Genomic DNA, 72089 nt, shown 5'->3' with positions numbered 1-72089 from the left:
TACACCTTAAACTTACACCATACTATATGTCAATTATATCTCAATTAAAAAAAAGACTGAGGAGCACCTGGGTGGCTCAGACGGTTAAGCGTCTGCCTTCGGCTCAGGTCATGATCTCAGGGTCCTGGGATCGAGTCCGGCATCCGGCTCCCTGCTCCTTGGGAGCCTGCTTCTCCCTCTGCCCCCTTCTCTTTCTCTGTCTCTCATGAATGAATAAATAAAATCTTAAAAAAAAAATAAATAAATAAAAAATAAAAAAAAGACTGAGTTTTTTAAACCAGAGACTCCTAACATTCCCTCTTAATATAGTACCCCGTGTGGGCTTGTTTTCCTTCATAACTTTATCACAATTATGATGAAAAGTGTATCTGTTGTTGCAAGTGATACGGAATAACTCGCAGTTGACCAGTACTTCTGTCCAGCAAAACAGGAAAGGTCAACTTAACTGTGGAGATCACCTGTTGGAAGGCCACGGAGAGCTGCTGGGGAGGCGAGACTGGAGCATGAGGCCCCCAAAGACGAGAGCCGACTCCCGCAGCCCCTACCCAGACGACATTCCTCCGTTCTGGGTCCTGGCAGAAGCTGAGAATCTGGGGACACAGAAACCAAGAATTTCTAGAAGATACAGTAAGGAGGGGCGTGGCAAACACGCAACTGGATTTCCCTTCAGGACATTTCCTCAAACGGTGGCATGGGAGGAGCAGAGAAAGGCTAAACGACACAGGCAGCAAACCTCTGAAAATCGTCTCGGAGGCCTCGGCAGTCTCGCGAGAGGAGACTCGGAGTTCGGAGTTCGGGAGCCGCCGGGGGGCGGGGCCAGGTGGAGACGCCGGGCTCTGAATCCCGGCGAGGTTCGACTGTTACCTAGCCCCACCCTGGAAATAAAATTGAGATGGATCCAGACCAACATGCAAAAGGTAAGACAGTGAGGGGCGCCTGAGTGGCTCAGTTGGTTAAGCGACTGCCTTCGGCTCAGGTCATGATCCTGGAGTCCCGGGATCGAGTCCCGCATCGGGCTCCCTGCTCAGTAGGGAGTCTGCTTCTCCCTCTGACCCTCCTCCCTCTCATGCTCTCTCTCTCAAATAAATAAAATCTTTAAAAAAAAAAAAAAATTTTAAAAGGTAAGACAGTGAAACTTCTCAAAGGAAACAGGAAAAGATCTTCATGACCTTGAGGTAAAAAAAAAAAAAAAATTTTCCCCCCACTTAAAAAAATATAATACTCCCATTTTGCTTCAAAAACATCTCAGCATTTTGAAAGAAATCAAAACCTTTTATATTAAGAGTGAGGACTGGGGTTATCTTGGGGGAGAAGGGGCAGCTGTAACTTGAGAGGGGGCATGAATGAAGGGAGGGAGGCTTTTCCTGACTGGTCTTCCCCCAGGTGTGTTCAGTTTATGAAAACTCGTAGAGCTCCATGCTGGCTCTCAGTGCACTCTTCTGTATTATGCTTCAAAGAAAACATTTACATGAAAAGAAAATCTTGGCATTCTAAATATACCAAAAAAAGGGTGAGGGGGCGCCTGGGTGGCTCAGTCGTTAGGTGTCTGCCTTCGGCTCAGGTCATGATCCCAGGGTCCTGGGATCGAGCCCAGCATCCGGCTCCCTACTCAGCAGGAAGCCTGCTTCTCCCTCTCCCCCTGCTTGTGTTCCCTCTCTCGCTGTGTCTCTCTCTGTCAAATAAATAAATAAAATCTTAAAAAGACAAAAAAACACCCACCCAGAATGTTGCAAATTGTGTGTTTTAAGGTCAGAAGTCTTCTGCACTTTCATTAAAGTGATGGCTATTCACTTTAGTGATAGAAGTTTTGCAGGTTGTTTTCAAACTATCAGATTTAACCAAAAAGAACCAGAACACATCCATGCCAGCTGATATCCCTTTTCCACGGCTAAGATTGTCAGCAGAATGTTATGTCACTACATAGAAAAACAAGACAACCTGAAGCAGCATCAACAGGTTTGGCCTCATCCCTGAACCCCCTACAGAAGGTGCAACCTCCCACAACATTACAGTACCCAGCAGGGACCACAAGAGGTTGTCTAGTTTGTTGTGCTCTTTTTGCAAACTGTAGATATATACAGCTGATAACAGGATTTCTAATGGGTACTACTACCTTACAAATAAGTGACAAGTAATTTTTTTTAAATTCCAGGAACATTTTAACTGCCCACTCACACAAACCTCAAGGTCATGGAATGGGGACAACAAAAGAGAGTCTTTTTATTTTAAAAATATTTATTTAGTTAGTTTTTAAAAAAATATTTTATTTGAGAGGGAAAGAGAGAGCACGAGTAGGGGAGGGGCCGAGGGAGAAACAGACTTGCCGCTGAGCGTGGAACCCCACATGGGGCTCCATCCCAAGACCCTGAGATCATGACCTCAGCCGAAATCAAGAGTCCTACATTTAACCGACTGAACCACCCAGGCACCCCTATTTATTTTTAGAGAGAGAGAGAGAGCACGTGCGCACGTGCGTGTGCATGCAAGGGTGGGGAGGGGCAGAGGGAGAGGAAGAGAGAATCTTAAGCAGGCTCCACACTCAGCGCAGAGCCCTACTTAGGGCTCGATCTCATGACCCTGAGGTCATGACTTGAGCTGAAATCAAGAGCTGGACACTTAACTGACTGAGCTACCCAGGCACCCCCAAAACTATTTAGAAATACAACTTTGATAGATTTTCTGGGTGCTTGTGACACCCATAAACCTTCATGGAAGCCACCTGCAATTTTTAGAGCCCTTCAGAAACTACAATGTGACCATTTCCAGTTATGGAATCAAACTCAATGAGAGCAACAGACACCTTCTCAAATAAAAGGTGGGTTAGTTGCTGCATTTTTCCTACGTGTATTCACGTGGAGGCAGACACATGGTTTTATTAATTTTTCTCCTCCTCATCCTCTTTATCCCTTTCTCATACTCCTCATCTTCCTCTTCCACTCTTTTTCCTGGGACTGTTAGATGGCCCCTTTATCCCATTTTCCTTTAGATTATAGGTGGTAACATCGTTCTCATTCATCTTCAGCTTTGTTGCCCCATTATAAGGTGGCTTCTCACTATCACTCAAATGATTCCACATGCTTTATTTTTCTATCACTGTGTCACAAATTACTACAAACTTTGTAGCTTAAACCAGCACCCATTTATTAGCTCACAGTCATGTAGATCAGAAGTCCAGTATGTTATGACTGAGTTCTCTGCTCAGGGAATCACAGGGCTGAAATCAAGTTATCAGCCAAGCTGGATCTTCATCTGCAAGCTCTGAGTAGGCATCACTTCCAGGCTCATTCAAGTGGTTGGCAGAATTCAGTTCCTTGTGGTTGTAGGACTGAAGACCCTGTTTCCTTGACAGCAACTGGCCAGGGCCCTCTCTCACCTCTTTAAAGTTTCCAGAATTCCTTTCATGTGGTCTCCTGCATCTTCAAGTCAAATCCCCTTTATTCCTCAAATCTCTCTGACTTCCTCTTCCACCAGCTGGAGAAAGCTCTCTGCTTAGAAAGATTAAGTCATGTCCATCCAGATAATCTCCTGTTTTAAGGCCAGCTCTGCCATAGAACACAATCACAGGACTGAGTGATGTCTCATCACATCTGTAGGTTTCAGGGATTAAGGTGGAATATCTTTATGGAAGCATTTTAGGAATTCTGCATACCATAGCATATTACCAGCTTTTTTGGCCACATCTTCAATGAAAATGTGTAGGTGTATGGATTTGATCTTGGACAGAGGTCTAAGTAGAAGAGGAAGAAGCCAGATGAGGTATGAACACATTTGGGATATTGTGATCTTTCTTCTTGCCTCCCTTAGCTGGTCACTAGCCTTAATTTCCTTTACCATTTCATCAGATTCACATTTCTCTTTCCCACACACTGTAGCCCACCTCCCAGAGCATTTGGAAAATGCAGAGTTCACAGGGGTCTCTGGATTTTCCTGTCTATGTCCCTCCCAGCATGTCTTCACAAAGAAGGCATGAATAGGCATTTTGCCCTTTGGTTTCTTGGGGACACCATTAGCTATCCTGACTGTACTGTTTGCTAGTCCAGGCAACAGAGTGCATAACAATTTCCCAGTCTTGCAGTAGCTGCCTCCACAAGAACTGCCTCAGGCAAAAATTTCTTAAGACACAGAAAAGCAATAACCGCAAAGAGAAAAAGTATTGATCAATTGGATTACATTAAAATTAAGAACTTCAATTCTTCAATACCATTGAGAGTAAAAAGATAAGCCATAGATCCGTAGAAGAGAGTTTCAATACATATATCTGTAAAAGGTCTCTTACTATCTGGAATCTATAAAGCACTCCTTCAAATCACTAAGAAAAAGGTAGCAAACTCAATAGAAAAATGGGCAAATGTCAAAATAGATACTTCACAAGAGAAGTTATCCATACGGAAAATAAACATATGAAAAGGCATTAGACTGCATTCATCACTAGGGAAACGCAGATTAACATCATAAAGCAGATGCCTCAACATACCCTCCAAAATGGCTAAAGGGAAAAAGAGAGACAATGTAGAGCCATCAGACCTCTCATACTCTGTGGACCAGAGTGCAAGTTGTTACTACTTTGAAAAGCTGTTTGGGAGTGTGTACTAACACAGATCACACCCAGACCTTATACTCAGCAATTTCACTCCTAAGTATATACATAACAGACATGCATGCATATATTCAACAAATGGCATGTGCAAGAATGTCAACTGCAGTATTATTTATAATATTCCCGAACTGGAAACAGCCCAAATACCCAACAGTAGAGTGGATACACAAATAAGGGTATATTCATTCATACAGTACAATAATATGCAGGAATGAGAATAAACTACAACTTACATGCAAAAAGAATGAATATCAAAACATAACACTGAGTAAAAAAAAAGCCAGTCACAAAAGAGTACATGGCGTGAGAGCTTTTTTATAAAGTTTAAAAACAGGCTAAAGTAATCTGTGGTTTTAGGACTCAGAATAATATTTACCTGGGGTGTGTGTGTGTGTGTGCTGTGAATGGAAGGGGGCAAAGGGAGATATCTGGGATGCTGGTAAGATTCTCATTCTTGATCTGGATATGAATTTGTGTGTGTGTGTGTATGTGTGTTCATTTTGTGAAAATTAATGGAGCCGTAGGCTTATTATTCCTTCAATTTCTGTATGCACTTTATACTTTAACAAAAAGTTGACATTATACAAAATGATTTATGTATTTAATATCTCTCCCACTGATGAGCAAGGAACCATACCTGGTTTGAGCACGGCAATATCAGCAGCCCCTACACAGTACCTAACACATTGCTTGTTGAGTGGCTGATTAATGAGTTTTGAAGAGAGGTTCTTTAATACAGCAGTGCTTTCCCCCGCCCCCCCCGTATCAGTGGAGTAACATTTACCTGTGTTTTGCCAAATATCTTTATATATTGCAAGGCAGTTGTTTAAGGTAGATGGGCTCGCAGAGGGGAGAATGGAGAGCAAAGTGCAGTAAGGAACTGGAATCTAAGCTTCCTGGGGGCAAGGAATTTTGTATCGCTCGTTCACCGTGCCAGGCACTGTTCTGATACCTTTACATGTATGTCACTGAATCCTCACAACCACCAATGAGCTACCTCACAAATGAGGTAGCAGATGAGGCCACTGAGGTCTAGAAAGGCTTGATAAAACAAGTAGAGAATAAAACTGCTCGCATTCGAACCCTGAGTATGAGCTGAATCGTGACACTGTGAACATAGGCACTCGAAAAATATCTGTGGAAGGAGCCCCTAATGGACCTCTCCATAATCCCTTATTTTCCTCCTCCCTGCTTCCCACTCATAATTAGCTACGAATAGTCCGGTCTCAGTGGTGGGGCTGGAGGCTGAGGGGGGTGGGGAGGAGGCAAAGGGAGCCTTTTAACCCAGACTTTCAGATTTGAGAGGGTCTTAGAGACTTGGCATCATTCCCAAATGAGCGAGCTTATACATGCAGTAACATCACTCCTGTGACTGGAAGGAGTCATTCATCCCACTCTCTTAAGTTTGGGTCTCATTCTCTATAGCATACCCTACAGAAACATTGCTTACAAATGCTATAATCTTTTGAAAAACAAGATAATTATGTGGCATTTATTTGAATGCATGTGTTAAAATTACTGATTTTTTTTTTTTTTAACATAAATGTCTGTGTGAAAACATGCAGCACAATGTTTGTAATTCTGTTTTGGCATTTCACTTTTGAACATACCAGGAGTATTAAAAAAGAAAAAATGGAAGTGGCTCAGGCCCTTTAACTCCGGAGAGACCCTGGCTAGCACACAAGCAGTGTTCTGTGTGCACACAGCAGCATTTTATCTCCTGCCAACCCCGGGTGTAACCACTGCTACACGGGGGAGAGACAAAAGGGGAGCCCTCAGGCTAATTTCAATCACTGAAACCCACAGAAAACTGAAAGCCTCATTTAGTTTCAACTTTTTACCCTGCAAGCCTTGTTCCTAGGGTGGCTTTTAAATAGCAACAAAAATGCTTGATTTTACTTTCACTTCCTTCCTTCCCCATCACCAGCTACGGGTGGAGGTTCTCAGGAGGTTTTGCTGACAAAGACAAACACCACAGAACCTCTCGGTTCAGTCCCCTTCAGTTCTCTGGGAGCCCTGTCAACAGTGACGGCGACTCCTTATTGACCATCATGGTGACTGAGCCCCCTCCAAAAGTAGAATTGGCTCGTCCCTGGCCTCAGAACTACGGAATGGCCAAGCATGGATCTCATCCCCTAGGATGGAGAGAGGAAACCTAATAGGGCCCATGAACGGAGATACGTGCTAGTGCCTTCAAATTGCTTGGCTTATCAGTGCCTCTACCTTCAATTCCATGAAAAATGCAAAAAAAAATTTTTTTTTAATTTCAGCTTGGCATTTTTTTTACCATTTTCACCTACTGAAAAACTAATGCATTTCAACTTCTTTTATCATGCACTTTAAGCCTGTGGAAGGGTCTGTGTGCACCAGGTGAAGGAATTAATTTTCATTGGATGCAGAAATCAAGAGGGGGAAAACATTCAGCAGAAGATGAAACCACGTTCTTTCTTTTTTTTTTTTTTAAGATTTTATTTATTTATTTGACAAAGAGAGACACAGCGAGAGAGGGAACACAAGCAGGGGGAGTGGGAGAGGGAGAAGCAGGCCTCCCGCTGAGCAGGGAGCCCGATTCGGGGCTCGATCCCAGGACCCTGGGACCATGACCTGAGCTGAAGGCAGACGCTTAACGACTGAGCCACCCAGGTGCCCCTGAAACCATGTTATTTCAAAGGGGGAGAAAACGAATATAACACAAAGGAGAAACTATTTCAAATTTGTAAGGAAGAATACTTTTCACTAGAAAAATTTCCTCACGCTCTTCTTTTTGTTTGGCTTCACTCATGGCATTCCAAACAGTCAGTCTCTTGGCACCGCAGCTGTGAAATACATGCACTCGAGGAGATTCAGGCAGTTCTAACCCTCTCCCCCCATTTTATTAGCCTCCTCACTTTTACTGGGCAGTGTGCGCTCCATTGTGGGCAGTGTCTTGCCTTTGGCTCTCACACTGTGCTGTCTAAACTGTTCCATAATTCTATTTTACAGAATAACATTTTCATCTAATAGATGTTAATATGATCAGAGAAATGGTAACAATCAATATACAGTCACAAAACCACATTGCTATTTTTGAGGAACAATTTATTATAGACTAGTATCCAAGCTATCCTAGAAGACTGGGCTAGCTTAAGAGTAAAGTTAACTATAGACTTTATATCAGAAATTTGCATCTACTAGATTAAGAGTCCCAACCCCCCCCCCCCTTTTTTTTGTGAAGGGCCAGATAGCAAATATCTTAAGCTTTGCAAGCTGTGCTGTCTCCATCTTGACTATTCAACTTGGCCATTCTAGGAAAAGCAGCCATAGGTAATAGAAAATATATAAACGAACGGACGTGGTTGTGTTTTAACAAGACATAATTTACAAAAACAGAGGCAGTCAGGTTTGTGACATGGAGTTATAGTCTGCTGACCCCCTGATCGGGATGATGGGTATGTTTGCAACTACCATTCAAAGGCTGATCCTAGACAGTAAGATTTAAACGTCTGTTTGACAACTTACCTGAAAAGTTGTGTTTGTGTGTGTGTGTGTGTGTGTGTGAAGATGGGGAAGGTTTAAGTTAAAATTAAAATGAATTTTCTCATGAGAATATTTTTATTTTTATTTTATTTTATTTTATTTTTTTTTAAAGATTTTATTTATTTATTTGACAGAGAAAGACACAGCGACAGAGGGAACACAAGCAGGGGGAGTGGGAGAGGGAGAAGCAGGCTTCCCGCCGAGCAGGGAGCCCGATGCGGGGCTCGATCCCAGGACCCTGGGATCATGACCTGAGCCGAAGGCAGACGCTTAACGACTGAGCCACCCAGGCACCCCGAGAATATTTTTAAGAGTAGGTATTTTCCAAGTGTGTTGAAGGACGCATCAGTTATTTTCCTACATACCAGTAACATTAATATAAAATCGGTTATTGGATGGACAGAATTTTCTTAAAATGCTTATACCCTGAATAAACAATACCCAGCTAAGCCTTGAGCAGCATTGACCTTCAGCCTTCAGCCTGGCCCATCTCCAGAGACTCCCTTTTAGGAATGCTTGCACACCAAGTCAGTGTCACCTGTTTCTGGGTTTAGCTGCTCCTTCAATCTTGGTAGCACTGTGTGTTACACTGCCTGTGCTTTTATTAAAGCAAAGCCTAAGGCCTGTAGAAAGCGCAGTATGATTTTTTCAGGCACCTCTTACTTTCCAATTTATGTCCATGGTGATGGTCCTTTCCTTTATTTGAGGTTTTTCCTGAGATTTTGACAGACACTTCCCAATAAGGATTTTATTTAAATTTCAATCAAACAAAGGAATTGAGAACATCCTGTGCCAGGTGGCACATTGTGGAGCATCCAGGGAGAGCAGTGCCATCCCCTTTGCCAGTGAACCTTCCTCCTGAATGGAGCTGCCAGCCTTAGACATAAATGATGGTATTCCAAAATTAGTGCTTGCATATTAACAGAATTTACTCCCAAATATGCAAGTAAATTGCATATGAAGCAAGAGGTAATATATTGTTTGGTACTTAAGTATTCTGTAGGCTGCCCTGCTGACTCCCAGGATAACAGGGGCATGTCTGCCTTCTAATTCCTCAGATGACAGGAGGCAGAATCTTGGGGTGTGTGACAGGGGAAGGATTCTGTCTCTGGAATTCCTTGCCTGTCTTTCCCTGGCCGAACCTGGCTCAAAGATCTTTCCTTGTCTCCAACAGGGCTTTTCCAGTAGCGGGGCAATCATGGCAGCTATTTTATATGACTCTTTCACACTCTGTGATATTATTTTCATATTTGGCAATTGGGCTTTTATTGTCTCTCCTCCTGGAGGTGTTTGTGCAAAGGGAGGTTTGGGGAGGCTTATCCTTTGTGTGGTCAGTGTCTCCTGAATAAATGTGTGAATGAAGATCTTTGTTTACTCATTCATTAATTCCATGATGCCTACTGTATATTAGGCATTACCCCCACTGTTCCGGTGCTGGGGGTAAGGAATAAACAAAACAGGCAAAATTCTTGCTTTCATGGAGCATACATTCTAGTGGAGGGAGTCAGAAAACTAAAAATTATAATATTAATTTTTTTAAATTTTATTTATTTGAGAGAGAGAGAGAGTGTGCACGCACAGAGGGAGAGTGAGAGGGAGAAGCAGACTCCCCGCTGAACAAAGAGCTCAATGCAGGGCTCCATCCCAGGACCCTGAGAGCATGACCTGAGCCAAAGGCAGACGCCCAACCGACTGAGCCACCCAGGTGCCTGCAAAAATTATAATATTAATTTAATGAGTGCTTAGTTCTTTAGAGAACAGTAAAATAAGAAAGAAAAAGGAATTTGGGAGGAAGGGGAATAAAATTTTAAATATGTAGCCAGGGAAGACCTCACTAAGAAGGAGACATTTGAGCGAAGACCTAAAGGAGGTGAGGGAGAGAGCCGTATCGATTTCGGGAAGAAGACAGTTCCAGGTGGAGACCAGGGCCAAGGGCAAAGGGGTGGCATAATGTGGGCCTATTAGAGGAACAGCCTGAGGCTCTGGGCCTGGACCAGATCGTGAAGAGGAAAAAAGAGAAGAGGATGAAACCAAGAAAAGAATATGGGCATTTACTCTAAATGAAACAAACCAATTCCTTTTCTGGGTTTTCAAAAGTCTGAATGTGATCTATTCCATGGCATTTCCACTTCTTTCCCACAGAGTTGACCCCCATCCCCCAGATCTCTGCTTATTCTTTCGTTTTCTATATTTAATTTCCTTATACTTTAAATGGGAAAAATAACACTTGCCTTTCCTTACAGGGAATGTTGATGGGATCAAATGGCCATCACTATGAGAGCAGGAGTTTCGACTGTTTAGTGAGCTGGTAACACAACTATTTACTCAACAGCTGTTTATTAAGTGCCTGCTATCAGGAAAGCAAATGAAACCTGTGTAAGAGAGGAGGGAGGAAAGATTGAAGAATTGGAGCAGGCAGGAAGAAGGAAAGCGAACTCAGTAGGGTGGAGAATGAGGAATAAGAAAAGGGAAATAAAGGTGATGGCTCCATGTGTCCAACCACAGGGAAAAGAGGATAGCCTTGGGCATTGCACTGACATAGTTTTAAATCTTAGATACTGTACTTGCTGGCTATATGATCTTGGGCAAGTCACCACTCTGAGATTGTTTTCCTCTTTGTAAAACAGGGACCTGACATCTGCCCCACAGCATGTTGTCAGGATCAAAGGAGATATGCACATAAATACCTAGTACAGCACCATCACCAGTTTAGTCAATACATATTAGTCAGTTTACAATTATTATTATCCTCATTCCAAGAGGACAGGAAAATCGAAGCAGCTCTGCATCTTCTGACAAGGAAGACGGAAGCAGGAAAGATCTCATATAGAGAAAACTTGTCATAAGGATCCATTTTAGAAGCAGCTAGCAGTATGATTATGCACCGGAATTCAATTTATTATTTGAATTGAGATAAGCCTAAAGGGACACCTTTTCAGTAATTCAGATCCCTAGGAATTTGGTTCATCTGGGAAACAGGATTTATTCTGGAGAATATGTATCTATAGGACAGAGGATAGAATTCTGGAAAAACTTGGTAATGCTTCCACATTAAAAACAAATATAAGAGACCTTGGATGGCTTGGATAAAGACTGTAATGTATTAGCAGTTCCAGGAAAAGCAGAAGACAGATTTGTAACTGAGCAATACAAAAATGAAATAGTGCTATGCCAAGGAAGAAGGGATTGACTTAAGCAGCTGCCAAGTGCTTTTACATTTGGGACAAAGTTTATAGCAGGCAGCAGGAACAGCCAAGGCTTGATATACATGAATCTCATACAATTATCTGAATATATTCTGTACTGTAGTGGGCATGTGTCACTTTTTTGTTTGTCTAGCATTTCTTACAACAGAAAACTCCCCCTCTCCAATTCTGTGTGATTCTTTTGAGTCTATCAATCAAGAGATCCCAAGACCCACGCCACAGGGATGGACTTGTGATCCAGAGTGTTCACTCAAAATACCCCATTTCCTGGGCCACAGTGATGGGTCTAGGGGAAGACACATGACCCAAGCACGACCAATCATTTCTGGAGAAATGATATGGGTGCTGACAAAGAGTCTCTCCTTTTGAGATTGCTATCTGTCAGTACCATGTAAGCCTGGAGCTGCCTCAAACTTTGTTATTACCATGTAAAACAAGATGAAGAACAAGCCCAAATCTAGACAAGAAGAATCAAAAGAGAGGGAGGGAAGAAGTGACAGACAGCGATATTCCTGTTGCTCTTATTTGTTTGAACCCCTTGATTCATACATACCTGAATTTGCCACTTTTCAGTTATGTGATCCAACAGGCTACTTTTAGTTTGAGTTGGAATTTTTTCAGTTTACAACCAAAAGAGTCAGTTAAGAAAAGTTTGAAAGAAATGAGGAATCTAACTGATAAAGGCAATTTGTGGCAGCCTAAACAGGAGTACATAATTTAGTCTACCCCAAAAAAGATAAGAAATGTGTTAAGATATTACCAAAGATTTGGGTAAATGTGTAATTTAGTGTTAAAATGGCCAAGGGACACAGTCTGCCAAATCTATTCCAACAAAAGGGCAGGAGCTTGGCTCCCACAAGGACATGGCAGGTAGAACAATCCTCAGTGTGTCTCTTTGTGGCTTGGGTAGAATCATCCTAGAAGTTTGTAGCCCTATGACTCCTGTCCTGGTCTTGAACATCTGATACATAAGTAACTGTATCACAGTCCAGGTCTCTCAACCCAGTAAACTCAATGCACCTGAATGGTAAAACAGCTCCTCTCTATTGGGATATGATTGTACAAGTACAGGAGGCTTAGAATTAAACATAAGGATCATGGAGTAAGTTAGACCCATAGTATTAATACTGTTTATTAATAGGTTTAGGAATAAAAGTTATAATTTGTGTGTGTGTTTTTAAAGATTTATTTATTTGACAGAGAGAGAGCACAAGCGGGGGGAGTGGGAGAGGGAGAAGGAGGCACCCTGCTGAACAGGGAGTGGGGCTCAATCCCCAGACCCTGGGATCATGACCTGAGTCGAAGGCAGATGCTTAACCAACTGAGCCACCCAGGCACCCCTATAATTTGTGTGTTTAAAGTGTCAGTAATGTTTAAGAACATCTGACAGATTAGAGAATCTAACAAATTTACCTCCATGATACCTTCTCATTATCTTAACTTGCAAAGTTCAATAATTTGATACTGTTTATAAACAGTCTTTGAATGTTTTGATTCATTATGTTTTTAAGGGTGAATTTTTAGATTTACAAGTATTTTGATTTTGATTGTTGAGGTTTAAGTCAGCCTTGTCCGGCATCTAAATTGCTTTATTGACTTATAATGTTTTTGAAAAGTTCGGGAGAATTTAATTGATGACTTATTAATATGACTAATTGTATAGAGGATTTTAATCTGCTAGAATTATATTAATCAAATAAGTGGAGGGATTGTTTTAAATTTTATTAAAATTACTTGGTTTACAAGTAAAATCAGAATTGCAAAGTGAATGTGGGGCACCTGGGTGGCTCAGTCGGTTAAGCATCTGCCTTCAGCTCGGGTCATGATCCCGGGGTCCTGGGATCGAGCCCCATGTCAGGCTCCCTGCTCAGCGGGGAGCCTGCTTCTCCCTCTCCCTCTGCCTGCCACTCCCCCTGCTTGTGCTCTCTATCAAATAAATAAATAAGATCTTTAAAAAAAAAAAAGAATTGCAAAGTGAATGTAAAGGCCTAAGAAAATTATAGTTTCACATTTACAACTTTAGTTAATTAAATATTATTTTATTACTCAAATATCTATATTCCTTTCTGTGTACAAAAGCCCTCACTTCCCAAACATTGAAAAAAAAAAAAACACATGGTAAGGAAAATCATTATAGATGCAAAGGCCCAAGATGCAACAGTGCTTCGTGTAGAGAATGAGAAATGTGTGGCTTGCATGGGGTTTGAGGTCAGGTAAACTGTAAAAATATTCATAATAAACAATAATGAACTAACTGGACCAGCTACCAGGAATGAAAATAAAAGCAAGAATCACCAAATGTTCCTCCATTCATTTATTTATTCTTTCATTCAACAAATGTTTAGTGAATATGTACTATACATCAGGCTCTGTTCTAGCAGTTCTAATATATAGATGAAGAAAGAAAAATATGGGTTGTAGTTTGGTTGTGAAAGAGGCAAAAAGAGAGTAAAGCAGTTGGAAGTGAAGGAGTGATGCCAGCAGCAGATTGCTTTGATAAAGCAAAGCCCAAGTTGTCTTGTCTCAGATTCCTTAGCTTTGCCTGATGTCAGCAAGCAGGGAAAATAAGGAGTGAGAGCATCTCAAGACATCCACAGAAGAAAAAGAAAAAGCAAAATAAAAAGAAAATGGAATAACAATTCAGTAATAATAGACTCCAGACACAAAAGAAGAAAGGCTGGAGGGGAAAGTAATAGAGCCTGAGAGAAGTAGAGGAGGCAGCCAGCACAGCCATCAATGGAAAGAAAAGGGGTTGGTGTTCAAATGAAGTCTTACAGGACTAATTAAAATGACACAAATATGGTAAAGTACAGCATAAAATAGGAACAGGCAGTACAATTAACAAGAAGGAAAAAAAAAAAGAAGGGGTAAGTCTGTAGGGTTCTAAGAAGAAAATCTGCATATGAGTCGAGGCACAGGAAATAAGACTGAACACCAGTATGCCTTGTTCCAAAGGACTGGGGTTGGGCTCCTCCGATCCATCCAAAGAGGAAGGGAGACACATGGTACATTGACAGCTCAAGAAGAGAGGCAGTTAATCATGCTGTAGAGAAAGAAAGGCCTTACCACCCACTATAGTACAAGCCTTTGTAAGTCCTGTTAACTATACCTCTGGCCATGACTTCCAGTGACCCAGAGGCAGACAGCCAGAAAAATGGAATACGTAATATAAATGATGATTTTTTTGGGGGGGTATAATTTTGCTCTGATTACTTTAAAAATATTCCCAATAAATAAGTATTCATTCTAGAAAAATTAGAAAAGACAGATCAAATCACATATGAGAAGAGAAAATCGCCACCATAAACAGTGATATTTCTGAGGGAGAAAGGGCAATTGACTTTTCAAATTAGTCAAAGTTTTTTTGCAGGAATTGACAACCATCCTTACCCCATCCTGAAAGTTGATAGTGATGGTCTATATACAGGAAAGGTAGGAAACAGAATTGCCAGATCCCAATTAAGAAAAAAGCTTTTAATCAGCTAATCTAAGATATTCCCTTCAAGTGAATGCAAAGATATGGTGGCAAGATCTGTAAAGCATTCCTCTCAAGTATTCATCAGACTACTGATTAGCACATACTCATGAGGAAACAACACAAGACCAGGGAAAGAACCATCCTAAAGGATTAGAAAGTATCAAATGCTCACATATGGTTGGGCATAATGCCTATTCCCACCAGCCAGACTGGAAAATCTCATAATTTATGGATCACTGGGTAGAGTGCTCAGAAGGGTCTTGCCTCAGAAATGGGGCAAAATTAGCCCTAGATTAAACACTGCTCTGGCCTAACAAATCTTAAAGGTAGGAACTTTAAGAATCAAAGTGTTTCCAAGTAATTTAGCTGCATCCCAAAACAAAGCTCAAGAATATTTATAGGAATAAAAAAATCCAACACCCAATAGGGAAAATCACCCAATGTCTGGCATATAGTAAAAAAACACCCAAAACCCAAAACAACAACAACAAAACTCCCGCAAAAAACAAGAATGCCAAAAACCACAATGAGAAAAAAAATCAATCAATTGAAACCAAACCAGAACTGAGGTAGATACTAGAATTACCAGACAAGGATATTAAAACAACCAGACAAGGATATTAAAACAACTATTATAGCTGTATATCTTATGTTTAAAAAGTTAAGTAGAGACATAGAAGATATTAAAAAGATACAAATCAAACTTCTAGAAATGAAAAAAATATGTGTGAGATGAAAAATGTACTGAGTGGGCTAAACAGCAGATTAAAAGCTACAGAAGAAAAGATTAATGAACTTGAAGACACAGCAATAGAAACTATTCAAAATGAAATATATAAAAATACTATAAAATGTATCTCTTGAAGGTAGAGTATGATGAGTTAAAAATGCATACTATAAACACTAAAGCAACTAATACATACATTTTTTTTAAAAAAGAGTTACAGCTAATAAACCAACAAAAGGAGATAAAATGGAATCATAAAAATAATTCAGTTAATCCAAAAGAAGGCAGAAGCAGGAAAAAAGGCAACAAATAATAGATGGAGTAAGTAGAATGTAGATAGCTGTTGTTTGGTGAAGTATTTTATAAATGCCAATTATATATATATATATATATATATATATCTACCAATCATGTTGGTAGATAATTTTGTTCAGGTCATCTATATCTTTACTGATTTTTCTCTTATTCTATTGATTATTGAAAGAGGAACATTGATAGTTTCATCTTTGTAGATTTTTCTATTTCTTTTTGCAGTTCTGTGAGTTTTTACTTTATGTATTTTTAATTACATCTGTTTATATAAACATTTAGGATTGCCATATACTCTTGACAAACTGACCTCTTAATCATTACAGAAAGACCGTTTTTATGCCTGGTGAGGTTCTTTGCTTTGAGGTCTACTTTGATATTAATGTAGCCACTTCAGCTTCCTTTTGATTAATCTTAACATGTGTATTAGTCTCTTTGGGCTACCATAACAAAATATCACAGATTGGATGTCTTAAACAATAGAAAATTATTTTTTCATAGTTCTGGAAACTAGAAGCCCGAGGTGCCAGCAGGATTATTGTCTGATGAGACCTTTCTTCCTGGTTTGTTGTTGGCTGCCTTCTTGCTGTGTCTTCATGTGGCTTTTTCTCTGTATGTTCTCATAAAGTGTGAGAGATCTCTGGTGTTTCTTCCTCTTCTTAGAAGAATACCAGTCCTGTCTACTTTTATGACCTCATTTAACCTTAATTCCCTCTGTAAAGGCCTTATTTCCTAATATAGTCACATTGGGAGTTAGAATTTCAACATAGAAATTTGGGGGGGGGGGCACAATTCAGTTCATAGCAACATGATATCTTTTTATGTGTAACTTCTTCATTACTTTATATGCAAAAAGTACATGTCTTGTAGTAAGAATATAGTTGGATTTTGCTTTTTTCCCCAATCCTGACCATCGCAATTAGGGTGTCTAAATAATAATATTTAATGTAACTATTGATATATTAGAGTTTAAATATTTTTAAAAGATTTTATTTATTTATTTTAGAGAGAAAGAGTGTGAGCAGGAAGAGAGGCAGAGGGGGAGGAAAAGAATCTCAAACAGACACCCACTGAGCATGGAGCCCGATGTGGGCCTCAATATCATGACCCTGAGATCATGACCTGAGCTGAAACCAAGAGTCAGACACTCACTGACTGGGCCACCCGGGTGCCCCTGTTAGAGCTTAAATTTATCACCTTGCTATTTGCTTTCTATTTATTCCATCTATCATTTGTTCCCCTTTTCCACTGTTTCTGCCTTCTTTTGGTTTAATAGAAAGTAGAATAGTGGTTGCTAAGGGCTTAGGGGAAGGGAAATGGGGAGTCACTATTCAATGGCAGAAAGTTTGTTACGTGAGATAAGTGAGTTCTAGAGATCTGCTGTACAACTTTGTGCCTATAGTTAATAATGCCATATTATGCACTTAAAAATTTGTTAAGAGGGTAGATCTCATGTTAAGTGTTCTTACCACAATAATCTTTTTAAAAAGGGGAAAAAAGATGAAAAATATCACCTGAGTAGCCCTATATCTATTAAAGAGGTTGAACTGATAGACAAAAATCTTTCTACAAAGAATACTCCAGACTCAGCTAGCTTCAGTGGAGAATTTGTCAAATCTACATAGACTCTTCCAAATAAATAAATAAATAAAGACAAGAGAATAATTCCCAACTCATTCTATGTGGGCAGCATTACCCTGATACCAAAATTAGGTGACGACATTAAAAGAAAAGAAAACTACAGGTCAATATATTTCATTAACATAGATGCAGAAATTCAAACCAATGTTTTAAGAAATCAAAGCCAACAATCATAAAAAGGTTAATACATAGTGACTAAAAGTGCTTTATCCTAAGAATGCAATATTTGCTTAACATTCAAAAACCAATGTAATTCATCATATTAACAAATTAAAAAGAAAAACCATATATCACTAATTTCAGAAAAGAAGCATTTGACATAATTTAACATCTATTCCTAAGGAAAACTCTTCCCAAATTAAGAATAGAAGGGAAATTCCTCAACTTGATAATGGGCATATGCAAAATACTGTAGCTAATACCATGTAATGGTGAAAGACTGAACACTTTCCTTCTAAGAAATAGGAACGAGACAAGGATGTGCACTCTATTCAACCATTTCTGTTCAACCACTTCTATTCAGTGTTGCAGTTGAAGCTCTACCCAGTGCAGTCAGAAAAGAAAAAGAAATAAAGTGTACCTAAATTGAATAAGAAAAAGGAAAACTGTCTTTATATGCCAACAACATGATTGTCTATTTAGAAAAATAGATGGAACCTATAAAAAAGCTAGTAAATGAGTTTAGCAAGGTTATAGAATACATGATCAATATGCCAAAATCAGTTTTATCTCCTATACTAGCTACAAACAATTGGAAATGTAATACCATTTACAACAGGATTAAAAATATGAAACACTTAGGGATAAATCTAAGAAACACATGCAAGACCTATTCACTGAAAATTACAAACTGCTGAGGAAAATTAAAGAAGACATAAATAAATGGGAGTGATATACAGATATACCTTGTTTAGGGGTAAAAAGACTCCATAGTGTTCAGATGTCAGTTCTTTCTGAATTGATCCACAGATCTAATGCAGCCCCAAACAAAAGCCCAGGAGAGTTTTGGGTAGAAATTGACAAGCTGATCCTACAATGTACATGGAATTGCAAAGCACCCATACTAGCCAAAACAACGTTGAAAAAAAGAACAAAATTAGAGGACCAACACTACTGTTTTAGAGGGCTATAGAGTGAATTATCCCCCCCTCCCTAAATTAGTATGTTGATGCCCTAACCCCCAATGTGACAGTATTTGGAGATGGGGTCTTTGGGAGGTAATTAGGTTTACATGAGGTCCCGAGGGTACAAACCAGGAAGAGAGCTCTCAACAGAACCTGAACATGTTGGCACCCTGATTTTTAACTTTCAGCCGCTAGAACTGTGAGAAAATAATTTCGGATGTTTAAGCCACCAGTATATGGCATCCCAAACAGATTAATACATCAAGACTTATTATAAGAGTAACCAAGATAGTGTACTATTGGAATCAAGATAAACCCATAGATCAGTGGAACAGAATGGAGAGTCCATAAATAGACCCACACATATTTGGACAACTTGTATCTGATGAAAGTGCAAAGGTAATTAGAAGAAGAAAGGATAGTCTTTTCAACAAATGGTGTTGGAACAATTGAATACACATACGCAAAAAAAAATTGTTTGTTTCATACATCTCACCATATACTCCCCAAAAGGATTAAATAAAATTTGATCACAGACCTAAATATAAAGCCTGAAACTATAAAACACAGGGGAAAATCACAAAGATTTTGTACACAACACCAAAACATCCATAAAATGAAAAAAGGTAAAGATTGGGCTTCATCAAAATAAAAATGTCTGTTCTTCAGAAGATACTGTTAAGAGAATAAAAAGAAAAGCCAGAGACTGGGAGAAAATACTTATAAATCATATATTTGATAAAGGCTCTATATCCAGAATATATAAAGAACTCTCAAATCTCAATAATAGGAAAACAACTCAGTATTTTTTAAATGGCCAAAACATTTGAATATTTTTCCAATGAAGATATAGACAAAAAATAAAAAGCGAGAAGATGTTCAATATTGATAGTCACCAGGGAAATGCAAATTAAAACCACAATATGATATCACTACCGTTCTATTAGAATGGCTGTAAAAAGATTGTCTGTGCTAAGACAAGACTGTGGAGGAACTGGAACTCTCATACACTTTAGAAAACAGTTTGGCAATTTCTTAAAAATTTAAACATAGGCCTAACATATGATCCACCCATTCCTTGTTTCTGTATCTATCCAAGAGAAATGAAATCCCGCACCCATACAAAGACTTGTACGTGAATATTTACAGCAGCTCTATTTGTAATAGTCAAAAACTAGGGGGTAAATAAAAAACATATTTCCATCAACAGGTGAGTTTGTTCATTGTGGTTTATCCAGACAAAGAATGAACTGCTGATATACACTTTAATGTGAATGAATCTCAAATAATTATGCTGAATGAAAGAAGTCATATGAGCATATAGTGTATGATTTCACTTATAGAAAATTCTAAGAAGGGCAAACTAAGTTATTCTCACAGAAAGTAGAATAGCAGTTGCCTGAGATCAGGAGAGTGGGGAGGGACGGGAGGGGATTGCCACGGGGCATGAGCACACTCCTAGGCATGGTGAATATGTTCCTTATCTTGATTACGGTGATAGTGTCAAGGGTGTGCACGTATGTCCCTAAATTATCAAATTATACTCTTTAAATATGTGTAGTTTATTTTATGTCAAGTATACCTCAATAATGTTGGTAAAAACTAAGTAAAATTAATACCTGCATATGGTAAAGAAAAATTACCAAAAAACCCTCAAATAAGACAAAATAGAAAGAAAAGCCATTCTCCCTTCTTGCGTCATTCCACTCACTAATGATAACTACTTTTAACTATCTCTTTTTTATTTCTTCTGAGGATTGCCTCCATAACTCTGATTGTGGTTATGCCTCTACTTACAGATTGGTCAACTTTAAATATCTATTGACCTCTCTTTTTAAAAATATGAGAAAATAAACTTTCTCAAACTACTGCTTCTCCTTTCCAATTTCTGCACATTGAAATGTTAATTTTTAGTTCTTTTGTTGTTTTTCCATCATCATCATCATCATCATTGTCATTGAAAACACTCACTTTTAATGTGTCAGACTAATATAAGCACTTGAAAAATAGGTTGGTAGGTAGATAGATAGATAAATAGATGTGCAGGCATTGATAAGCAATTTTCCCAAGTTGAAGTGTAGAGGAAGAACTCAAACCCAGGTGTTTTGGCTCCAGGGTCTGTGCTCTTAACAGCCATGCTATTCTGTATCAGTGTGATGTCAGTATAATAAATTTAAATAATATGCTTAAAACTGTATTTGACTCCTCAAACATAGATATGGTATCTATTAACTCCCTTTATATTTGATGAAGAAATCCAACATCACTACATTTTCCTCTCTCTCTACCTATTTCCTCTACCTTCCTAAACCTCCATTCCAGCATACTATTGTTTCTACATTTGTTCTGCAATTACAATTAATTTTTGATGCATTATCTATAAATTGATTCTTTTCATCGAAAACTAAAAGGTAGTATTCACAATAGTATTTCTATGGAAATATCTCCTGCAGAACCAAGTAGTCCCATTAAGCCTATAGAGGAGATGTAACTCGTATCAATCCTTGCTATTTAAAGTAGAAAGGAACTTTAAAGTTTGGTGAGGGTTAGGATGGTACCATGTCATAATGACCCAATATGCCTTTGCCTTGTCACAAGATAACCCAGCTTCTTAATCGTTCTGTTTGTTAGAAGAAGAAATCCATATTCTCCTGAAAGAGATTCTTCACAGAGCTTCTGACTTCTGATTCTAGTTAGGACTGATGGCTGTCTAGGCCAGCCTCAAGATTCTCATTCTGGAATTACTTTTCACTACAATCCTGGGTTAGATCCACTGTTCCTTGGAGTCTGTAACTTCCTCTTACTTGGATTCTCTTTTGTTTTGCTTGGGTAATTCTTTCAGAAATAGTCTGTAGGTGGTAAGTGGTCTGAGCTTTTGCATGTTTGAAAATGCCTCAGTCTTCATTGATAGTTTGGCTAGGTAGAGAATTTTAGGTTCAAAAACATTTTTTCCCTCAACATTTTGCAGACATGCTTGTTAATTTTTTCCTAGCATCTAGAGTTGCTGATGATCTAGCTAATGTCAGTTGGATTCTCATTTGAGTGATCTATTCTTTTAGCTTTTAGAGTCTTCCCTCTCTTCTCTGTGTCTAAAATGTCACAAGAACATGTCTTGGTATAGGTTTGTTCATTCATCCTCTTCTGCATTCTCTAGGTCCTCACAATCTGAAGTCCTATTTCTTTATATCTAGAAAATTCTCTTGTTCTCTCTTTTGTCTCTTTACCTATTCTAAACATCCTTTGAGTTATTAGATCTTTTGGGCTGTTCTCTAATCTCTTAATTTTTCTCCCATATTTTCCATCTCTTTAACTTTCTGCTGTATATTCAGAGAACTTTCTTCCGTTTTTTTTTTTCCTATTGAATTTTTAACTTTGGCAGTTTTTTTTTGTTTTTTTTTTTTTCATTTTAAGGGCCCTTTTTGGTGTTGATTGTTCTTTTTGCTAGTTACCTATTTTTGTTTTACAAATGCTTTTTCTTGAAAATTTCTTCTATGAAGACACTCAATAGAATAAAGATAATGTCTATTTCCTGAATTTCTATTTCCTCCAGGGTCAGTTTATTTCAACCTGCATTTTGGTTCTTACTTTTCCTCAGATTTTTATGGTCCTTGGCTATCAATTCATATTTATCACTGAGGCAGACCAGCTTGTTTAATACAGAGAGCCCTCCTTGCCTAGGTCTCATCTTCTATCCACATGGGTGGGCCTTTTGACAGACAGGCTTTGCTTAGACCTTGAGGTGAAAGAGGAAGCAGGATGCCCCACCTCCTGCGTCTCCCATTTGCCGCCCAAATGAGGAGAATTTTCTTTAGAGTGCATATCACACCTTTTAGGACTCCTCCTCATGCAGACTCTTCTCAATTATTTCAAAGATTAGTCCTTTGGTTTTAGCCTGAGCATGTGACGCAGGGAAGGGGAATGTGGGCTATGACTCACAGTTATTCCACAGTTGATTTCCTTCCAACTTCCCTCTCGCACTCCACAGAGCCTCTGTGGGTCTGCTGCCAGGAAAAATAGCTCCAGCCCCTACTGCAGCCTTCTCCTGTGAATGTGATTTAATCTGTTAAGATAATTCCAAGTGTTTTTTACTTTCAAGAGATTTGTCTGTATCTCTAGTTTCCAGATGCCCCTTCTCCTGCGCCCAGGGCTGTCTTTAATTTATTATTCTCTGTTCCTCTTTACTAATACTTCTATGGGGTTTTGGAGCAGAAAAGAGGTATATGTAGGTGCTCCTGTCTGCCATTTTGAACAAGAATCCCTATTGCATCTTTGGACATCTTTGTGATTTCTTTCTTATTTGGGGGCAAAATGCTCCATATAGTTTGCACATAGGGCCATGGGACCATACGAGCAAGGCTAATTTCTCTTCCACTTGTCAGCTGTCTAGATATTTTAAAACTAGTTTTGTATCCTCCTATCCTCTCCAGGTCAAATATTTCTAGTTCCACTAGCCATGCCTCATTGAATTTTTAGTCCTCCTATCATTCTAATCATTTTCTTCTGAACTTCCTCCATCTCTAAAAGAAGTCAATGCAATGCCTAGGGTAATAATGCTGGAAGCTATTTCATAGTGATCTAATCCTCCCTACCATATTACACATCCACATTGTCCAGTTATTCTTTCTTCCCTGCCCTAGACACACAAAATGAATGTTTTACCACCAGCAGCTGCTGGGAGGCACTCTATACAATAGTGATATATTTAAAAGCCATAAATTTTTAGGAAGATAGCAAGAGGAATTTCTATCCAAGAATTTCCAGGCTCTCTATCACAGCTTCCAACTTTATACACAATTACTTTATCACTTAAATAAAGGTTATTTAAAAACTCTTAGTTTTAGTCATTTTGTAAAGAATGGCACTATGTAGTAAAGAAGAAATTTGGGCTAAATTGTTCCTAAACTGACTGAATCACACAATTGAACTCACCATATATATTTTTTTCAAGTATTTGGAATGCAACTTCAGAACTCCAACACATTTCCCATTAGCAAAAGTGAACAGTTTTCTAAGTCTCAGATTGTTGTGAAATCACTACCAATTAAAATATGTACAACACTTAAAAATCAATAAAAAGAAGATGAAGACAAACATATACCAATCTAAAACATCACAGCTTTGGTGACATACCTTTATAGCAGACAGAGTTTTAAAATTTAAATACAATGTTGTCTGACAAAATTACATGGTATAGTTCTCAGATAACACAAAGATTCTTCTGATATGTGCGCCTTCCTGGAATATCCCCTGCTCTCGGTTCCTTGAAGAGCACATTTAAAAACTGTAAAAGAAAAAAAAGATTTCCTAGTATATTAATATATAGGGAATTATTATTATTTTTTTAAAGATTTTATTTATTTATTTGACAGAGAGAGACACAGCGAGAGAGGGAACACAAGCAGGGGGAGTAGAAGAGGGAGAAGCAGGCTTCCTGCAGAGCAGGGACCCCGATGCGGGGCTCGATCCCAGGATCCTGGGATCATGATCTGAGCTGAAGGCAGACGCTTAACGACTGAGCCACCCAGGTGCCCCTATAGGGAATTATTTATAAATCAGGTGTATTAAAATAATAAAACCTTTCATATGAACTTTAGAGATAAAGTTTTTAAAATCTATTTGTTTAAAAGAAATATTTAAGAAACTGCTTTATCCTAGGCACCTGTGGTTCAATAATATACTAGAAATCTGCAGTCTCTATTTTCATGGAGCTTAGTTGAGTGAAAGATACTCAAATTTGTTAAAGCATCTTCTTTCTACAACTTGGGTTAAGGAGGATAGATTCAGATGTACGTGAAATGATGCCACCAGCCTCTAGAAAGCAAGAAGCCTAGCATCTTTTCCATTCTCTGGGCCAACTGGACTATGTCAGTAACACTTATGGAATGTTGCCTATGAGGAATCAGAGCTGAAAAGTTAGCTGGAAGTTAAGAAGCCATCGCAGGAAACATTTGTTGGTCATTCCCCCTTCTTATTTCTTCTGATCAGTGGGAACTTGGGGAGAAGGCGTTCCAGTTTTTACAAGTGTGTGGCTGCACCTTGTATTGGTGGGCCTCTGGGGTCTCCTACCTTTACAACTGAATCTCCTACAAGCCTCATGAAACACACGCTGCTCTTGCCCGGAGAGCTATTTTTAGTTCTCCGTGCACACCATGCTTTCACACTTCCTTTCCTTTGCCTCCAATGCCCTTGCTCTACTCATTCACCTGGAGTCCTCCTCCTCAGGTTGCAAGACTCAGCTCAAACACTGCTTCCTCTGGGAGGCCTTCACTGACCCACGCCCCCCACCACCCCCACCCCCCCAGCCCCGGGCTGGAGAGTCAGCTAGTGGGGTTGTGGCTACAACTATGGGAAAAGACAGACCGGGAAATGGATCTTGGTTCTAGCTTTTACCAGATGTGGAGTTATGTGAACCTTATTTTTTCCCATGTATAAAATACAGATATTTGCCTGCCAGGACTGTTTTGAGGATTAAATAAAATGACGAAGGTCAGGTCCCTAACCAGAGGGCTTGGCACATGGCCCTCCATAAACACTGTTTTCCATCCCCTCCTCTCTAGTCACACCTTGGAGTTAGCATGAACTTAAATATGCCTAGATCACCCATGGTCCTTATGAAAATCAATAGGATTACAATAATACATAGTTTCAAGTTAAAAACAGTATTACAAATCAAAGCTTATTAAAGATTTTCCAATTACTTACAAAGATGCTCTGTGTGAAGAATGACTATAAAGTAATTAGAATGATCTTCTACTTGAAGCGCATGCATGCCATACTTTGAAAGATCCTCATCAAAACCCTCAGTAGTGTGCGTTCCAGGCCTATATCAATTTTCCATAGAGGTCAATTCTATATTCTTAGCAATCACATCTGCTCTTGTAACCATTTTACAAACTCATTCCTAGGCCAAGAACACAGTATATCCATAGCAAAGGTTTCAGAACTACAATAACATTATTAGAGCAATAATTATTATATTTGATAAGACTTTCCATTTCTCCCGAGTCTTTCACCCATTCCTTAAACATTCTGCAGATACTCATTACCGCTCACAACACCCTCTGTGGCAGGTCAGTGGTACTGGGGTAACTAACTTGTCCCAGTGTTCGTGGCTGTGTGCAGAAGTCCTTCCACATCAGTGTAGCAGAGTGATGCTGGCTGTTTTCTGAAGAGGAGACTCTGAACAAGGAACATGGAGTGGTCCTAAACAGGCCAGAAAGTTCATTTTGGGGTCTAGTTTTCACTCCGTTTTGAAAAATCTGGGAATCATTAGTGCCTTATTCAGTCACTCACTCAGCAACTACTTAATAAACATAGTGGTAGAAAGTACAGAATCTGGAGTGAGAAGCCTGGGTTCAAGTTCCAGCTCTACCACCTATAGGTATGAGGGTGAGTTATTTCCTCCTACTATGGTTTAGCTTCCCCATCTATAAAATGGGGATAACAATACTAATTACATCATAGGGCTGTAAGGAACAGGGAGGGCCTGGCACGTAATTAATGTTCCTAATTATTGGGAACCATTAGTGTTAACTTTTATTTCTGTCCTAGGCACTAAGATGCAATGGTGAACAAAGGCACTCAATAAATATTTAGTGGATGAATAACGCACAACCATAATAGAGTGAAGCCATAAATACAGATTTGGATACCCAGGTGGTTTCCACGCATGGCTGATGTCAGAGAACAAAAATGTAAACATTCATATGATTAAATCTCAGCAACATGCTCAGTTGCCCAAGAGCAGGAATAGAAAGATATAGTGAAATTATCACCTGATGTTACAACAGGCAAACCAATGACAGTAAAAGCCAAGTAGCTCTGTGCACAGTGTTCTTTTTTAACTTTGCTGTAGGATGATTTTTTTTTTTTTTTTAAATAAGCTTGTAAACCTTGTTTAACTGTTAGCCAAAAACACTGACTCTCCAGTGAGGTCATGTTTGGAAATATATGTATCAACATTTAAACAACTCAGAACCATAAGAAAATCCTCAATACTTCAGCCAAATTCTGTCTCCAAATTGAAACAAGTGAGATGTAAAAATTAGAGGAAGGCATATTCTCAATTGGATCATTGTTTTATGCTACCCTTTATATATAATAAGTACAGAATAAAGGCACTTCAGGATATCATTAAAACTGTTTGCAGCATGAACCAGTTCTAACCATGGCTAAAACTTCTAGCACTGCTTAAAAATACTCAGGAGAGAAGAGCTACAATATTTATGTCTGCCTACAAGCACATAGTCATCTTAATTCTCGATTTTAAAGACGGATATTTTCTTTGAAAGTTCCTCAAAACGTATGTTCTGTGAAAAGGAAACTTTAAAAAGCATTAATGTCTAAAGCTGCAAGCAAGAGCTATTAAGGAAGGTGTTGAAAGAGTAAATGCAAGCAATTGATACAGATCTAAAACTGCATAAGGGGCCAAAGAACAGGGCTGGAGGGAGAGATTCACCTCCCTCCCACTGCAAAAGGGAGAATGTGTGTCCACATGACCAGAAATACTCTCCTTTATTACTTTCCCAGAAATGATGAAATATTAGGAACCAGGAGAACTTAGAGAGTTGATCTGTATTAAGAAAGGCCTTTTCAGATATCTGCATAGATGTAAGGGGTGGTTTCTTTAACTAATGAAAACAGACTACTGACAAGAGAGAATAGAAAAGCCAGAAAGAAGGGTAAAGGCATTCTTTAAAATACAGTAATGGGAAGCTGCCTTCAGTAACTGGGCATCCTGAAACCACAAATGATCCCAGGTAATTTCTCTCTCTCTCTCTCTCTCTCTCTCTCTCTCTGTCACACACACACACACACACACACACACACACACACACACACACACGTAATGATTGCTAAAGGAGAGAATTCGCTGTTATTCAAAAGTTCCTTTGCAGACGGGTATTATGTTGCCTTAAATTTTGCTCTGTTTAGATAATGAATTGCATTTACATACCAGAGTCCTTTCATATTTTTGCTGCTTGTGAGTTATTTTAGTTGTGGCAAAGAAAGTAAAATAACGTGGAACTGCAAGTTATATGCTCTTTGGTCCCCGTGTTCTAGCAGCAGCTTATTGGGTTGTATATAGAATATACTTTGTCATCTTACTGTTCTCTGCAGCAATTCTTCTTTCAGGAGGAAATGAGTCCCAAATATATGTGGATGTCCAAAATATTATTTAATATTATTTAATAGATATTTTGCCTTAACATGCTAATATTGGTGTTCTATTGGTGGCCAATTACCACAAACTTCATGGCCTAAAACAACACAGATCTGTTATCTTACAGTTCCATAGGTTAAAAGTATACAGGTCTCACTGGACTAAAATCAGAATGTCAGCAGGACTGCATTACTTTCTGGAGGCTCTAGGGGAGAATACATTTTTTGTCCTTTCCAGCTTTTAGAGGTCACCTGCATTCTTTGGCTCATGGCTTTATTCCTAAAAAACCCAGCCTGCGTAGTTATAGCTCCCTCTGACTCTCTCCTTCTGCCTCCTCCTTCCACTTCCAAGGACCCCTGGGATTACACGGGGCCTACCTGGATAGTCCAAGATATTCTCCTCATCTTAAAGTCTGGTGATTAACAACCTTAATTCCATCTGTACCTTTAATCCCTCTTTGTCATGTATATTAGTCTGCTCTGGCTGCCATAACACATACTGCAGACTGGGTGGTCTAAAAAACAGAAATGTATTTTCTCACAGTTCTGGAAGTTCAAGGCTTAAAGTGCAAGATCAAGATGCCAGCAGGGTTGGTGTCTGGTGAGGCTTCTGTCCTTGGTTTGCAGGTGGCCAACTGCCTTCCCACTGTCTCCTCTCATGACTTTTCCTCTGAGTCTGTGGGCAGAGAGAGAGAGAGCTCTGGTGTCCTTTCTTATAAGGACACCAGTCCTATGGGAGTAGGTCCCCACCCTTATGACCTCATTTAATCTTAATTACTTTCTTGAAAGCCCCATCTCCAAACACTGAAGGTTAGGGCTTACTAAAGAAAACTGTTTCTCTACTTACAATACTTCTGACACCAAAAGCATGGCGTTTTACTCATCGACAAACAGTTCTCCAACTCTCCAGATACCGATGAGGTGTCCTACAATTTAATCCAATTCTGACACTATTGGAATTAGGCAGACGGCACAGGTTAAAAGCTCAGTCCCGGGGCGCCTGGGTGGCTCAGTCGTTAAGCGTCTGCCTTCGGCTCAGGTCATGATCCCGGGGTCCTGGGATCGAGCCCTGCATCGGGCTCCCTGCTCGGCAGGAAGCCTGCTTCTCCCTCTCCCGCTCCCCCTGCTTGTGTTACCTCCCTAGCTGTCTCTCTCTCTGTCAAATAAATAAATAAAATCTTAAAAAAAAAAAAAAAAAAAAGAGCTCAGTCCCACAAGACTGCTCCCGCTTCAGATGCCACTCACATGGGTCCCAGGTTGTCACCCGTGCTCTGACCGAGCAGCTGTAAGGGGTTCCTAAAACCTCCTCTTCAGGTTCAATAATTTGCTATAAAGGCTCACAAAACTCAGGGAAACACTTTCTTTACATTTGCCGATTTATCATAAAGGATATTAATGAACAGCCAGACGAAGACGTACACAGAGTACGCTCCAGAAGGGTCCCAAGTGTACAAGCTTCTGTTCCTGTGGAGTGGGGTACACTATACATTCACCAACCCAGAAGCTCTCTGAATCCTGTACTTCGGGATTTTTTTAACGGAGGCTTCATCATGCAGGCATGATTGATTACTAACTCAATCTCCAGCCACTCTCCCTTTCACAGAGGTCAGGATGGGGGTGATGGTGGAAAGGAGGGCTGAAAGTTCATGGCTTCGTCTTTCCAGTGACCAGCCCCCATCCTGACACTATGAAGGGGCTCCCAGCCACCAGTCATCTCATTAACATACCAAGAGACATTCTTACTGCTGTGAGGATTCCAAGGGTCTTAGTAGCTCTTGTCTCAGGAGCTGGGGACTAAGTCCAAATGTGATAACAAAAGATGTTGCTATCACCCTTATCACTCTGGAAATTACAAGTTTTAGGAGCTCTGTGCCAAGAACTAGGGGCAAAGACCAAGTATATATGTCTTATATCACCAGCTTCTACCTATGATTTTTTTTTTTTGGTGGGGACACATTTCAGTCCATGACATCATGTAATCTAACATATTCACAGGTACTGGGAATTAGGATGTGAATGTCTTTGATGGAGCCATTATTCTGCCTGCCACAGTGCTGCACTTTGAATTGGTCGCAGACCCACTATAGTGATATGCTCCTGAGGTCAGATAATGAGGGATCAGCAGGGAACCTGATCCCAGATAGGGCCAGGAAGGAGGAGGAAAGACACTGTGTGGGACAGTGGCTTTTTGACCCTTTTTCCCAAAGTGGTTGTAATTGCTGCTTGAGCCACTTCCAAACAGAGAACCAGCCTTCCTTCCTCTCTGGCACTGGTTCGGGGGAAGATCAATGCAAGCACTTACTCGGAGTAAAATGTGGACGTGGCGGTAGTGTCAGGCCCTCTGAACCTAGGGGCTCTGACAGGAGCAACACTGTGGTGACTCATGGTGCCCAGAGGTTAATCTGAACACTGTTGAATGGCCTGTGCTGATCAGATCCTCATGTAGAGCCCGTGGGTCAAGCACTCTGTCCTGGGTTTTAAAATCCACATTTCAAGATAGCATGATGCATGAAAGAGACAAGGAATAAGTGCAGTGTGCTAGTTGTTATAAAGGAGTATGCCTCTTAGAAGTCCAGAGAGAAGCTGATTCTCAGAGCAGGCGAAACCTCACATCTTTATATTCCCCTTTTATCATTCATGAGGGTCACTGGGTTAATCAGCCCCATTATTCATCATTTGTGGGCCAGGACACACAGGGATGTGGCCATCTTGATAAAAGGCCTTACTGTTCTCAAGAGGAAATAATTAGCCCAGGGAGTAAGAGATTTGCAGATTCCAAGCCTAAAAGGAGACAGCAAGTATCAGAACAAAAACAACTCACCTGCAGCTTCCCCTCCACTTTCATCTGGTGCTCTTATCATCTCTACTTTCTACTGGCCAGAGGCTTGTTAATGAATTTTCACCCAGAATTAGCTACCATTCTGATATCACTGAAAAGATCAAGCAATGAAAGTGTGAAAGAGAGGAGACTAAGATAAGGAAATACTTTCTTGTCTTTCTCCCATCTATTGAACACACACATACATCCAAATCTTATTAAAGAATAAATTAGTAAGCTGTAAGTAAGATACAAAAAAACTATAAGATATAAAAAGCATTTATGCTCTTCATGTTATGTTGGTTCCTAAAGACACACACACACACACACACACACACACACACACACACACACACACACACCCCTATATATTAACTCAGTCTCAGCTATATACTGAACACAGTGTCCACGTGTGAATATGAGAATTAAAGCAATGCACACTGGAATACGGAAAAGTCTATTAAGCCACTAAGCTGCCCCTTCTTATATACATAGCAGACATTTCCTATGAAACCCAGAGGAAACTTCATAATCTCAGGACAGGGTTCTGGGTAGCAGCTACAAAGCATTCAGGGTTGGCATTAGAAATGAAACCTATTTGCCTGCTGGCATATAACATTTCTAATTTCTTCCTCTCTACTAGCTTCTTCCTCACTTCCTCCAAATATACACAGGCCTTACTCTCAACAGTGAATATTTGTGGAGCACCTACTCTGTGCCAAGCGCTGTTTAAAGCAATAGGAAATACAGTGGCAACACGAATTTACATGATCCCTGTTCTGATGTAGGTTATACTTACTGAGGGAGACAGACAATAAGTCATCATTAAACAAATAAACAAGATAGTTCCAGATGCTGGTAAGTGCTTTAAAGAAATAAAACAGGGTGATGTGATGGAGAGAGACTGAGAATGCGGAAAACCATTGATAGAGAAGTGCTGGGTGAGCTGTGAATGGATCTGCACCCACATTTCCTCACCACCGGCCTCCTTCTTAGCCACTTGATGATCCATTCCATTTCCTTAACTTTCATGAAACCTCTTTCTGAAAGGACACTGATGGCCTCTTTTGTGCACATCTCTTTGACCCTTTCCACATATCCACACGGAAGTTTTTATTGAGGCCCCGTTTTGTCCCAAACTCTATACTGGTCACTGGAGATCATAGCAAGCAAGAAGGACAGTCATTGCCCTCATGGTACACAAAGACTAACACTAACAATTAAACTAGGCCTAACAATGAAGTTTAAGTTCTATGAAGGCAGGTGTTGCGGTCATTATGGGAGACCACAGCAGGGGCATCTCAGCTAATCCGAGGAAGGCTGAGTGAGATGGGGGACAGGGAGGACAGAGGAAGCACAGTGGGAATTAGCCAGGCCAAGAAAAGAACATATTCCAGGCAGTGGAAACCAGAGGTGAGAAAGAGCAGACCAAGTGGTAGGGGCAGAAACGGTTCAGCCATAGGTAAATAAGACAGGAAGTCACTTTCCTCCCCATTATTAAAAAGCGTTCTGCTCACTTGGTCCATAGAGTCTTCTTTCAGTTTTATTCCTTGCCTTCCAAATATCTTTCTTCTTAGTAATGTATTGGTTTTGTTTTGTTTTGTTTTGTTTTAATATATCATTAAGAGGCGCCTGGGTGACTCAGTTGTTAAGTGGCTGCCTTTGGCTCAGGTCATGCTCCCAGGGCCCTGGGATCGAGCCCCGCATTAGGCTCCCTGCTCTGCAGAAAGCCTGCTTCTCCCTCTCCCATTCCCCCTGCTTGTGTTCCCTCTCTCGCTGTGTCTCTCTCTGTCAAATAAATAAATAAAATCTTTAAAAAAATAAAAATAAATAAATATATCATTAAAATGTAAATGCTCATGAAAATTGAGGAAAATAGCTAAAGGAAATTAAAATGAAAATCAACTCCCTCTTAACATATTGGTCTATGTCCTCCTAATAGTTTTCCCTATGCCATCTCTCTGCCTCTGCCTCTTTTGAAGAGGATGGAATTCAGTTTTATGTCCTATTTTGTTTTGAGGAAGAGCTTTTTACTTACTATGACACTGTGAACATTTTGTCCATGAAAACATAAATTCATCATAATCTATTAAGCAATCCTCTGTTGATGGATACAGGTTTTTTTTTTCTGTTTGTGATGCTTGATATAATTATGATTATCCTTGTACATAAATCTTTGTTTACATCATGGATTATTGTGAGATTCCTGGAGGTAGATTTTTAGGTAAAAACAAATGAGCATTTCTGAAGCTCTTAGCGCTGATTGCCAACTTGCCCTCCAGAAGGTTCTGTTAATTATACCCCAGTAGCAGCGAATGAGTGTTTTGTGCCACTGTGCACCCCTTGCCAGCACAGCACTTCATTGTTTTATTCACTGTTGATACTTCATGGGTTAAAAATAAACTCATTGCTTGACTTTACTTTGATTCACATTTATAAATTGGTTTTTTGGGTCAATTTATGTTTCTCATATAAATTTTTTTAAACATGTCATTTATCCATTTATTTCACTGGCTTATTAGTGCTTTTCTTACTGATTTAAAAAGTCCTTAATATATTAATTAAATTGAACCTGTGAATCTTGAGATTTTGTAGGCAAATAGCCCTCTCAATTTGCCAGTTAAAAATTTTTAATACTTGTTTGTAATTTTTATAAAGTCACATTTAAAAAAACACATTTTTCAGCCTGCGCTACTTGAGTTATAAAAATAACAACATGCATGGTGTCTTCAGAATCTTGCATGGTCTTATCCCCACCTCACCTCACCTGAAACAGAACCCATGGTCTGGGACCATTATTAATCCTATCAAATTATCTCTCCCTAACTTCTTGCAGGCTGCTAGGGCTCCTCAGTCTCATGAAATCTCACCATTTCCACTTGGCTCCCCTCCAGTGTTTCTCCACAGGAAACCAGAATGACTGTTTAAAAATCTACTTTAAATGCTCCAATGGCTTCCTGGTGTAATCAGAACAAATTTCCAACCCCTCAACATGGTCTATGCGGTCTTCTCCCTGGCCTGCGCTTGCTTTCCTCTCCCTCCTCATCTTGTACCATCCTTTCCCTGGCCCACCAAATTCCAGACACACAGGCCTTCTGTCTGTCATAGAACTCATGTTCTGAATTGTTCTTCTCTGGGCTTTTAAGCTGCCCTCATCCTTACAAACACCACATAAATGGCACTCTACCAAATGAGGTCTTTGCTGAGCTCCCAGCCTATTGTTCTTTCTCACAAAAGCTAGCTACTTCTCCTTCATGGCACTTCTCATAATTTATAATTGACATTTTTGTGGTTTTCTGTTTAATATCTGTCCCCCTTACTAACATGTTATCTCCAGACACGACTGTTTTATTTGCCGTATATGCCCAGAGACAGTCCAACTCACCCTCTCATTAGAAAAATTCCTCCCAGATGCTGAGAGAAACTTGTAACGTTAGCTTTCGGTAAGGGCCACTTTGCCCAACCTCAGGTAAAGGAGGGCTTTGTAGAGGAAGTGACGTTGGGTCTGAGCCAAGTCCCACAGGAAGAGGCAGAGATCAGGAAAGGCATTCTTGACAGAACGCATATGCATTGGCTGTGAGGTGAGAACAACACATTGGAGGAAATCGCAAGACAAAAAGCCTTCACCTTTCCAAAGGAATTAACCTCCATTTCTTTACTCTGCAAAAGCCTGTCTCTTTGCCTCATGCCAAAAATCACATACATAGGTGCTCAATAAATATTAGATGATCGGATGAATGATATATGACATGCCTTGATTAGGACAATTCCCTTCTCATAGAATGCTCTTTTTCTCTCTACCAGTCTGAATTCCCTCAAGACCTGGCTAGAGCCATACCTCCCTGAAGCTTTTCTTATCCACAGTGACCTTTACTTGCTCTGAATTTTGTCTTTCACCATTCTCAAATTGTTTAATGTTTTCTGCCTAATCTTGTCTTCCCAATTAAACATGAAGTCCTCAAGGGTAGGGATCCATCTCCTTTTCTATTTCTTTAAAAAAATTTTGTTTTGTTTTGTTTTGGTATATCCAAATACCCTATAGAGCGGGTGTTTACTTTCTATGGAAATAAGGAGGGAGGGAAGCCTGAGAGGATAGCTGTCCTCATGGAGTATTTGGCTTAGTCCTGACCTCTACAGTCCCCTGTCTCCCTCCTAATTATTTATTTTATAATCTCTTTTAAATCTAAATAATTTCCTGAATTAATAAATAAGATTTTACTCCAAGCCTTCAAATTCCAGCAAAAGATAAATAGCTTACCAGGACTTCACACTCTTTAACCAAAGGCATTAATTTTCACCTTCTCTTTTCTAGAACAAATGAGATACTGTGATTCCCTCTGATGCCGTGTAGCAAGTCAGACGTTAAAATAGCACCAGCTGCTTTTCATACACAAAGAAACACCACTGTTATCTCTACTTTAATATTTCTGCATCTTAAAGAGTCTTCCAATCCATCCTCTTCTTTAAATCTCCATCCCTATTCTCTGCTCTGCTCTAATCTGCCATCTCTTGCAAACACTTCCAATTTTTCTTCCTTCATCCACTCTTGCCCTTCGAAGTACATTCTACTAAAGACAGCCAGGGAGAGCCAGTCTGTTCATGGCATTTTCCTAAAATCCCTTGGTCGCTGCCCTTGCAGATAGGATAAAGACCAGAATCTTTAACCGCACCTACAAGGCTTGGCATAGTCGGGGGGCCAAACCACTTTGCCAGCTCCATTTCACACCAGGTTCTCTCATTCTTGTGGTTCTAGTGGGCTCCAGCTATAAGGACCTTTCTTTAATGGCTCACACATACGTTGCTTCTTCCAGCTTCAGGATTTCTGTCCATGCTCTCCTTCCTCAGCTCGAGCTATTTATTTCCTAAGGAAGCCATTCTTGATCCATATAAGACAACACAACCTGCCCCCTTCCATTATATACACAAGCTCAGCACCACATGCTTTTACTTCACAGCACTTGTTACATTTGCAATTATGTATTTGTTCTTATAATTACTTGTACAACACCTTGTGTTCCCAACCAGTCTAAAAACTCTGTAAAGACACCAACTACGAACGTGTTTTGTTCACTATTATATATCTTCAGTATCTAAATAGTACCTGTCATATAGTAGGCATTTAATAAATATTTGACAAATGAATGCCATCTGCAATAAATGTTAATAAGATGGCTGTCTCTTTCTTCTTTTTATTTCTTTCCCTTCCTTCCTTTCTCTCCGCCCCCCTTTCTTTCCTTTCCTCCCTTCTTTTTTTTTTCTTTCTTTCTGCCTATCAAAGCCAAAAATCCAATGATTTGAATTCTAGGGAAAGGGGAAATTAGGTTGGGTAATCCTCTTCAGATAAAAGGATGACAAATTAACTCAAACTTACCCATACCCTTATTTCCTGTAAATATACATAAATCGCTGGTACACTAATCAAAATTTCCCCCCAAACAACCTAAAGCAATTCAATAAGCTCTTACTTAAATGATCCAGGCCTGCTCATGGGGTTTTGTATTGTGAGTAACACACTTTATTTTTACCAATGAAGAAATAGTCTAGATATTTAAAACTCCTGAAACTTGGGGGGGTGGGAATAATTTGGGATAAAAAGCAAGGAAAGACACAATATTTTAGTTTGTAAAATTGGTTTATTTACAATTGGTGTTTTAAAATTATATTTGGAATTTAAATTTTTATATATTTGCCTGGCAGGCATTTTGTGTTTTCTTCGGTATGGAGGCAAAGAATAGGAAACCTGAGGAAGTTTGAATTTAAGAGGTTTACCTGCTGCTACAGTCAATAAAATTTAACTTTTAATCCCTGAGAATTAGTAAAGAGTCAAAAATATTTTCATACATTCAATAAAAAGCATATTTTAAGAACAGAAAGTAAGAAAGCCACTATAATTTATCAACCTCCCCAAATTTATGGCAATATTAGGACTCCCTCTTTCACAGATTAACCGAGAGGTGCGTGTACAATGCACGTTAGTTATCAGGTGCACCTACGGAGACTAAGATGCTCTCATCCTCCGTTTTTTGTAGCTTCTCCTCTTCTAAAAAATATTCCTGGGAACTGATACACAATTTATTCAAGTAATAGAAATGCTCACTGCTAGCTCAAATCCCCCCCCTTTCTAAATTTTTGTATATGATATACAACTGGGGATTTTCCTTTACTGTCCAAGACCAAAATTCTTCATCAGATTGCAACCTGAGGCCCAAACTGTTTTTGCAAAGTCACGTTGAAACAAGTCACTTCAGTTTCCTCAAATAAGTGAGGATAATTATAGCTTACAGGAATGTATAAGACTGAACTGATGTTCATACAACCCCATGAGACCTGTGAAGTCTTCTTCGGAAGGAGCAATGCTCTGGGAACATATCAGTTATACCCTGCTGCTCCTTATTATAGATGACTGGTTAATACTCCTAAAATGTCAGCTTTCTTTGGAGAAGTAAATATAAATTCATTAGTTTGCTCACTAAAGCTCCTTGAGAAGCAAAGGAATGGCAATTATGCCATCCCCAATATATAGGAAATGTAGCACAGATAGTAAGGATGTGACCACAGCAAAACAGTATGTCAAAGTCAAACCAAGTAAAACCAAAGCCTTTGCAGTAAGATGCAATTTTCTTATGTACGTGCAACACACTGGCAGTCATTTTTCATTTTGGACAGTGGTAAGCATCACTAATGACAAGTGTTTATTTGCCTAATGACTAAAAACAAAACAAAACAAAACAAAAAACCACAGCGTAATTCGAACTGCTTAAACACAGCAGTGAAACAAAGTCACAAATACCCTTTCTTCCAATCCGTCTTCATGCTCTTTCCAAAACAGAAAATTAACTATTTTCCCTGTCCAACAATGCCAGCTAAGAACATTCTGGAGTGCTAGTTTGAAGGCAATTCTGAAGTTCCAGAAATAGTTATTTGTATAGGTGTTGATTCCCAAAGCAAAAAGATTACAGAAATTCAAACAGAATATAGTATTAATCAATTTAAGAAAGAGCTTTGAAGAGCTCTGATAAAAGAGAACGAGTGGAAGCTATAATCTGCTCTGAGTACATCAGATCTGGACATTCTATCTTAAATTTAACTTGCTGCGGTAGTATCTTTCAATTTTATACGTGATACACGTCTCTCACGTTTTGTTTTGTTTTGTTTTTTTCTAAATATATTGGTTTCTTGGTTAGCTTGTCAGTTGGTATTTTTTCACTGGGTAAGAACTCTGATTAGCAAAAGAAGCAGTCATGGGAGATTGTGGCGTAGGATATGGTAAGACCAAGTCTGGGCTGGGGAACACCTACAGTATTCCCTTGTTTTAAGCAAATCCCACTTCTGCTGCAGGAAGCCACACTAAGTAGTTTTTCTGCTGTTGGTGGCAGGAGGGGTGTAAATAAAAATGTGAGGTAGTTCTTTCCACAAGAGGGAAATATTTGTCTACATAACCTCCCTGCAATGTCTGACAAATTACTAGAGCATCTGCTTGCTGTCATCTGTAAGCAAACTCTTCACTTGGTATTAACTGAACTTGATAAATCATGAGCTAGTTGCAGTTTACAGGCCCTATTTTCTGGTCCAGCCATGGCAGAAAGAGACACAAAAACCCCAAAAAACAAACATGAATCATAGAGACCACCAAGTACAAGAACTGCAAAGGCATAAGCATTAAGAAGCATATGGGGGAGGTGGTGAGAGCACATATGGATCATTTGCCAGAACCTGGGCACAGAAAAGAATAGACTGGTGGGGAATAATTTAGACTCTGCTCCCACAGCTTCTCACCTTGAAGGTTAAAAAAAGAAAGAAAGAAAGATTTGACATTCCAGTAGGATATAGAACATGGTCGCAGAGTCCGTATAAAGGACAAGTAACATAGAAATATTACAGGGTAAGGAATAGGGTATCCTGAGAAAAGCAAGAGTTGCCTGCTAAAACGTTAGTCTTTCCTACTTGGAACTTGCACTGAGCTAATAAAAAATAAATAAATAAATTGTAGCTGACAATGTTTGCCTTCTAAACTCTCTCCAGGCTACCAGACCAGGAATATCACCAGAAAGAGATCAGGAGTTAAATTATAGTTAGAAAAGGGGAGAAAATTAAGGTAGGACATTAAATTTTTATTCTGAAATTATCTCTGGCCACGACAATAAAATGTAACAAATATTCACTGAACAGTCTTACTCCTGTCTTCAGCTGTACAATACATACAGTATCATAGAACTGGCCACTAGGATTAAAATCCACCAGAACATATTTCATGTTAAGTGGCGACAGCAGCATCTCACAGAAATGTTTACATACATATATACACAGTCCACATTCAACCATTTTCACATATTTTCAGTACACACAGTTGCAGCATATTACAGTCACGTGTCTAAGTTGTTGCTCGATAAAAACCCAAGCCACTGCCTAGACATAACTGTAGCAGTTGAGCTGAGTATAATTACAATTAATTTTATATATGTCCATAGCAGAGAGATGTACAAGCCCCTAAGAAATAGAGTTGACAAATACTTTTTTTTTTTTTAAATGCTACCACAGCATTATGTTGGGCGATATTAAAACCTTTACCAACCAAATCAGTTTGTTTTTTTTAAAGTCTTCTGCTTACCAGAAATATTCTTGATGAAAAAAATTACAAAAATGAATGCTCTCTTTAAAATAATTCACACCGTTAAGATTCCAATATGGCCCAATGCTACTGACGCCTGAAGTGTTGCCTAACCTCCTGATGGAGTCCTTGAACACGACTCCCAACCACGCATTAAGTTTAAAAGTGGCTTAAGTGCCTTGCACCCAAATTGTAAAAATCCCTGGCCATCCGTACTAGAGCCAGGCACATAGAAAAGGAATGCACTTTGGTTCATACCAAATGCCCTGGGATTAATCACACTATAAAATTAAATGGTTTGAGGTAAATTTTTACAAATACAGTTGATTTTTGTCTAGTGTTAGCATAACAAAAAAATATCATTTAAAAAATCAGTCTGATGTTAAAAGATACAACAAAGACCATCTTTAACCCCTTAAACATAGGCATTTCCCGTGTAACTAACCGGTGGTTACCTTTCTCACTGCCTGATGATGAGTCACGCCTTATGGTTTCTATTAAGGCCTGTAAGTAACTAGATATTTAAGACAGATATATCTCTGCAGAGGTGGGTTCCATCCTCACCACCTGGTATTCGAAAGAGTTAAAGAGGCCAAAAAATGCATGCCCTACAACATGGCATTCGGAACAAAAGGCACATTGTTAACACTAAGGGCACAACTTCTCCTCTACGGTTGATGTGCACTGTCCAGCATCCCCGTGCTGTTCCAGTCGTACAACGCCCTGACGTGGTCATGCGCACTGTGGAGGTACGAGGGACGGAGGCAGATGAGACTGCAACCAAAGACAAGACACCGTGCTAGTCTGAAATCTGAAAACAGCTCAGACATCCCTAGACAATGGTAACCTGTGAGACCAAGGACTGTTTCCAAGCCAACTCCTAGTAGCCTATTAGAGCCCTTCATTTAAGATCACAGAGATGCAACATTTTTTTTTTTCTTTTTTGGACATCGTAATTAAGCTAGAATTTTTTTCCAAAGCAGCCCTGTCACTAAACACTGAACATGGTGGCTCTTGTGAATGAAGTAAATTTCACTGTATTTGGGGGGTGGGGGTGCATAGTGCTGCACTTATAGTTTGGCTTAAAAGTTTCCGGTTACATTTGTGAATATAGTCACAAATGCACTATTGGCATCTTAAGAACCAGTTTTATGTGGTGGGGTAAAGACAAGCAGTATTAGTCCATCTACAAATTTTCACATGTATTTTAAAGGGATGTTTCTTCTATTAATGGCAGGCTCAGGTTCATGTAAACCTAAATGTGAAGATGAGGATGGGTATGGAAGAGGAGTCTTGCAAGGGAAAAACAGCCTTTATGTTTTTATTTTACTGACCTCAAGAAGCGAACCATCATTCAGAGGCTTATGGTTTTACAAAGCCACCACACCAAGTCTTACACTTGTTATGCCTTTAAGCCAGAATTTCAATAATAAATACACAATCTTTAAATTCTATAAGCCACTGATTGGGGGTATCATCACATAGGAGCATCATTTAAAAAGCAACTTACGACCATATTATTGCACTTCCACAGATGACACAGAAATGTATACGATATGCTAAAGAATTTGACTAGGGGAAAGAAGCTCTCATTTCTAAATACAGAAGTACAAATTAATTTATCAATGACACCCTTAAACAGTAAAGCAAATAACAACATCACTATCTTATTAATAAGCTAAACGTATTACTGCGTTTTTTGGCAAATATCTGTAATATTTCCTGAGCGTTTTTCTCCACCAACAACTGACAAAGCCTCAAGATAAGTGTTTTGTTCCAAAAACTAATTTTTTTCTTTTTTTTCCTTTTTAAGTAAGAGAAACTGTAGGACTAATATTTAAAGAACTTAACCGGAAACTTTCTTGGCCTCGCCGGGGACCATGCTTTAAGTACTTGTAAATCAATTTACAGGCAATACAATAATATCTGTGCATATAAAAGAGTATTTATCCTAATTTATACTACCCAAAACCTATTACCCAAACAGGCAAAAATCTTTCTATATTAAATTGCACATACTAAAAAATTTCTTCCACGTGCCTTGAAATTGATAAATACCACTGCTCATACATTAGTGATAAAATACTGAATTTTTCACTTTGAAAATAATTATTATTCAGAGACGAAAATATTCTTTTACCTAACTCTCAGTTACTTTCCCAGGTAAAGTGTCATTCCCACAAAAACAATCAGTGCAATCCAAAAGGAAGACAGAGGAATGCAATTTGTGATTTTTCTAATGATGCAAATAAGTCAAACCATTTAACTGGAGATTGAGCTTCTCCTCCTTTAAATTTGTTGTTAAAATTGGACTCACTGAACAGTCACAATGCCTTCTGTTCAGCAAGAGGATTTGCAACCTTCTTTCTTTTTAAAGAAAGAGTTGATGCTTTCCCAGGCTAAGAGAACCTTACAGTGGCACCTGAAAAGCGTGAACTCACTCTAATTTGCTAAACCTTCTTTGGAACTATGGAAATCCCCACCTTAAGTAGCTAGGCTGCTGTTCTTTTTTTAAACTGGGATATGAAACAATGGTCATAATCACAGCTGAAATGTCTCTCTTCTGTATTAACAGTCTGGGATATATATCTGAAGGAAGGGAAAAAAAAAAAAAAACCTGAATGCAAGCAACAGATGTGTGGTAAAAGAGGAACAGAGAGGAGGAAAGCAAAGAGGAGGAACAGTTCATGGAATACATTTCTATATTTAGGTGCAAAACCAAGTCCATGATCTGAGGCTTCTTTACAAAACAGCTTGCTGATCATATTAGAGAATTTGAAGGAACACACACGTTTCCATTTATCCACCCAGGTGTGCTTGGGCAGCTTTTAGAAAGTCAGAATGCCGAGTGGGCATTTAAAACCTTGGGAAGGTCGTGTCTGTTTGACCACTGGTTTAGGAAAAAAAAAAAATCTCTTTAAGGTGCAGTTCTTCTTAGAGTATCATTGTCGTCCTGACCCTTCTCCTCCCACCCTCACTACCACCCACGTGACTTATGGGAAACGGAGGCAGGACCTGCTACACCTGTGCGTGAACCTGGAGCATGGAGGGAGGAGGGGGCCCTGCGGGGGCAGTCGCCTCGGGGAGAATATACTATGAACCATAGAAACAGTGAATGTCTTTGACACCAATCTGTAAATGCGCAGCAGTCACGAAGTAATCAATGGCCTGCCACTGATGTTTATTACTCTGCCACACTAGATACAGTAAGGCTCATCATACTTTTAGAACACAAAAACAGTTTCAGGAAGTATAAAAACTTAAAGCATTGTCCCCATGTATTTTATAAAAACAAAATGAACAACTTTCTTACATTAAAATAAGTGCTGAAAAGATACAAATGAGTTGAGTTATTGAGCAAATAAAAACAGGTCTGAGCTACTCCTTTTCAACCCGGTAAGGCTCAGCAATGTCGTACTTTCAGATCACCAGCATCAGGGGACTCAACTCAGCTAACGAGTTTTGGCAACACTGTCCTCTGCTGAATATTCCCATTGGCATCTGTCATCTGTGCCAAATTAGTCCTCAGTTTGGAAGCTGAGCTGGAAGGTGGAGGTAACTTGGAGATGGATGTGATAGCACCAGTGCTCTCGGTTATCCTCTTCACGGATGTCTTCTCCCCCGTTGGAGGCTTTGGCAGCCGCCTCCTCAGCCAGGGATGCCGTAAAGCCTGGCCAGGGGTCATGCGAACCGCAGGATCCCATTCTAAACACTGTTTTAAGAAGTCAAGGAAAAGGGGATCGTCACACCCCTTCAGTGCATTGCCCCACTCCCTGCTCTCGGGTGGGCCCCTCAGTTTCCCCCGCCGGGAGCGGCCTCCGTTGAGAACCACAGAGCCGTCTGACAGAGTCGTGACAGTGCAGTAACGGGGATAACCCTTGGAGCTCACAAAATTTTTGGCTCGTTTGGATGCATCCAGCAGTTTCTGGGAGGGCATGCCCAAGAGTTCAATCATACAAGCCAGCTGGTCCCCTTCATCTTCCCCAGGCAAGAGGGGGTAACCAGTCAGGAGCTCTGCTAAAATGCAACCCAGGCTCCACATGTCGATGGGCATGCCGTATCTGGCGCCAAGGATCACTTCCGGAGCCCGGTAAAAACGGGACTGAATGTATGTGTAGACACGCTGATGCTCGTAACAACTGGAGCCGAAATCGATCACTTTAATACCGCTTCTACCCTGCTGCTTTAATAGAATGTTCTCGGGCTTAAGGTCACAGTGAATGATTCTGTTCTTGTGCAAAGCATCCAAGCACTGCAGAATCGAGTGGGCAAACTTGCGAACCAAAGGCAGGCTGAAGCCCTGGAACTTATTCTTCTTGATGAGCTCGTACAGGTTCATGCTCAGCAGCTCGAACGTCATGCAGATGTGATTCCGAAAGGTGAAGTTCTCCAGCATGTGGATGACGTTCATGGTGTTGTCCTTGTCCTGCTTCCGCAGGTGCTCCAGGATTCGGATCTCCTCCGCCGCCTGCCGGTGGAACCGCTTCTCATTCCGCACCATCTTCAGGGCCACGTGCTGGTGGACTTTGTGGTCGTAGGCCTTGACCACCTGCCCGAAGCTTCCCTTCCCGATGACCTTGAGGACCTCGTACCTGTAAGCCACGTGATCGTGGGGCACCTGCACGTAGGATCCCTGGTCGTCGTCATAGCCCCCGTTGTTGGGCCCGCCCGTCATGCCCTGGCGCTTCTTTGCATTTGGACCCAAGAAATAGATTTCGGGGTAGCTGAAAATCTCATGGTGCTCGAAGGTGGTTAGTTTTTGCACGTATTGCTTCATTGCTTGTTCAGGGGTCAGGGGGGTGGCTTTCGCCTTCCCCAGGCCTTCCATAGACTTCAGAGACGTGGAGCTGCCCTGCCGTCTGTGGATGCTCTCCAGCTGCCGCTCGGGCACCGCCGGCAAGCCCGCCTTCCCCACCGTGGTGAGCCCATTGGGTTGTGTCGTGAGCACTGTCCGCTTGTTACTGTTATCCTCGAACAGCTGCTGAACCTGGATCTGGCCGTGGCCGTGGCTGCCGACGTGTAAGTGATCATTCATTGTGTGCTTACTGCCGCCAATCTGGAAGGCAGAAAGCAACCGTGAGTAGGATGCAAGAGGTCTGTCTGTTCACACGGGGTATTTTCCAAGTCAGCCCCCAGCCCACCTTTACAAAATCCGATCTGTCTGAATGTACCGGCAGTCAGTTGCACTACATGGAAAGAGCTGTACGCCCGGGCGGGACCTCATGAGAACCCGGACGGGGAGAGTGGATAGGCTGCTGACAGCCTCTGAGAAAACAAAGGGAAAAGACGAGCGGACTTGGTAAGGCTACGAAACTTGGGATCCTGAAAAACAAGGACCCCAGGAGTGCTACACCTGACAGACCAGCAGCTTGCTGCACATATCCAGGCTCTTGGGAGCAGGTTCCCTGTGGAGGCCGAGAGCGTCTGTCTTGTTCACTGGCCTCTCCCTAACATTCAGCACAGGGTCTGGCACCCCCCAGGCATTCCCCTCAGCCCAAACCTAATATAAAACGAAACAGGACACAGAGAAAGCGCGAGCATGTAGTCTCTGCGCTGGCTCTACCCCCTCCAGATCGTAACCCCTTTCACACTTCACTCAGTAGCCTCCTCGTTACCAGGAGGGCAGGGACCACGTCTGTCCTGTCCACTACTCTCTCAAAGTCTAGCTAGCTCTGTTGTGAAAACACTAGCATCTTCATTCTCGGTCTTCTCTACCACTTGGAAAACTGACTACACCTAGGAAAATGTATGAACCACTGGCAAAAAAAAAAATGTGCACTTTTAGGCTTGAGAGATTCCCATGTAGATATGCACTGTAGCATCCTGTAAACCCCTAATCTATTTTTAAAAACGTCTGGGCTTCATTGACTGTGATGACCATTTAAGGCCATTCAGCGCAACAAACCAACCACCAACCACCACACAGTCTGGGGCCTTCCTTTGGTCAATGGCTCAGCTCTCTTCACAGTGTATTTCCGTGGGCTGCTGGGATACTCAGCTTTCCAACAAGGAATACAGAGTAGCGACTTCTATTTCAGGCACACAGGCCATCCCTGAACACTGCCGTCTAAACAAAGCTGACCGTGCAAGCCAAGGGGCCCCCAGCCTTCTACTGAGAAACTGCTTGGGATTTCTTTCAAGTATTATTATTGCAAAGACGTGAGGGAGGGCAGAGCACTAGCAGCTAGGATCTCCTCTCAGTTAGGAGTTCTCGCCGGCCTCAGACAAACACCCACAAGTCTTAATGCATCCTGCTTGGTGATTTTTATATAAAATCTTAACCATCAGTTCCTCATTCACAACGCAGCTCATTCACTCAACCAGTATGATGGGCTAAGGTCTAGCCGCACAAGTGGCAGAGTCCCTGCCCTGCAGGAGCTTATTACAACCAATTAGCGCAACGCTTTGCGGTAGTTTTTCTGTGAGATCTTTCTGAATCCTACCTTTCCGGCTTTATATACTACCCAAAGAGTACAAGCAGTCTGTATTTGTCACATGGCAAGTTAGGAAGTGGTCTGGAATCACCTGGATACCAAAATGAAATTTCAAGTCCTTCTTAGTAGCAGACCAAGACCTTCGCATTTTCTTTAACTGACATGTCACCTGCACAGCGATTATGTGAGTGAGCTTTCTCCCTGCTTGCTTCTAAACGTGGAATACAGTACAGTCCCTGGGCCTGTCCGAAGTGTGATTTCATAGACTGAGGGATTTTACTTCTCAGACCAATTTTGTGAAGACTTCTAGTCAAACCCTTTTATTAAAGTCATAGATGATAGCTCATGCTAGGTGAACTTTTGTCAGGGTAGCTGGACAGGTTATTTTATCCCCATTCGATGCCAAAAGCAGAACGGTCCATAAAAATGAATCAGGAACTCCATGAGTATATATAAAAGTAGTACTGGCTTGTCCAACTGCTTTTGTTCCCAGGCCCACACTCTGCACCCCTCCATCCCCACTGTGGTCTTTCAAGCACCAGGAAATACAAGGACCTGAAATTCAAAAGCTATCTCTTCTAGAGAACCATTCTCTTCAGGGTGGGAAGGAGGGATTCAGAAGAAAAACCTACATTACCAGTGTACGTGCCACAAAAAGCCTGAGGCTTCACTAGGGACAAAATTAACCTTGGGGCTTCAGCAACTCCTAAAAAGACAGCAAAGCAAAACTTTCTGAGCATCAGAAATTCACTTCAGTTTTTGCAACAGCAATTTCATGTTGGGTGCAATTAAAAATATAACCCACAAGTTTAGTGGCTAGCACCAGAGAGAGTTTGACAATTAACTGGTTCACCTCCTATCCCTCCAAACTCCTTCTCTGGGTCTTCTCAGCTGTCTCAACTATTAGTTCACCTACTCTTGGGTGGGTTTGGGGGTCCTCCAGGGTTCAAGCCTCAATTCTCCTGGCTTCTCAACTCCCATAGTTCTCCCCGGTTGATCCTGACCACAGCCAGGGCTCCAGCAACCACCCAAGGGCTGACGTGTGCCACCTCTAGCTGGGCCTGCCCAATATACTCTCCTGAGCCCTGGCCCTGGTGTCCAACTACAGACCCATGGCCTTTCCCACAAGCAATTCAAACTGAATTCACGATTTTCCTACCCAAACCATTTCCTCCTCCCACACCCTCAATGTCCAATAAATAAAAGGCTTCACCTCCACAGTCACTCAAGCTTTACATCTGGAAATCCTTCTCAGCGTCTCCCTCACCTTCCGAGTCCCCATTAAGCCTTGTCGTCTCTCTCCATCCTACTCCCTCTCCATTGACTGGGCCTCACTGTCCACTCCTAACATGCCCCCTGGCTTCTTGGTCTAGAATTCCTCAAATCTCTTCTCTCCAAAGTACTTCTAGAGTTGTCACTGAAAACGGTCAACCTGACATTAACCTCACTTTTGCTCAAGGGCCTACAACTGTACTCCATTTCCACAGATAACACAAGAACTGATAGGCAAGGACACCAGGTTCTAAAATGTAGCACATAAATGACCTCAGTCCTTCCTTCCAATGTCATCTAGCACTGTTACAGTTCTGAGAATAACAAAGCCGAGTTCCCCAAGAACTGTGGAGACACCATGCTCTTTCAAGCTCCTCTGCTTTTCGGTGAAGTCATGTTTCATAGTGGTTACGAGTCGAGGCATTTTCAATTAGACACACAGGAAATGAATCCCAGCTCTATCACTTACTAAATGTGTGACCTTGGGCGATTTACTTAATCTCTCTGAACCTCAGTATGCTTGGCTGTAAAAAGATGGCAACAGGGCTTTCCATTAGGGCTATTAGGATTAAATTAGGTAAAATGTATAAAGTACTTCGTAAAGAAGAGCTATTATCATCATCCTTTCCAAAAGCTGCTTGGAATCTCCTTCCTAACCCCCCAGCCTCCAATGTCCAGTTCAACTCTCACCTCTTCTGTGAAACATCCCCTTTCCTTCCCTGTGCATTTAGCCCACGGTTAGACCCGACAGACTGTTAAGGCCTATTTCATCTTACTGAAGTGTTTCTGACACCTGATGTACCCACCTGGCTGTGAGCAATTCAAGGGCGGGGTCACCTCTTATCTTTGTTAAGTCCCTATTAACATAAACCCAAACATACAGTAAGCACTCAGGTAGTATCTATTGACCGTAAGAACACATGTTAATAAACCCTTGCTAACTGATACCTCTCCGAGTTCTATTTGGGAACTACCTTTGTACCTTCATAAGAAAACATGAAGTTAACGTCCAGGGAATTGGGAATCGTCCCTGGGGATCCAAGTCACAAGATGTTAGGCGTGCAGTGCATCAGCAGAGACTTAAGGCAAATGACAGCCGGTTAAAAAGGACCCAGAGTAGATGCATCAACTAGACACCTAAAAGCCGTGGGTGGCATCTTAAAAACTCTCCAGATGTTACGGGCATTCAGTTGCGAGGCTGTAGTACGGAAGGCCTTTGATCTCAAACACTGCAGGACTCTGTAATCACGACAAAATTCAGAAGCACAATTAACTGATTATAGAAAAAGGGGGTGGAGGGAGCTCTAGAAGAGTCACACTTTTTCCAGAACACATATGCCAGGCCTACATTAAAAACCTCTCACTCAGCCTCTTGAAGTCTCAGAACGTGGCTTATTCCTATTTGCCACGGCCTACCTAGCATGGCTGTCACATTTAAAAATATACACAGAATGAATGTAGTTGTTAGGTATGTACAATGTATGGGTTCAAACAGAGAGACCTACAAAAGCCTTCTCTGCCCATGAAATAGTTTAGTATGAAAAATTATGTAAGAACAATAGTCTAACCAGTTTGGTAGTTTTAATCTCTTCCAATAATAAAGTGGAAAATAGCAGATACTTCACTGTGCTAACATTTTTGAGCATTTTGAAACTTCCCTGAAGTCCTCTTAGCAATGCTGTATAGTGTTATGGGAACAGAACTGAGTGCAAAAAGTTTGGATTTTAGCTGCTCCTCAAACACAGACAGCCTGTGTGGCCCTAAGTCGAATTATCTACTTTTTCTTCTTCAAAATATTTCTATTTTTAAAACGAGAATACTCATTCTTCTTTAATCCCAATTATTTTATAAAGGTAAAATGGTAACTGGAGACTGCTTTAAACATCAGAACAGTTATAGCAGTGATATAATACTCATATTTGGGAATTAAAAAAATAAGTATATTATTATCTCCCATACAACATCAAAAGAAAAAAAAACTAACAGGAATCGAGACAGTTACTGGGTACACTTTTAGGACAAACAGAAAAAAACAAAATGACTAAGTATACAATAATATATCCATGGAGATAGGGAACAAAAGGGCAATGGACTAAATAAATTCCAAAGTTCATAATCTTGATAATCACATATTTACCCACCTACTATTTCATTTACAAGGGAAAATATGGGCAAGCTCCTGTGACAAAACCATTTTCCTCTCCTCAATAGCCTCCCCCCCCATTCTAAAACAGCTCTTCCTAAGTATAAGTGCTGTGGAAAAAAAAAAAAAACACAAAAACCTTATAAACACCTGAAAGACATATGAGACTATGGCTCTGCAAAGGTTCCTGCATTTATTACGAAATGAACAAACTTCCTAGGATTAGCAGTGTCAAACTAGATGTTGAAGCTAGCTCAGGAGGGCCTGGGCTTTTAGCTCCAGCCTTGATATGAATTGGCTGGGGAATCTTGACCAAACCAGTCAACCCGTCTGACTATTTCCTCATCTGTAAAATGAAAGAGTAGAACCAGACAAATGCTGTGGTCTTTTCAAACTCTCTTGTTCTACGAAATCTGCAATGTTGTACAAATAAAATCAAAACTAAACCACAATCAAAACCTAACTTCACACTTCCCAAACCCAGTCTCTAATGACCAATAGCATACTGGAATTTTAACTATACTATACCATAACAAAATACAAGCATCTATTCCTAGGGGTCCTGAGAAGGACCCTCACATCTTTTCATTTCTGGTCCACTGCAGGCTGTTCCTCCAGTGGGCACCTTCGGTTTTCTCTAATCTCGTTAGGTACGTCTATTGGAAAAAGGCTCTGATCTAGTAAGGCTCAGTCTTGGGAGTCCAGATGCAAACCAAGTACTTTCTTTCCCAGGTCACACCAAGTCATGTGATTGCATCCACACGTGGAAAAAAGTCGATGTGATATTTTCCAAATTGTCAGAGGTTTCCAAACCAAACAAACAAATAAACCCAAACCCCTAAAGCCAACGGCAATTCCTCAACTAAAACGTCGCTATGACAGGAACATTCAACCATAACATACAGAATCAACCAGCCTAACAGATTCTCTTCCACCATCAACAGTGCAACACAGATCAGTTAACTTCTGTGTGGTGAATTCCTAGCCCTTGGTCACATGTGGGGGGGGTGGGGGGGGAGGGAGGGAGGGAGGGAGAGAGAGAGAGAGAGAGAGAAGGGAGGGAGAGAGAGAGAATGACTACCTAACAACAAAACGGTTCTCCTGTAAACTTGTGCACATCGGTCCAGGTCCAAGGGGGAGATACCCCACTGCAGCTATCCTCTCACAAATTCTCCAATAAAGGAGTTTCCCCACAACACCTGACCCTCAGAGCTGCTTCTCTGTAGACCAGAAATGGCCTTTCTACAAGAATTCAACTTTCACTAGGCAAATGAAGCCATACTCCTCCCAAGCATCCCTCACGCAGAACCACCTTAGGCCATTCTTCTGGAGGATCCAACTGGAAATAGGACCTGGGAAACCACCACCTCCTCCAAAAGTGCACACCTCCTCTAAGCAGTCACCTTCCAAGGGCGATCTCTGGGAGCTGAGAAAAGGCACATGCTGCAGTCAAATCCAGCTTGCCAATCTGCAGCCACTAGTCCCACGATGGGCTCTCCCCTCCCTCTCCACCCACTGAGGGAGGGCAGCACCTGCCAGGAGCCCTGCCCTTCTCACTTCCAAAGCAAAGGCGCCTCTTTCCTTTTGAATAATAACCAAATGCAGAATCCTACAGGGGTGGCTTGTTGTTTTGACTGCTGCTGTGGCTCTTATTTTTGTTAATGTTAATTACAATTTCTGCTGTGCTCAAACCTGTAGCACTCATAAAACATGCTTCCACACGCGGGGGACAATTGGCGGTGCTCCCTGCTGGCTGGAGCCAGGCCTGAGAGGCTCTTCGGGGGATCGATTTTCCGGGCAGGACGGCCTGACTGTCCCCTAACACATATCTGTTCTATAAATACCCAGTACCCAACGTGGTGGTGGTGGTGGGGGGGGGTTGCTGGGGGATGTTTATCCGGTCAGGGAAAGGAGCTCTGGGAAGCAAGGACGGAAAAAAAGAGGGAAAAAAGAAGGAAAGCAGCAAGGAGGAAGTTCCGAGGAAGAGGAGAGCAGGGGTGGGCGGGCTCCGGAGGGGAAGTGAGGGGCCCACGCCACGAATCTTCCTTTGTGGCTGCAGCTTTGGGCTCGCCCAAGTTGCATAGGGTGGCGTCCAAGAGGGGCCACTAACCAGGGGCGTGGAGACACTCGCACTTCGACCTCTCCGCTCCCGGCGTCAGAACCCCACCGTCCGGGTTGTTTATGCCCCGAGCCCCTCCCGCACCCCTTCCCCCCGGCCTCCCGCGGGGCTGGGTCTCACCGTGTGGGCTGCGGCGGCAGCGTTGCTGGCCCGGAGAGGCGGCAGGCCGATCGGGGAGGGCGGGCCGGTGCCCACTCCGCTCCGGGGAGCCCCCGCACCGAGCCCCGGGGAAGCCTGAAGCTGACGAACGGCGCTGTCCCCTCCTCGGCCTGGGAGCCACGCGCGGGAGGAGACAAAAGAGGGTCAGGGGAGAGAAAGTCACCCAGACCCCGTCGCCCCGCCCCACCCCTCTGGGTAGCGAACCCGCTCTCCCCGGGAGAGAGGCCGGACGGTAAAAACAGGCGTCCGGGGGAGTAAAAGGGCGCCCGGACCCCGGATCCCAGGCGCGCAGCCCCGGGCGGGGCTCGGGCAGCTGCAAAGTTAAGTCGGGCGCCGGCGCGCGAGTTCGCGACCCCGCGGCTGAGCCGGGCTGGGCCGGGGCTGGGCGGCCCACGTCGCAAGCGGCCACAGGCCGGGAAGAGGATTGGACTGCCGACAAGGGCGCGATGGCCTCGCCAAACCCGGGCGGGGGGGTGGGGTGGGGAAGAGGCCCGGGACGGCCCCCGCCGGCCGGGTCGCAGGGCTCCGCTCGGTGGAGCCCTGGGGCCGGCGTGCAACAATGAGCGGAGCCGAGGCGAGGGCGCGCCGTCCGCTCGGGGGCCCCAGCCGCCGCGCAGACTTTGTTCGAGGTCCCGCAGGCAGCGGGCGCCCGCGCCACGAGGGCTGGACCCGGGCGGCGCGGGGGCCGGCGGGGGCGGGCGCCCGGGGCGGCGTGGCGGCCCGGCCCTCCTCACCGGTCGGGTAGGCGGCGGGAGCGGCGGCCGAAGGTTTCCTGGTTAACATGGCCGCTGGAGAAGAAAATGCATTTCAGGGCTGCTGTCTCCGCCGCCGCCGCCGCCGCCCGTCCTGCTGCTACTTCTCCCGACCGCCGCCGCCTCCCGGTCGCCCCTTTCGCGGGTCTCCGGCGCCTCCTCGCCGCCTCGCGTCAGCTACAGCCAGACACACACAGTCCGCTGCATCCCCGCGGCCCGGGCCCGCCGCCGCGAGTCCCCCGCTCTCCTCCTCGCCGCCGCCGCCGCCGTCCTCCTCTTCCTCGGGCGGCTGCAGCACCCCCCGGCCCGTGCACATGCCTCGCCCTCCCCTGCGCGCCGCTGGCCTCCCCGAGTCCCTCACATAGGGCGCGGGGGAGCGGGCTGCGCCGCCAGGACCGACTCGCTCGGGAGCCTCCTCCCGGGCTCGCGCGTGCGCGCCCCCGCGCACACTCGCACTGGCGCCCGCGCGCGGCGCGGCCCGGGAAGGCAGCTCCGCCCCCGCTCCCCTCCGCCGCGGGTGCAGGCCCCGCCCTCGGACTCCCCAACCCCCACCCCCCCAGCCTAGCCACACGCGCTCACGTACACCCCACCCCCACCCCGGCCACCCTCCGGAGTCCCTACCCCACCCAGTCATCTGCATAGCCACCCCTCCACTCCCCGGAAAAGTCTGCAGTCTCCGCTCGGCCTCCGCCTCCCCCTCCGGCCATCTGCACCGCTCCCCTCGGCTCCCCTACTAACGACCTTTTCCCCTCCCCGGCCTCCGGCCCCTGCAGCACCCCTCCTGTCTCCCTACAGCGCAACCTACCACTGCTTCCCTCCACCGAAATCGCTGCAGAGACCCCTCCCCTTCCACGAGGGCCCCCAAACACATGCATTTTCAGTTTTCTGAACCCAATGGCTGCTCACAGACAATACTGTCCCCCCTCTCTGGTCCCAGGGGCTTAGCCGGACCCTCTCCCCAGTCTATCATGTAAATAACTTAGTCGTGCGAGGGTCACCTCGGTAAGTCAAGCCCGAAAGAGGGCCGCAGCTTAGCTTGGTGAACCCCGAGCGTGGGCGAAGGAGGGGGCTGCCCTCCCACCTCCACCTCCACCATACACACCCTCCCCAATTTACTGACACCAAGTGACCGCTTTCCAGTCTCTAGGACAGGGGAGGCTGAGAGGCGCTTGTGGATGGCTGCTGAGGACGCAGTTGGCTGTGGGTTGCTAGGCAAAAATAAACATCGGAGACACCTCCCAGTGCCTTACAACTCAGAGCCTTTCTCCTGCGCGGCCGCTGGGAGAGACACACCTTCCTTTCAGCTCTCCGCCGTCCGGGAGAGACAGCTTTAATTCTTCTCATTCCCAGAGACATGTCTCTCTCCCCTTCCCTTCTGAGACACGTGGAGAACTTCCCTGCCCTCTCAACTTGCCATCTACAGCCTCTCTTTCCCTTGCAGACTGAAAAACTGCTTGCCCATCTCACACCTGCGTCCTGTCGTGTGTGGAACATCCTTTGTACAAAGGTCACAGGTTTTGTCACTTCAACAGTTAGGAAGGAGGAAAAGCCAGGCGATCACCGACTACGGGCCCCGAAAGCTATTCGCGGCACTTCTTTCCGGAGAAGTGCCCAGTTTCTGAAGTTCTGGGGGACCTGGGTCCCTTGTGCTCCGCCTCGCGTATCTGCCGGGCCTCTGGCTGGACCAAGTTTGCAGGCCTGAACTAGAGCAGACGCAGATCACCAGGGGGCCACCTCCTGCGGAGCCCCATCGCCCCTACTGTCTGCAAATTGTCATAGCAATCTCCCAGAGCCGGCACCCTCAGCGTTCTACAAATGAAACGGAGTGTCTCAAAGATAGACTGTGACCCTCTCAGTCTCCAGGGGCCCTACAGAGGCATTAAAGATAGTGTGCATTGGCAGAGGAGACAAGTAGCAAAGAGCAGAATTTTGCCTAGTGGTGTGTCCCTCCAAAAAAACCCTTTCTTCCTGGTGACTTCTAATCAAGTGGAACCACAGTGAAATGATCAATCCGATAATACGCCTCTAGAACAATAATAACCTGATCTGGTCCCAGCAAGAAATAGTCCCCTTGCCTGCCATCCCATTCAAATTGACTTGGGGAAACATCTAGTGTTCAGCATGAACTAAAAGGAAAGAGGCTACTTAGTAGCAGAAGTGAAGCCAGAACCCATTCCCTGGCTCCCAGTCTAATTTCACTATGCTTTCTATTATATCACCCTGGATTGTTAAGAATCTCACAACTCTTTCCTTTTCAAAACAATTATTTTCGTACCATATTCCTTTTTTTTTAATGAGTACTCCGTATAACTGCTATTCAAATAAAAAATTTGAAGCCAAAAATTCAATTTTAATATAACCTGACACCCCTTTTTACTTAAATCATTCTTGCAATACTTCAGTGGAAACTAAATATGGCACTGCTTTTTAATGAATAAGGGAAATGCTAACTACTGGAAGTCATGGTTTGTAAAATCCAAGTTAGTAATATTAATCAACACATTAAACACGAGGAAAAGGAGCACTGGCTTTTTTTTTTTTTTTAATAGAAGGACACAAAGAATCAATAACTTTAATCAAAGAAAGAAAAAGATACATGTTTGGGGAACTTTTCCTAGTATGGATTTATGACATGGCAAGTATAATTTCAGTTTTGTATTTTTTTGTTGTTTTGTCTCAAGGAAAATTTGCTATTGGTCTAATCTTTGGCTATTTTATTTATAAATGGCATGCCTTTCAAAATTATATTCTTATTTAGCTCAAAATTAGCATTTACGATTTCTTGGATTCCTCTCATACTGATGACTTCAGCCTGAATTAAGGTCAAATACTTGTACAAATGCACCCCTTGAGCTTTCAAGGAGAATGAACTGAGTAAATGCTAGGAGTTACTACCTTCAATCTTTATTAATTTAATGCATCATTATTAATTATACTGGATAGTTACCTCTTTATAAAACTCTTTCCCAAATATTATCATGTTTAGTCTTTACAACTCACGACCTGACCAGAGTTGTATTGTTGCTAATAGTAACCTGATCAGGGAGCTCCAGTCTGTTAGTAAGTGTCTGCTCTTTGATTCTTGCCTGTTGGAAAAACCCCATCTGTTTTGTATGTTTATAAAATCCAGACTCAAATAACAAATAGGCAGGCAGGATGTGGCCGGATTAGAGAGAAGGAAACTTTGGAGAACTCAGAATGGAGCCTTGTGGAAGGAAGTCGAGTTTTCACTGGGAAAAGTAGTGATCATAGAGAAATTGGAAATGAACAAGAAAATTGCTGGTTTCAAAACACATTGACTCCTTTAATCCTTTTATCCCAGAAACATTTACAAAGAATTTAATATGTGCAAGGCCTACAGGATATGATGAATCATCAGACGTGGTGGGCTAGGCTTCAGTCTGCAAATCTATTAGGACCTCATTCTTTTATCCAATTAAGCAATACACGGTAAGCAGTTAACATATTTTTGACACTATTAGTACTGGGGCTACACAGTTAAGTAAACAATCTCTGGCTCTGGGCATCGTTATTAAGAAGCTCACAGTCCAGGAGAGGAGACCAGACATTGAATGATGTGATGGGGCCAAAATTGAGGCCGGTGGGAGATCAACGGGGGCGCGCAGAGGGAATGATGAGCTCTACCTGAGCGGTGACTGGCATCAAAGAGGCCGTGCTTCGGTGAAGGTTTTCAAGATGCTTGGGAGTTTGCCAGTCAGACAAGCCAGGCCAGGATATTCTAGGCAGAAGAAATAGGGTGTGCAGAGGTACCGAGGTGTAAGAAGGCATAGTGTATTCTGGGAGACGGGTCTGCAATTCAAAACAGGGGATGCTTGGGGTAGCAGGGAAAGGGGTGGTACTGTCACCCTCATAAAGTTAGGGTACTGGATGAGAAGCCAAAGTTATATGTGGATTTTCAACTGCACAGGGCTGTTTGCCCCTAATCCTCTCATTGTTCAAGGGTAAACTGTATGTAATAAATATATATATTCAATATCGACCTCTATATGTCGCTCTATATAACCTATTATATATATAAAACCCGTTATACACTATGTATACATATATAAAATCCATTATACATATATATACATGTATATGAAATCAACGACCAAGTTCCTGCCATGTGTCAGGCATTGGGCTCTCGGTATTCGGAACCGAGCAGATAAAGTCCTTGCTCCGTAGATCTGTATTCTAGTGCAAGGACACGACAGTGAACAATACGTATACTACATGTCAGGTGGCGATGAGCACTATATGGAAAATGAAGTGAGGTAAGAGAGCAGGGAGAGATGGGAAAGATGGGAGATAGTACTCTTTTACTTAGGGTCATCAACGAAGGCCTCCCTAATAAGGTAACGGCCTTTTAGCAGGTGGAAATCTCCAGGCGGAGGGCCTGGCAGATGCAAAGGCCCTGCAGTGGAAACATATTGGAAGGGCAGTAAGAGGGCAGGAAGTGGGCCAAAGGGAAAGAGATAGCTAGGATCCGGGTCACGGTAAGGAATTTGGATTTTACTTTGATTGACTTGGAAAACCAAGACTTCTGTGCTCAAAAAGATACCGAACTTAGAGTGGGAAGTTACTATTTCATTATTTACTTACTTATTTTACAATCTTCAATGTGTATGAAGTCTCACACCTGTTCTAATTCACATCCTACTAGGCACTGTGGAAGGTAAAAACCAAACACACACTATTTTCAAGGAACTTTCAGTCTAGCTTGGGAGAAAACTCATATTCTAGGAAACATTTCAGCCGCACAGTGAAGAGCACGTGCTTTATATTTTCCTGTTTCTCCCCCAGACCCACCTTTCCACCCCACTCTCTGCCATAGGAGGCCATACAGGAGGCATCCATGGGCTCCCTTGACCATGAGCTTCTAGTTGGGTTTAACCATCGGAAGGTCCTGGCAAGAGCCCCGAGGGCTTGAGGAGAATGAAGCTGCTTATCTCCCTGGCTCGCCACAGGTTGGCTAGGACCTTTGACTAAAGCCCTCAGCTCATGTCAGGCAGCTCTTTCCTACAGCTAGAGCTACTCCCTTGGAGTTCTGGACACTGTTCAGTCCCCTCACCCCTTTAAGCCCAGAGGCGGTCAGGGTTTCTTGCTGTGGCTAGCTCCAGGGGCTTGATTTTCCCTTGCTGACTTCCCTTTGCCCTAGCCATACTCATGTACACAGTCCTTTAATTGAACTCTTTGTGCCACGTTTTTTTCTGCCAGTTCCTGACTGATACAGAGGGCAATATATATAAGTACCATCTAGTATAGGTTATGGAATCTAAATGCCGTATAACTCTAGGGGGCTGGGAGAAGCTGTGCTCGTTGGAGGAATCAGAGAGTGGGATTCCTGGCGAAGGCAGAATTTGATCTGGGCCTCAGAAAATGAGCAGACTTCTCTTAAGCAGAAGAAAAACTCTCCAGGCCAAGGGCACCGTGCGAGTGAAGGCAGAGAAGTGGGAATGAGCTCTGCAGAAGAGCAGCAGTCCCCGGAATCGAGAGGGGGGCTGGGGAGGACCAGGGAACGGCTTGGTGAGGAGTGGAATGGGGCACATCTGGGTCATTGATTGCAACGAAAGCCAGAGAGAGGAGTTTCCACTTGGTGTGGATAGAAATGAAGGCCACTAGAGATTTCTGAGCAGTGAGTTGACCTGAGGAAAGTGCTTAGCAAGGAATGTGATCAATTTGGCTGCCTGTGTGTTAGAAAGATGAGTAGGGAGGGAGTAGAGGCAGAAAAGACCAGTTTGGAAATGGCTTCCAGAAGTAGCTGAGGGTGGTGGCACAGGGAGGCAGGGCAGATACTGATTATTTGGATGCTCTCTCTAGAGCCCAAGAGAGGGGCCTTTGAAGTAAGGAGAGGCCAGGAGTAATGGAAGCACCAGACGTTTTCCTTGCTACCTTTGGGTCTCAGAAGCATACAGAATTCTTAAAGCTGCTTATCAAGGCGTTTTGCAATAAAGCTTATTAAAATGATCAGCTAAAGTGAGACATAATTATGAGATAACAAGACAGGGAAACGGGGACTCCGGAAAGATTCCCCCATCACACCTCTTCCCAGTGGTCCATAGACAGGATTTATCAATCACACAGGGAGGATGAGTTCTCATAAATGAGGAACGAACAGTGTGTTCCAGAGCCCAGTTGTATTGGCCAGCGTCTCATCTATCGTGAGGATTGATGCACTGACTTCTGACTGATGTTGGCTGTTTAAACTCAGACTAAGGGGTACATGTCATTCAAAGAAAATGCAAAAATTGGAAGACACCCCATCTTCCCTTCATTATCTTGGAGGTATTATAAAGAGATGGAGAGGAGACACACCAACAGGATCTGGAATGATCCATGCCCCAGTTCGCAAGGCAACCTTGGGCATTGAGGTCCCCTACACCTGGCAGGTATGAGCCACTCCTGCATCTTTGGACCCTCTGGCTCCAGGCCTCCCTAGGCCAAGTCTGGGGATACAACTCTTGGCCCTCCTTGGATAGAGGTCTATTATAGGGCAAGTTCAGAAGAGTCTGGTTCAGAATAATCCTGCTCATCAGAGAAACCCAAAGATGTAGAACTGACGCCAGTTCTGAGGGCTTCTAAGACCTCAGTTAGATGGAAAGAATGCAGCACAAGGTCTAAGGCTAGGGACCTTCCCGAAAAGTAACAGTGCCGTTGGTAACGCCCTAGCTGCCTGAGTACCCTCAAAATAATAGCTAATAGTTATATAAGACACTTTTATGACCAGGTAGTATTCCAAGAACTTTACCTGTGTGAACTAATATAATTTTCACACCAATCTGCATGGTAGGTACTATTATTAGTTCCATTTTAGAGATGAGGAAACTGAGGCACAAAATGGTTAACTAACTTGCCCAAGGTCACATGGCTAAGAAATGACAAGGCAAGTATTCTGCCTATAGACTCTGTGTGGTTCCCGCTTTCAGGGCCAAGTAGAGATTTGACCAGATCACCATCACCTTTGCCTCAATCTCATGAACATTTCATGTTACAAAATAAGCCCTCAATAACATTTCATGTCACAAAATAAATTTTTCAGAGAAGTCTTTCATGTTTATATGGTCACGCAGCTGTGGTCATTCTCGGTAACCCACTACCCAAGGCAAACGTACTTCGCAGATGAGAACAGTGAGACGGGGAGAACAAAATGGTGCGCCCAGAGCCAGAGGTAGGGATGGAGGAGGCATTAGGGTCAAAAGCCAGGTTTGTTGACTGCTAACAGTTTTTTCTATTTTTTTCCAAACCAAACGATTACAAAATTGCCTTAATTTCAGAGACAAAGGGATGGATATTCCCTGAAAGCAGTCGGCACAAAATGGTCAAGTTCTGATGGCTTAGGACTTTGGCGACAAATTCCTATTTTGACATTCCCAAGAACGATTTGAGTCTGGTCTTTATTAGAAACCAGTTTAAAGAATTCACTTTACCGGATTCAAAAAAGTCCAGACACGAGTTAGGTAATTTCGTGTTTATCCGCTTGTAGCAAATCAGCCCTTTGCCTCAAGCAGATGGAAAAGTCAAGGAGTCTAGGGTAGTAGAAGTGGGTGTCCTCCACCAATCTGGCCATTCCATCTAGACCACCCTAGATCCTTGGGGAATTGCTTTTCATTAAATTATACATTTATTCATAGTCACACTCTCATTCAGGTTAAACGAGTTGATAATGCGCTTACTCATTAAGATAGTATGAACAATCACGGGAAAAGGTAAGCCCCAAACTCACTTTTTTGTTTTCAATTAGCTTGGCAAAAGTAAGAGAAATTGTTTTTGGTGATCGAATAATCTGAGTAATTGTTAAATAGCCCTTTTAACACTTTTATATTCCAAAATAGCTTTGACTGAAGAAGAGCTATGATGGCCAATACACTGTGCTTGTCAGTTATTTCTCATAAACTGGTATCGGACAAGCCCACTGTTTACACAGCAGTGTTCTCTCATGAAGGTTTCGAAATACAGAAAATTGCCTGTAAGCAAATGTGTGGCCTTTAGCACACGTGCAGGTGAATGGCCCTTGATTGGCATCTCCAACTGGCACAAAAAATTAAAATGACCCAAGAAGTACTCTCCACTACTAGTGGACAGATAATATCAATATCTAAAGAAGAGATTAAGAAGGAGTGTGTCAATGGGTCGGTAAAAAGAGGATTGCTTTTTGGAGAAAGGAAAAATATTTTTCTCAGGACAAGGAAGGGACCAAAAAAAAGTAAAGCAGCTGGGCAGGCTCTAGACAGCACGCTTTCGTCGAACGGCAGAAGAGAAATAGACCACAGCACAGGTACTGGGAAGAACGAAAAGGAAGAAAATGGGTGTGGGGAGACAGCAAGAGTCAGAGAGGAGAAGCCGGAGAGACTATATAGAAATTTTTATTTATTTGTTTTTTATTATTTTTTAAAGATTTTATTTATGTATTTGACAGAAAGAAAAAGAGAGAGAGAGCACAAGCAGATCGGGAGCAGCAAGCAGAGGGAGAGGGAGAAGCTTCCCACCAAGCAGGGAGCCCGATGCAGGGCTCGATCCCAGGACCCTGGCACCATGACCTGAGCTGAAGGCAGACGCCTAAGTGTGCCACCCAGGTGCCCCAAGACTATATAGAAAGTTTTATAAGGAAGACGGGGACACGCTGAAATGTTTGAGGTGAGGCTAAGCATGAGGTAAAGGGGAGAAAACAAGACATGGAAGTAGGACCCGAATGCTCACATCCAACGATGTTCTCATGCTACGCGCGGCTCACCTTACTAAGTGACCTGACTGCTTCTGTGTCTGTCTCTTCCCACTTGGAGCCCTGTGTGTTCTCTCTCGCGCGCTGGAGTTGTTCCATTCCAGTCATCTATTTTCCCATCTCTCATGCCAGTGTTCTATTATCTTTTTCTCTCCGCCTAATCCACAGTGAGTGAGGAACCTGACAAACGTTTCATGCAATACATACTTCAGAGGAAAGAATTTCTCGGCTGCTTTGTCCTTGAGCTACCTGTCAAGCTCTATGCTGTTTTGCCTACACCGTGTCCTTGAAGCCTCACCCAAAGCAATGAGGCTGGTGTGTTATTCTCTGATTTTAAAGAAGAGGAAATGGAGGGTGTGAATGGTTAAGTGACTTGTTAGAAATGGGCAGTCAACGGATTGGGATTCAGGGAAATCTGATGCCAAAGCGCACTCTTACCAGCCCAGAACGACCTTCAGATTGCTCTGAGCCATGGAGAATGCCCGCATAGTTCCGTCCGACCGAACAGTGGCGTCTTCTGCTTCTATAGTGGTACTTCTGCCTTCCCCTCAATGGCTGGCGAGTGGAAAGGAAGAGGAATCCCCTCTACAGAAGTCCCGACATCAGCATGCTCAACCCAAGCAAAATCAAGTGTCTCTTCCTCTTTTGCTGGACTGTTTACATGGTGCTGTCCCAGCTCAGCCCTCATGTTGCCTTTCCTTATGTGCCTACCTCTGATGAACAGAATTGCTTCCTCTAACTACTGAGCTATTAAGACAGCCTCTGGGCGGGGGAGGGGGAAGAAACCAGACCCAGGGAATTTATGCAAAGAAATGATCTCTCAAGGATGCAAACCAGTACAGAATTACACGTTCTTGATGTGATTCAGCCAAGTACCATCATATTTGTAAAGGGGAATGTTGACTAATAATTTAACTTGGTAGAGAAAGATTATCCAACACCAAGAAATTACTGCCTATTTCAGATCTTTGAAACAAACACAAAAGTGTCTGTAACATGGTATTTGGTGAGATTTTCCTCCTTGAGAAATGAAAAATCAACATAATCTTTTGCTGAAAGCATTCCTTTATCTAAAGCTGTTGTGTGTTGTGAGCACAGCCAAATCTCATTAAATGACTAAATATCCATAACCCACAGCTGTTTAACAAGAATAAAATAATATGATGACCCTCTAAAAAGAATTTAATATTCTCTAACTTGATAAGGCAACGGAAAAGAGAAAGACACCTCTCCCCACCCTTTTTTAATAAAAGGAGTTTCACACGGGGCTAACTGATAGCGAAAGTTGTCTAAAGTGACTGTTTGTGAAGAGTAAATCTGGGGGAACACTAATATCCTGAAATCCGACAAGGTCTTACAAAGTGCCAAAGAAATCACTGAGCAGACACATGGCTAGCTGGCACTTGCACCAGGGCCCAGAGCAGACCGACAACTTCCTTATTTATGAGAAGGGACCCATTTTTCAACACCAGCTTCCGACCTCAGGCTTGCCCCTCCCAACCCTATGTCAGCAAATCTCTTTGAAGTTTGCAGAGAAGGATCGGAGGAATATTCCGGTGAGTGGCCAAGTTACGCTGGTCTGTCAGCTGCCCCTCAAACCAAGCTCTTCCAGCCTCGTTCTTTCCTCCCTGGCTTTCCACACATCTTTCCCCTCGTCCTTAAAAGTTTTCCTGAAAGGATTTGGGATTATCTATAAAATGGGAGTGTGGGTGAAGTTAACTAAAAGGGTCACTCTTCTCTCTAAATTCTAAGTCACTTTTTCGTTTCATCTCAAGCCATAGATGATTTTGTCTTAATCCCCTAACAAAAACCTGAGGACACTTTGATTTGTCACTCGTGGGACCATGTGAAAAGTGATTTGAAGACGCTAGCCTCACTCTTGCTCTCCTGGGATTTGCATGAGGCAGGACTTACTGACACACTCACGCCTCCAGATCCTCCTCCTTCCAGGCTTCTGGAGCTCTGCCATTACTTTATGGTCTTGCTTCCTCAGCTCACTGCCCCTCTTTGGGGGGCAAGAGGGAAAAAGTCACTCTCCCATCTAAGGTGTTAGCTGGTAAGAGTTTTAAGATATTACCCCACTCTGGGAATATCTGTTTCTCTCAAGTATTTTAGATAGATAGATAAATAAATAAATAAATAAATAAATAAATAAATAAATAAATACCTTCCCCTGTCCCCCAAATCTATTTGTTTGAGTAGAAATGAAACCACTATAAGTAAGGCAAGAGTCTCTTAGGAAAGTTCCCAGGAAGACAGAACTCTCCCCAGACCCCTGCTCAAATCACAGGACCTGATCAAGGGTCCAGCAGCCTGCCTAGACTATCCTAGCTTAGAGGCTATCACAGGAGCCGAACGAATAGAGGTCAAGCATCCCCCAAATCTATTCAATCATCCAGTATTCTTGCTTTTCAATGAAGATTTCTATATAGAATGATGGAGAAAAATGACTTACTAAGAGAAACTATGAAGACTAGCCTTAATCATAATGGAAATCTCTCCTTCCACTTGTTCGTTCCAGCCAGAGCTAGTTCTTTCCCATAAGCCTATATAATTTCTGGAGCCGAACACCCTTAAAAAAAAATTCCAGGAGAATCTCGTAAAATGTCAACCTATTTTGGAAGCAGCAGAGCATGACTCTGCCTCATTCAACATCATCCTTAGGCAACTTTATCATATGTAGACAACTTTAATTTGAGAAGATTTATGCACAAATAGTAACAAAAGCCAATAACTTTCATTTTTAAAAGTTCTGAAAAGGGCAGGGCTTATTGTACACGATTACGTTGTTTTCACACTTCTGTGTTTGAATACTAGGACTTCATACTGAAACAGAAACTTCAGGTCATATTAAAAAAGTGGTTTCTCCTGTGTAGGAGAAATAATTGCTATAACTATGTTGGAATTTAGCGGCTTGATTTAGTCAATAATTAAAACTATTGGTATGTAAATGGCAATGCTAGAAGTTGCCATGTGCTCCAAAGACCCAGGGCAGCTCACAGATACACAGATACGTTTTGTTTGGCTTACACAGTGCTTTTTGAAAATGTGAACTAAATGCCAACATTTCAAAATCAGGAGATTTCATATAAACATCTCGATTTCTGGCTTTTCTGGCAATAAGGCGCAATCTGGCTGCATGGTGCTCCCAGTCCTGCAGGCAATGAAGGACCCCCACCCCAGCCCCCAATCTCTTTCAGAGGAAACCCATACTGTTAATCACCGCAGCCCCCACCACTTCCTGTTATCAGCCCCCACCACTTCCTGTTATGGCTCCAGGCTGGCTCTCCCCTCTGACCTTACCTGCAACAGCGTTTGGATTTTTAACCCCTACTTGGAGTTTTGTATTTCCTGAAATTTCCCCCACTGCCCGTCGCCATTGTTCCCAATTGATCCCTACATTGCTTCCTTGTTCACCTCTCACTTCCCGTTTCTCGGTGCCACTGCCCTGCCTGATGGAGGTTGACCACAATTTGGGTATTCATGCTGAGGCCTTTCAAACTTGTGTTGTGCAAAAATACCTCTCTGGCACAGGAAGCATGGTGCTCCCTTGTGCTTGAGAATCAAACGAATTGAGATTTGGTACCAAAGAGTGTGGAGACTCTAGAAACCACTGCCTCTTCGAGACCTAACAGTTAAACCTGCAGTGTTTGCCCTTTGGTGACCTGTCGCACTGCTCCAGACAGCTCTATTTTGGGATGCTCTCTACTGCTTATAAGCACACAAGTGATATTCTGACTGCGAGTAGTTTACTTCCTCTGAAAGCAGTGTTGAGGTTCTCAGCTTCTTAAAGAAGTTCATCAGCATGTTTTCTATCAAGGGGCAATTCAGATAGGTCTCAGAACTACGGAAGCACTTAGCTGTAAGGAATACATTCAGGACACAGAAGAATCAGAAAGCAAACTGCTTACTCAATGTTGCTGCTTAGAGAGCTAAAATACATAAGTATCTGGAACTTAACGTGTCTAATTTTGCAGGTCTGATTCCATCTCTCCAAACCTGTTTATCCCAATGTGCTCCCCATCTCAGCAAATGGCAACTCCAGCCTCTCAGTTGCTTAGGCCAAAAAAACCTTAGAGTCATTTTTGATTTCTCTCTTGCTCTTACACATCATATCCCATCCATCTACAGATCCTGTTGGTGATCCATCCCAAAATGTCCAGAACCCATCCACTTCTCGATACTGCCGCGAGTATCGGCGTAACCAAAGGTCCTTACTTCTCACCTGAATTATGGAAATAGCCTCTTACCTGGTCTCCTTTGCCCCCTTTAGTCTATCCTCAACACAATAGCCAGACTAATATCTTTAAAAGGTAAGTAAGATCGTGTCACTCCTGGGCACAAAACTCCCCAAGTTTTCCATTAGCCAGCATAAAAGCCAAATTCTTTAGAGTGGCCAAAAGCTCCTGTATGACTCATATGCTCTCCCTTCATCTTTATGTCTCTTCACTCAGGTCGTGTTCCAGCCAGCCTTGTTCACTTTGCTCTAGCCACACTGCCCCTGTTGCTTGTCCCCAAACACACCACACATGCCCTACCTCGGAGCTTCTGTGTGTCTTGGGTCCTTGGCCTGGAATGTTCTTCCCCTCGAAGAAAAGTCCTCATCTCCTGAGGTCTTTGCTAAATGTTGCCTTCTTGGTCAGGCCTTTCCTGACCACTCTATTTAAAGAGTTCTTTGTCCCATTATGTATCTTACTTCCCTGTTTTCCCTTAGTCACCCTCCACAACATGTGCACTCCACAAGGTATAGTCTCTGAGGGCAGTGGACTCTTTTTTCCACTGCTATTTTTCAGGACCGAGAACAGTGCCTGAGACATAATAGTTCCTCAATAAGAATTTGATGTACGAGTTAGGTAAAAATGCCATCAATTTAAACTTTTCTATTTTCAGCATTAAAGTCTACAGAGAAGAATGCATGCTTCCAATCATGAGCATGTTTGCATTATCTTTAAAAGGACAGAAGCCCAAATAAAAAGATTTACTCCTTAGATTTTCTGAACGTGACCAGCAATTCCTGGTTTTTCAAAGCTGAATTCCAACCATGTTGAACCTCTATTTCTAAATAAAGGAGAATTCACCCTTTCAAATGAAGTCATAAAGGATTCAGTTTGGATATTATGGCGACTCTGCTCACTCTTGGCAACCGCACAGAGGAGTCTAGTGCATTTTAAACAAGGCCCTTTGGGGAGGCGTGTTTAGGCCGTTTGGTCTGTGGGGCATGTTTCTGGGTCTGAGCTCCACTATTAAGTCATCATCATTGACTGCTACATTTGTTTGGCTAAATTAATTAAACAAGGAGGCCATTAGACTGAGGTGGCCCTAATGCCTTAGTAGCCTGTAAAAAGCCTTTGCTTTGCATACATAAGCAAACCAAATCCTTAGCCTGTAAATCCCTCAAGGTTAAGAAATCGAACCCTAAGAACAACTAACTAATCACAAAAGGCTATAGCCAATCAAGTAATTTCCTTGCTTTGCTTCCAGATCTTCTCTATGAAATCCTTTGCCCTAGCCCCTGTTGGGGGAGCGCTCCCAGCCATTTCCAATTTGGCCCTGCCTGATTCAAACTGATTTTTACTCAAATAAACTCTTACAATTGTTAATATGCCTCAGTGTGTCTTTTAATAGTTCTAACGCCTTGATGTGAGTTAAGACATTACAGCACTTAGGCTTGTATTATTTCAGTGCAGCATGCTTCTTCTAAACTTGAAAAACTATAACTGCAGGAAAAAAGACAAACACAAAATGCAACAGAAAAGTCTACTACTTTAGTAGAAACAATCACAAAACAAAACAAAATGGACACGATACTGACCGCCTTAAAGTTTTTGTCAACTGTTGATTTGTTAAGGTTAATTTAGACATGGTTGTGATCCTTGTTCATTATATGTGCCATCAAATAATGCAGGATAACTAAATAAATGGAACGCGATCAATTGTCCAACGTGATTATTAATTCTGGAGTTGGTATTCACCTATTTCAGGGAAGTGTTTAATGCAGACTTTTCTTCAAAGCCCTGGGTAGATAATAATAGCTAATATTGACAAAGCTCTCACATGGAACAGGCCCTGCTCCAGGGTTTTATATACATTAACTAACTACAGTGCTATGGGCGGGGTGGGGGGTGGTGTCCAGGAATAAGTTTCCCTTGACTGTCATAGAGTCCCCAGCTGGGTCAGAAACTTTAACTGACAAAGACAGACAACAGGAGAGAAGCATCCATATTTTATTAATTTTTTATTTGTACACGGGAGCCCTCACAAGAGAATGAAGACCCAAAGAAGTGACCAGAGCTTTTATACCTTTTAGACAAAGAAACAATAAATTTGTAAAGAATTAAGACAAAGGGGTTTGGACTAGAGATCGTAGATGAGGAAGAAGTAACTAGGAAGATAAGAGTAAGTTTAACAAGGTTTGTTTGTACAGATTTCTTGGCCCCAAATCCTCATCTCTGGTGATAACAGTATCTTTCTTTCTCTTGGTACAGGGAGGGCACCTTTTACATGGGAGTTTCACAAACTATGTCAAAGAAGGACAAGGAGGGAGAGGTCAGAGTGACCTTCCTACTTCTGCTATTCTTTAAAAAAAAAAAAATTCTTTCAGCTTAAGATATTTAATATGCCAAGGTGCCATATCTTGGGGTAGTATATTTTGGACCCCATCATTGTTTTTATCTGTATTTTACAGATGAAGAAACTAAGACAAGAGAGGGTAAGTAACTGGCCTGAGGTCACAAATCTAGTTAGTTGCAGTGCCTGATTTGGACCCAGGTAGCCTGGTTTTAGAGTCCAGTTTCTTAACCGGAGCTATTAAAAAAATGAGAATACAATAAAAATATATTTGATTTTTATCCCCTATTTCTGGCAGAGCTTCTAAAATCCTTGGAATTTCCTGAGAGATAGGAGTGTCTTTTGTTATTCATAAGGAGAATCTTTGGAACACATGTGAGGTAGCTTAGGAGGGGGCTCCTGGAGAGCCTCAAAAAGGGGCTGATCACCAGAAAGACTGTGTGATGAGAGGGTTGGAAGTTTCAGCCCCACCCACCAATATCTGGAGTGTGTGTGTGTGTGTGTGTGTGTGTGTGTAGGGTGTGGCTGGAGATTAAGCTCTTAGCCTGTGGGATCTGACATGATCTCCAGGGACACAGTGTTAGAATTAAGTTAAATTTGTAGGGCACCCAGGAGGTGTCTGCTGAGAATTGGACAATGACTTACTTGATGGAATTGGAAAACATGCCGGAAATACAAAAACAGTGCTCAAATAATGAAATTATTTATAAAGTCTTTTTCAAAGATCCTAAGAAAGTTCGGGGGTAGGTATACGATACAAATCTATCTCTTGCAGAATCAATAGCACTGCTTTGAATTTGACAATCTTTGAACACATAGATACAGTCAAGAAAGGAAAGATCTAACCTCGAGCAGCACAAACTTGTGGAAATGCCTTTTAAATCTCATGGCAAACCCCGACTCTCTGATGGGAAACCCCAGAAGTGACTAAATAGCATGCAACATCAGAAAGGTGGCATAAGGGCATAGCAAGATATTCTCCTCCAGAGACTTTTTCACTGAGGCCAGGGCCAGCATGCTCCTGACGCCATTGGACCTATGGCGAGGGAAACCCGGTGGGGAGCGTCTCCCAAGTCGGCCACACCCATGGCAGTATATGACACCCCTCACAGGATGGCTCTCCTTCCCAGGCAGAAAACGCCAGGAGCTTGGAAGGAGCACAGCCTTGCCTCTTCATAAATTCTAGTCACTTCTATCAAACATGCTTTCAGAATTCCTATCAGCTTGCTTCTGTTGCACGGTTCTGAAGCCACAAGGAAGGCTCCTGACGTTGTAAGTTGTAACTGTATTTCCTTTACCTTCTCAGCCAACTTTGTGAACATGTTTTTTAGCTTTTCATTGTAAGACCTACAAAAAATTGAATTTCTTTAATTTTGTTTAATTTAATAACTCAGCAAGAAGAAAAACGAAAAAGAAATAGTTAAATTTTAAGAGATTTTCGTATCTTTTCCAACGAAAACACGATGTGATCGACTGTGGAAAAACAACACCCCTTATTCTAATGCTTAAAACAGTTTATCGATACAGTTACAAATTTTTTTCCTAGACCGCTCATTCTAATTTTCCCCACAGCACAAAGGAAGGGCATTTTGATTATGGTAAGTACTTGTTAAATGCCTAACACACCTGGAGAATCAGAGGACATAATCATCTTCCTAGGATGTCAAACTGGCCATGTTAGGCTCTATTTCAATTTCCATAGCTCCCTACTGCCCTAGGAGAAAGTCCACATTTCTTAGCATAGAATTTAGGGTAAGCAGGAGCGACATCATGGCACAGGGCACTGTGGACATCCTAAGCCCTTCATCTGGAGAGCCTTCTGCACACACTCCTTGCACCCCTCCTCAGGCCTCTCCCTGTTCAGCTCTCAGTTTGGGCCCCTCTGTCTTTCCTGACTCCCTCCCCCACTAGTGAGACTGGCTTGAATGTCCTCCTATATATTTGTTTATTTATTTGTTTTGTTATATATATGTGCTGCTAGGCTACACTGTCATTGAAGATAGGGATTGTATCTCGTGTCCCTGGTGTCTAGCACAGTGCTGATACATTGTCTACGACTGATAAATGTTCATCTAATCAATGAATAAACAATATCATTTCTATTATCAAAAAGGTGACATAAGACTAGGCCATATACTTCTAGATTCCTGGTCAAATACCGTCGATGGCACACTCTTTATGTGTATTTCCCTTTCGATGCGTTTTATATTCGTTCCACAAATATTGTTTGAATGTCTACTGTTTGCCAGATACCGTTCTAGGTCTTTGAGATACGCATTGGTGAATAAAACAAAGATTCAGCCTGATTGGAACTTACATTCTAGCAAGAAGACTGACAATAAACGTTACAAAGAAGTAATTATATGCGATGTTAGGTGATAATTATTATGGGGAGAAAAGTAGAGTAGGGTAAGGAGAATCAGAAAAATGGACAGGGTCTAGGTTTGTGATTTTCAATAGGGAATTAGGTGGGCCTCACCCAGAGGGTGACACTTGAGCAAGTGTTAGAAAGAGTAAGCAACCATTCGCCCCATGGATGTCTTAGGGAAGAAGGTTCAGGCAGAGAACAAGTGATGCAAATTCTCAATCTGAGGTAGAAGTTTGCTTAGCTCACTCCAGGAACAGCCCAGGGGCCAGAGCTGTTGGAGCAGAGTGAATGGAGGGGACAGGAGGGAGATGAAGGTGCGGAGAAGATGGCAGAGGTAGGCATGTTGGGGGAAGGGGTGTAGGACCTAAGTTCCGCTCCAAGTGAAATGGTGGAGAGCCAGTGCAGGATTCCAGCAGGGGAGTGACATGATCTGGCTTACATTTTGAATATATGAGCCCTATTTGGGGAAGAAGCTCTATTTTAGTAAACTCGAAAATGGTCTTCATTGATCGTTTCTTCTTTCATGTTCCTTGAACATTTTCTTGGCAGTCAATTCTGTGCCAGAGGTAGAGTTTCATCCTATATGAATGAGTCTTATCCAGTCTTTCTCAGCCAAGTTATCTTGGCACACAGGCACATCGTGACCTGTGGCTAGGATTTCCCCAACATTCGTAGCCAAGTTGATTTTTAGGACGCTGACTTGAGATGGAAAATAGAAAAAGTATAATTTTAATTCTGATTTTAACATATTATTTCAAAATAAGTAGTGGTAAGAGTCCTTATAATAAGGGGCACAAGATTCATGATGTGGTACAAAAATTTATAATTATAGCTACTAATTATCCTGCAAAATGTTACAAGATCATTGAATCAAAGTGCTATGTGGACCTTTGAAACACCATCAGAGAAGTAATCAATTCTGGATTTTTGTCAGTTTCTACCATATCAAAAGAGAATGTGTACATTTATTTGAATTGGTCCTAGAAATCTTCTGATATCAGCCAATAGGCAAAGCCACATAAAGGCTGTTTCAAAAATATACTAGAGAAAATATTTTACATAAGAAGACTATAAATGACTAATGAATCTGACCAAAAAAATGTTTAACTGCACCAGTAACCAAAGAAATGCAAAGCAATAATGAGGAACTTAAAATGAATTTCAAGGAGAAAAGGAAAAGGAAAAAGAGAATATTAGAATACTTGGGTGAGAATATAGGAATCAGTGAAGCATACTCTTGAAGTGCTTGGGAGTGAGAATAGAGACATTCTCACACTGCTGATGAACAGAAAGTGATACTGTGGATTTTAAATCTGGAAAAAAGATCACATTATTTGGTTTTGTGCTTTTGCTCCTGGGAAAATTTGTTTAGGAAGTGATGCAAAACAACAACAACAACAACAACAACAACAAAGCTTAATTGCAGCACTATTTTAGATAAACATTATATACCTTCCAATAAAAAGAGGGTTAAATAAAATATTTTAAAATCATATTAAGAAATACTATATGACTAAATATTTTATGAAAAAATTAATGATATGGGAAGAGATACCTCTGGTATAATGATAAGTTTGATGCAAAATGAAACAAGGTTCAAACACATGGTCTCAGCATATACAAATATGTGATAAAACTAGAAACTGAATGGAAATACACTAAATTATTAACAGTGGTTATCTTTCAATGGTGATGTCACAGGGGTTTTTATTTTTCCTTATATTTTTGTACACAGAATTAATAATAAATAAATTATTGGTGCAAACCACATTTACCAAACTATGAACTAAAATGGCCTTATAGAGATCCTTAAGGTGGTCTAAGACTTAAAAGTGCTGTTATTAAGGAATAGATACACAGGATAAATATTTCATGTAAAAATCAACAAGGAAGAGGAATGTTCGTGCAAGAATCTGATCTCTCAATACCTACAAGTGTCCTTAGCAGGGAGTGTAGAGGAGAAGTCATGGTAATTTGCAGCTCTTGATGAATCCATTCAAAATCTTCCATACGGGCATTAGAGATTGAAGAACATCATTGTTTTCCAGTTTGGTACTCACTCTTACGGCAATTTTTTTCAATGATATTCCACCTTAATGTCAGGCTTGATACAAATGAAGAAACAACACCCTCTCTTTTTTCTGAAGAAGCATTTGTAGCCTTTCAAAGACAAGCTGTTTAATTTTGTTACTAGTAAAGATTTGTATTGATTCTTTTAAGAACACATGCTTTTTTTTTTCCAATTAAGTCTTTGATCTAGAAACTTTGGAAAACCAGCATTTTACAGCTTCATTTCATTGTGAGGCAGTTGTGTTCAATGAGTTCAAAGTATCCCCAAGAGGTCTTCCTTCTCTTGGTAGTTCTCATTCC

At 42.0% G+C, this 72089-nt stretch overlaps 1 protein-coding gene across 4 annotated transcripts; it reads right to left on the bottom strand.

Moving 5' to 3' along the window:
• Nucleotides 1–42319: 42319 nt before the first annotated feature.
• Nucleotides 42320–52501, bottom strand: DYRK2 (dual specificity tyrosine phosphorylation regulated kinase 2). Of its 4 annotated transcripts, XM_036121201.2 has the most exons (3): nucleotides 52048–52501; nucleotides 51275–51423; nucleotides 42320–44242 (listed from the first exon to the last, which is right to left on the bottom strand). In XM_036121201.2, the coding sequence occupies exons 1-3, from the start codon at nucleotides 52094–52096 to the stop codon at nucleotides 42635–42637; spliced, it is 1806 nt and encodes a 601-aa protein (XP_035977094.1). In that variant the 5' UTR covers nucleotides 52097–52501; the 3' UTR covers nucleotides 42320–42634. The 4 variants fall into 4 exon arrangements, with proteins under 4 accessions (XP_035977094.1, XP_035977095.1, XP_077932380.1 ...); XM_036121202.2 differs by lacking the exon at nucleotides 51275–51423; XM_078076254.1 differs by lacking the exons at nucleotides 51275–51423; nucleotides 52048–52501 and adding an exon at nucleotides 48030–48407.
• Between the last annotated feature and the right edge of the window lie 19588 nt (nucleotides 52502–72089).

Source organism: Halichoerus grypus, chromosome 6, assembly GCF_964656455.1.
Source record: "Halichoerus grypus chromosome 6, mHalGry1.hap1.1, whole genome shotgun sequence".
In the NCBI taxonomy this organism is placed as follows: domain Eukaryota; kingdom Metazoa; phylum Chordata; class Mammalia; order Carnivora; family Phocidae; genus Halichoerus; species Halichoerus grypus.
The sequence above is the reverse complement of the archived record's forward strand: the minus strand, read 5'-3'. Positions and strand labels throughout refer to the sequence as shown.

What these genes read in the sequence shown, in the direction of transcription:
- DYRK2 (XM_036121201.2), bottom strand. Translation starts at nt 52,096, where the DNA reads ATGTTAACCAGGAAACCTTCGGCCGCCGCTCCCGCCGCCTACCCGACC. An exon ending in TCCCGCCGCCTACCCGACCG is followed by an intron (nt 51,424 to 52,047) that starts GTGAGGAGGGCC and finishes CGTGGCTCCCAG; the next exon opens with GCCGAGGAGGGGACAGCGCC. An exon ending in CTGCCGCCGCAGCCCACACG is followed by an intron (nt 44,243 to 51,274) that starts GTGAGACCCAGC and finishes TCTGCCTTCCAG; the next exon opens with ATTGGCGGCAGTAAGCACAC.